Source organism: Mesoplodon mirus (genome assembly GCF_964341445.2).
Source record: "Mesoplodon mirus genome assembly, contig: HAP1_SCAFFOLD_477, whole genome shotgun sequence".
Taxonomy (NCBI): domain Eukaryota; kingdom Metazoa; phylum Chordata; class Mammalia; order Artiodactyla; family Ziphiidae; genus Mesoplodon; species Mesoplodon mirus.
In genome coordinates this window covers 438962-511050 of record NW_028295506.1, presented here as the reverse complement: position 1 = coordinate 511050, position 72089 = coordinate 438962, and the positions used below count along the sequence as shown (strand labels likewise).

Below are 72089 nucleotides of genomic sequence, written 5' to 3'. Positions count from 1 at the left end.
ACAAGCTTTAAATGATACATTAAACAAGATGGACTTAATTGATATTTATAGGACATTCCATCCAAAAACAACAGAATACACATTTTTCTCAAGTGCTCATGGAACATTCTCCAGGATAGATCATATCTTGGGTCACAAATCAAGCCTTGGTAAATTTAAGAAAATTGAAATTGTATCAAGTATCTTTTCCGACCACAATGCTATGAGACTAGACATCAATTACAGGAAAAGATCTGTAAAAAATACAAACACATGGAGGCTAAACAATACACTACTTAATAACAAAGTGATCACTGAAGAAATCAAAGAGGAAATTAAAAAATACCCAGAAACAAATGACAATGGAGACACGACGACCCAAAACCTATGGGATGCAGCAAAAGCAGTTCTAAGGGGGAAGTTTATAGCAATACAATCCCACCTTAAGAAACAGGAAACATCTCGAATAAACAACCTAACCTTGCACCTAAAGCAATTAGAGAAAGAAGAACAAAAACATCCCAAAGTTAGCAGAAGGAAAGAAATCATAAAAATCAGATCAGAAATAAATGAAAAAGAAATGAAGGAAACGATAGCAAAGATCAATAAAACTAAAAGCTGGTTCTTTGAGAAGATAAAAAAAATTGACAAACCATTAGCCAGACTCATCAAGAAAAGAAGGGAGAAGACTCAAATCAATAGAATTAGAAATGAAAAAGGAGAAGTAACAACTGACACTGGAGAAATACAAAAGATCATGAGAGATTACTATAAGCAACTCTATGCCAATAAAATGGACAACCTGTAAGAAATGGACAAATTCTTAGAAATGCACAACCTGCCAAGACTGAATCAGGAAGAAATAGAAAATATGAACAGACCAATCACAAGCACTGAAATTGAAACTGTGATAAAAAATCTTCCAACAAACAAAAGCCCAGGACCAGATGGCTTCACAGGCGAATTCTATCAAGCATTTAGAGAAGAGCTAACACCTATCCTTCTGAAACTCTTCCAAAATATAGCAGAGGGAGGAACACTCCCAAACTTATTCTACGAGGCCACCATCACCTTGATACCAAAACCAGACAAGGATGTCACAAAGAAAGAAAACTACAGGCCAATATCACTGATGAACATAGATGCAAAAATCCTCAACAAAATACTAGCAAACAGAATCCAACAGCACATTAAAAGGATCATACACCATGATCAAGTGGGGTTTATTCCAGGAATGCAAGGATTCTTCAATATACGCAAATCAATCAACGTGATACACCATATTAACAAATTGAAGGAGAAAAACCATATGATCATCTCAATAGATGCAGAGAAAGCTTTCGACAAAATTCAACACCCATTTATGATAAAAACCCTGCAGAAAGTAGGCATAGAGGGAACTTTCCTCAACAGAATAAAGGCCATATATGACAAACCCACAGCCAGCATCATCCTCAATGGTGAAAAACTGAAACCATTTCCACTAAGATCAGGAACAAGACAAGGTTGCCCACTCTCACCACTCTTATTCAACCTAGTTTTGGAAGTTTTAGCCACAGCAATCAGAGAAGAAAAGGAAATAAAAGGAATCCAAATTGGAAAAGAAGAAGTAAAGCTGTCACTGTTTGCAGATGACATGATACTGTACATAGAGAATCCTAAAGATGCTACCAGAAAACTACTAGAGTTAATCAATGAATTTGGTAAAGTTGCAGGATACAAAATTAATGCACAGAAATCTCTGGCATTCCTATATACTGATGATGAAAAATCTGAAAGTGAAATCAAGGAAACACTCCCATTTACCATTGCAACCAAAAGAATAAAATATCTAGGAATAAACCTACCTAAGGAGACAAAAGACCTGTATGCAGAAAATTATAAGACACTGATGAAAGAAATTAAAGATGATACAAATAGATGGAGAGATGTACCATGTTCTTGGATTGGAAGAATCAACATTGTGAAAATGACTCTACTACCCAAAGCAATCTACAGGTTCAATGCAATCCCTATCAAACTACCACTGGCATTTTTCACAGAACTAGAACAAAAAATTTCACAATTTGTATGGAAACACAAAAGACCCCGAATAGCCAAAGCAATCTTGAGAACGAAAAATGGAGCTGGAGGAATCAGGCTCCCTGACTTCAGACTATACTACAAAGCTACAGTCATCAAGACAGTATGGTACTGGCACAAAAACAGAAAGATAGATCAATGGAACAGGATAGAAAGCCCAGAGTTAAACCCACGGACATATGGTCACCTTATCTTTGATAAAGGAGGCAGGAATGTACAGTGGAGAAAGGACAGTCTCTTCAATAAGTGGTGCTGGGAAAACTGGATAGGGACATGTAAAAGTATGAGATTAGATCACTCCCTAACACCATACACAAAAATAAGCTCAAAATGGATTAAAGACCTAAATGTAAGGCCAGACACTATGAAACTCTTAGAGGAAAACATAGGCGGAACACTCTATGACATAAATCACAGCAAGATCCTTTTTGACCCACCTCCTAGAGAAATGGAAATAAAGACAAAAATAAACACATGGGACCTAATGAAACTTAAAAGCTTTTGCACAGCAAAGGAAACCATAAACAAGACCAAAAGACAACCCTCAGAATGGGAGAAAATATTTGCAAATGAAGCCACTGACAAAGGATTAATCTCCAAAATTTATAAGCAGCTCATGCAGCTCAATAACAAAAAAACAAACAACCCAATCCAAAAATGGGCAGAAGACCTAAATAGACATTTCTCCACAGAAGATATACAGACTGCCAACAAACACATGAAAGGATGCTCAACATCTTTACTCATTAGAGAAATGCAAATCAAAACTACAATGAGATATCATCTCACACCAGTCAGAATGGCCATCAGCAAGAAATCTACAAACAATAAATGCTGGAGAGGGTGTGGAGAAAAGGGAACACTCTTGCACTGCTGGTGGGAATGTGAATTGATACAGCCGCTATGGAGAACGGTATGGAGGTTCCTTAAAAAACTAAAAATAGAACTACCATATGACCCAGCAATCCCACTACTGGGCATATACCCTGAGAAAACCATAATTCAAAAAGAGACATGTACCAAAATGTTCATAGCAGCCTTATTTACAATAGCCCGGAGATGGAAACAACCTAAGTGTCCATCATCGGTTGAATGGATAAAGAAGATGTGGCACATATATACAATGGAATATTACTCAGCCATAAAAAGAAATGAAATTGAGCTATTTGTAATGAGGTGGAGAGACCTAGAGTCTGTCATACAGAGTGAAGTAAGTCAGAAAGAGAAAGACAAATACTGTATGCTAACACATATATATGGAATTTAAGAAAAAAAAATGTCATGAAGAACATAGGGGTAAGACAGGAATAAAGACACAGACCTACTAGAGAATGGACTTGAGGATATGGGGAGGGGGAAGGGTAAGCTGTGACAAAGTGAAAGAGCGGCATGGACATATATACACTACCAAACGTGAGGTAGATAGCTAGTGGGAAGCAGCCGCATAGCACAGGGAGATCAGCTCGGTACTTTGTGACCGCCTGGAGGGGTGGGATAGGAAGGGTGGGAGGGAGACGCAAAAGGGAGGGGATATGGAAACAAATGTATATGTATAACTGATTAAATTTGTTATAAAGCAAAAAAAATAAAATAAAATAAAATTACAAAAAAAAAAGTAAAACATTTAAATTATGCTACAAAAATTCAGATGTTGTCTTGCAATCTTTAAACAATAAATGAATGAATTGCCCTTAAAAAAAAGAATTAAGCAATTAAGCTGTTGGTCCCACATCAGACAAATTATCCTTATACCTCCTGTCAATATTGTTAACAGAGACTGTTCTTTTATGAATCCTTATGATCCCGTGATTCTTTCTTTCATGTTTCGGGGCACAGCAGGTGAGAGAGTGGGTTTGTTAAGCTGGTGGGTTTATCCTTCTTTTGTGCGTTCATTCAATTTTATGTTCATTTATTTATTGTACACATATGGCAATAGAAGCTGCTAAGGCAGTCATTGCTATTCTGCAAAACAACAAGGCACCGAAGCAGATGTCTTATTTCCGAGATTTCTCCCCCCAGGATTATTATGATTAAAGATCCTTTCTCCCCACTCCCTGGAGAGGACAAGGGGCTGCTCGCTGGAGGATTTTTAATGACTTGGGGAAAGGCTCAAATATCCCCCCATTATGGTAATCCACCCCAAGGGCAAACCACACAAGAATATTATGAACTTATTTTATTTTTCTATCCTTGCAAAGGTAATACTCAGCTCATTAGAATATGAAAACTATACTGTCAAATTTCAGAATTACATGGATGAAGAAAATCACCAAAGTGGCATCATATCATGTGTGTTCTAGTTGTATTGACTATATTGACTATATTAACTATGTTGTGTTAACAATATATTGTATAACTATATATTGAAAAGGCAAAATGCTGTACCTTATTTCAGAGAAAATAATTATGTTGGCAAACCCCAAATTGTACATTGTAGACGGGTCCTAGGAAAAGAAGATTTCATTCATAGTGGACAAGAGGTTAGCTTCTGTTTTCAGCCATGTGCTATTTCAAGAATTAAGCATCATTAATAATACAGGATATAAGAGGAATAGTCTAAAGATGGAAAAGCACATTTTGATTAGGAAAGATAATTTAAGGCTTAAGTCTTTTTTTTTTAATGGAAAACTGCCTTATTACTATGAGATAAGAAAATTGTTTCATTCTTTTCTTCCTTGCTTTCTTCTTCTTTTTAACCTTTTTAATATTGGATATTTGACCTCTAAGCTGAGATGACTGAAAATGCCTCCTCTGGGCATCAACCATTTTGAAAGACTTTTTCCCCCTCCGTAAGGGCTATTTGTCTCTTGGAGGCATTGTCTACATTACTCACCAAGAGGCAAGCATTTGTCCTTGCACTAAATGCTGACATCTCCTGATAAGAGGGAAGCTGCAAAGTAGAAGAATTGAAGGTCAGTATGTTGATATTGGTCTCAAGCGCATTGATGTACATTTGTGTATTGGGGAAGGGGAGTGAAGCTTGAGAGTGGGCCAGTGGGGAGGGGTAAATATTTTGTGATGCTGTCCACCTATGGGCTTATAAAGTTTACAGCTGCATTAGGAGGACAAGCATTACCATTAGCATGAAAAGTAGGGCAGACGTCAGTTGCAAAAGCTTCTAGCCATACACATAGGGCAATATGTAAATGATACACCTTATTGCATTCACCCATTCACCCTCCCCTGTTCACGTTAATTGGAAATTTCTATCCACTTCAGAGAAGTAACACAACTATCAATCATTTTCCCTGGCACGAATCTTCCAGGAGGAAGAAAATGGAATACACCTAGCAACAGAGCTCACGCACTAGCCCATGTGTCTTAGATTTAATATCTGATCACTAGCTGGATTGAAGCCAAAAGGTGGTTCACAAATTTACTGCACATTAGAATCACCTGGGGAACTCTGAGACCTCCACGTGCCCAGGCTCCTCCCTAGACCTACTGAATCAAAATCTCTGGGGCTGGGACCCAGACACCAATGTTCTTCTTCAAAGCTCTTTAGGTAATTAATACGAGCAGCAAAGCTTGAGGACTAGCCCAATAACGGGAACAAACTTATTTCACACAGATAAAGTGGGGCAATTCATATGTTAAAAAGAACATGAATATATATATATATATATACATATATATATATATATATATATAATATTTCTTTTTTTCTCTTTATTCTGTTTGTGTTTCAAATAGGCTTCTTTTTTTCTTCTGCAAAAAGCGTTATTGTTTCCATTTGGTCCAAGGCTTGGGAGAGGGCTCCAGGGAGGTTACAAAGCTGCCTAGTGGCTGCATAGCGGGGCTTCAGGCAGAAGCTTTGACGCCAGAGGGGCTCCTCAGCGGCCGCTGGACTTCAGAGACTCCTGTTTGGCTCGAGGGTGAGCCTTTTGAAGAGATACTCGCCCAGCACAGCCTGCGGACCAGCCAGCCTGCGGAGGTTGGTCAGGTGGTCGCCCATCTTCTTGATGAGTTTCACCTGCTCCTCCAGGAAGCAGCTCTCCAGGTAGTCACAGAGGTGGGAGTCTGCGCGGGCAGGACCCAGGGCGCGCAGATCCGATAGTGTCTGGTTCAGGTTCTTCTCCCTAAGAATGGCGGCTTCCACAGTGTCCTGGCTTTTACCCCACTCATCTTGAGAAGGCTTCCGCGCATCCTGGAAGAGGGCGCGGCCGCAGCACTTTATTTGCATTTTCAAGAGACGTTGGGCGCCCTCACACTTCTCCTCAGCCAGGTGGCGAAAAATGTGGCCCCCACTGTCCAGAGTCCCATTGTTGCTGTCGAAATAGAAGCTCAGAGAGAGGTAAGTGTCCACAGATGCATGTTAACAGGCGGTGGACGGCGGCCTCCACCTCGATGGAATAATTCTGACGAACCTGGGAACTCGTGGTTGATCAGTGATAAGGAGCTAAGCTCAAAAAACGGTGTTGGCCTGTCCTGGAGGCTGAGGATAGCTGAGTGGCTGATTCCAAAGGTTGCGACAGGAAGAAAGGCTGGACGGTTGTCGGTGGCTGGGGCAAGGAGCGGCCCTGGGTCTGTTCATTCCAAACACTGTTGAAGCAAAAGACAGATCTGCAGGACTGCCGAGCACACTGCCTCAAATAGGCTTTGATACAAGTGAACAAGAAGTCCAAGCAAGGACCAAACTTACCCTTCCCCCCACCAAAATAGCTGGCGATACTAGAATCTAGATCTGGGTAGGGATTCTTCCATTACTTTCTTAACATTCCAAGCCACTAGAGCAGTGGTTCTCAAAGTATGGTCACCTTGTAACCAAGCAGTACCCTATGGGGCCTTCCTAGGACAGACCCATCCCCTATAGCCTCTGCTGTAGTTCCTCTCTGAAGTATTCAGATAATAGTATCTCAGGCATATTTCTGGAGTTTTCAGATGCTAAAAACCACCACCCAATGGAAGAAATGAACTCCTTGATGATCATGAGCACGTAGCCCCCAGACCTTCTGGCACCTAAGGATGGATAATGTTACCTGTCCTGTGGCCTCAACATCAACCAATGAGAGGATTGTGCATGAGATGATCACATTCCCTGGGACGTCCCTCCCTCACCTGACCTTTAAAAATGCTTTGCTGAAATCCTTTGGAGATTTCAGGGTGTTTTGGAACACGGGCCACCCCTCTCCTTGCTCTATCCTGCAATAAAACTTTTTCTGCTCCAGACTCCAACCTTTAGGTTTGTTTGGCCTCACTGTGCTTTAGACACACGAACCTGCATTCGGTAACAACCTGACCAGCTTTACCAGCTTCCCCTGATAATATGTCATATATTCAAGTTTTAGGGCCCTGTCCCAGCCCTGTGGAATCAGCAACTCTGGTGGGGCTCAGTGATCTCTGTTATAACAGGCCCTCCAGATGATTTTTATTCACCTTAAAGTTTGAAAATATCTGCATTGTCAGCTGGCCAAAGCGTCCACCAGCAGGTTAAGGGGAGTGTTGCCTGGAAAAGTTAGGGAGTAGCCAAGTCAAGTACAGCAGCATTTGCCGTGGTGGTAATGGAGAATGCCTTTTCTCCACTGGTTGGCACAGACTAGTATCTGGGAGCAGTGGCAGGGTTATTTAGGATGCTTACATTTCAATGTAGAGTGACCTCTGTCCTGGTTTGCCAGGGACTTCCCCTGTGTGAGCACTTAAAATCTCATCCTGGCAAACCCTTAGCCCTGGATTTGAAAAGCTTAGGGAATAACATGAAATTTAGGGGAAACATGATCTAGGTTTTGGGCAAGTCACAAGTGCTAATTAAAGCTAAGCAGGTATGGACAACATCTAGCCTTCTTTACCCAGTTGCGGCCGGGGGGTAAATCTGATAGGGTGAAAGGACTTATTGTTAAGAAATCTTTGTAGAAACATCCCCTTCTGCTTAGTCCGCTGGTTCTCAGTTCTGGCTAGACATTGGCATCATCTGAGGAGATTTAAAATGATTTTATTGGTTTAGGATGCCCAACTGTTGGTGTGAGGGTTTTTAAAAAGTGCTTCTGATGATTCTTATGTGCAGCCAAATTTAGGTGCCACTGCTTAAGCTTTTGAACCGCTGCTACATATTTTCACCTCATCTTCCTATGAGAATATCCAACTGTAGTTGGTTTTTTTTCTCTTTTTCTTTTTTTAACTGTCTTATTATAAGATTTACTGTCTTAAATAAGATTGAATGTACAGAAAATCCTGCTAGTCCATCTGGTATAGCTGGATCCTTAGACTAGTATCGTTAAGATATATACCATTTAAATATTGTGACTGGTCTTTTAAAAATTAACATATGCATTGAATTAGTACCATCTCTTTTGAAGTTGTCATGTTGGGGAGCTATACCTCTAATCTGCTGCCATTGCTAAATATCTAGACACCTCTTATTAGGAATTGCTTTTAAACATCTTTAGGGATTAAAACCAAGATTGCTGTATTATTTGTACTGGGACCACACAAACCTCACAAAGTTCCCCCGCTGTACCATCTACCCCCATCTCTAACCCTTGGCGACTTCTAATCTGTTCTCCATCTCCACAGTTTTGTTATTTTAAGATTAATGTGTAAACATCATCATGAATTACTTAATCTTCGGAGATTGGCTTTAAAACATTTTTCCCTTGGCATCATTCCCTTGAAGTTCATTTCAATTTTTGCATATATTAATAATTTGTTCCTTTTTGTTGCTCGGTAGTATTCAGTCATAAGATTTTATCACAATTTGTTTCGACATTCATCCATTGAAAGACATTTGGGTAGTTGCCAGTTTTTGGCTGTTATAAATAAAACTGCTATGAACATTGACGTGTAAGTTTCTGTGGGAACTTAATTAAGTTTTTGTTTCTTTTGGATAAATGCTCAAGAGTACAATTACTGCGTTGTAGGGTGAATCTAATTTTAGGATTAAAAGAGACTGTCAAGCTGTTTCTCAGAGTGGCTAAACCATTTTATTTTCCCACCAGTGATGTGATATAATTTTTCTATGTACTCGCCACCATTTGATGTTGTCACGATACTTTAATTTTAGTTATTCTCTGATATCTCATTATGGTTGTAATTTGCATTTCCCCAATGGCTAATCATGTTGAGCATCTTTTCATGTGCTTCTTTGCCATGTGTATATTCTCTTCCATGAAGTGTCTGTTCCTGTCTTCTGCCTATTTTCTAGTTGGATTTTTTAAAGTTTTTGGGAGAGTTCTTTGTATATTATAGATACAAGTCATTTGTCTCATATGGGATTTTCAAATATGTTTTCCCACTGTGTAATTTGAGTTTTCATCCACTTAAAATGATCTTCTATGAAGCATTTTTAACTCATTTTGATGAGATCCAATTTATCAGTTTTTGCTTTTATTGATCATACTTGCGGCTCAAGTCTAAGAATTATTCACCTAGTTCTAGATGCCAAAGATTTTCTCCTATTTTTTTTTCTAAAAATGTCCTGCTTTTACATTTAAGATTATGATCCACTTTGATTTAATTTTTGTGTAAGGTGTGGAGGTTTAGGTTAAAGTTCATTTTTTGTTTGTTTGTTTTTGTCGAGGGATGTCCAACTGTTTCAGTACCATTTTTTGAAAAGTCTATTCTTCCTTGATAGCTTTCGCACTGCTGTCAAAAACAAGTTAAATGTATTTATGTCAGTCTATTTCTGGGTTCTCCATTCCATTCCATTGATCTGTGTATCTACCCTCCATCATGACTGCAAAATCTTGAAATTGGGTAGATTAATTCCTCCCGTTTTAATCTTCCTTTACAAATTGTTTTAGCTATTCTTCAGCCTCTTCTTACCATATAAATCTTAGAATAAGCTTGTCTATATCCACAAAAACCTTGAGGGCATTTTAAGAGTAATTATGTTAAGCCTCTTAACTTGGGGAGAATTGACATCTTTATTATGTTGTGTTTCCTAATCCATGAACAAGGTATGTCTCCCTATTTTGGGGGGACTTTTAAATTTTTCTTCATCAGCATTTTGTAATTTTCAGTATAGAGGTCCTATAAATGTCTTATTGGGCTTATATTTAAGTATTTATTTAGGTCCGTTGTAAATGGCATCACATATTTTTATTTAAGCTTCTACACATTTGTTATTAATATATAATTTGATAAAATTGTGTTGATCTTGTACTCTAAAACATTTACAAACTAATATGATTTCTCAAGCTTTTTGTGGATTCCTTGGTATTTTCTCCATTTAGATTATCATCTCATCTTCAGATACAGACAGTTTTACTTTTCCTTAGGCAATATAATAGGATATATTACTATTCAACATTCAGTAGGCTATATTCCTTCCTGTTCAACGTAGTAGGAATAGTCCTTTTATCTTTTAAATAAACGTTTTAAAAATTTAACTTTTAAATTTATGTATTTATTTATTTTTGCTTTATTTTCTTAGTAGAACCTCCATTAATATATTTAATAAAAGTGGTGAGAGCAGATATCGGTGCCTTGTTTCTGATGTTACAGAGAAAGCATTCAGTCTTTCACAGTGAAATATAATGTCGGTATAGGCTGTTTGTAGATCCTCTTTATGAGTTTCAGTATGTTCCTTTTCTATTCCTAGTTTGCTTGGAGTTTTTTTTTTCTTCTTTTTAAAAATTTTTTATTTTTAATTTTTAACAACTTTATTGGAGTATAATTGCTTCACAATGGTGTGTTAGTTTCTGCTTTATAACAAAGTGAATCATTTATACATATACATCTGTTCCCATATCCCTTCCCTCTTGAGTCTCCCTCCCTCCCACCCTCCCTATCCTATCCCTCCAGGCGGTCACAAAGCACCGATCTGATCTCCCTGTGCTATGTGGCTGCTTCCCATTAGCTATCTACCTTATGTTTGGTAGTGTATATATGTCCATGCCTCTCTCTCGCTTTGTCACAGCTTACCCTTTCCCCTCCCCATATCCTCAAGTCCATTCACAAGTAGGTCTGTGTCTTTATTCCTGTTTTACCCCTAGGTTCTTCATGACATTTGTTTTTTCTTAAATTCCATATATATGTGTTAGCATACGGTATTTGTCTTTCTCTTTCTGACTTACTTCACTCTGTGTGACAGACTCTAGGTCTATCCACCTCATTACAAATAGCTCAATTTCGTTTCTTTTTATGGCTGAGTAATATTTCATTGTATATATGTGCCAAATCATGAATGGGATTGGATTTTGTCAAATGCTTTCTCTGCATTAATGGATAGGATCACATGACTTTTCCCCCTTAATCTATTGGATATGGTAGATTACATTGTTTGATTTTCAAATATTTAACCAACTTTGCATAACTGGAATAAATACCACCTTTCATGGTATATTATTCTTTTTATATATTTCTGGATTTAATTTGCTAATATCTGGCTGAGGATTTTTACAGGCAATTTCATAAAACATATTGGTCTGTAGTTTTCTTCTTTCTATACTATTCCTGTCTGGTTTTGGTATCAAGGTAATACTGGCTTCATAAAATTAATTAGGAACTGTTCCCTCTACTTCTATTTCTTATCAAATCATGTAAAATTGGTTTTAATTCTTTAAGTCTTGGATAAAAGTGAAACATCTAAGCCTGAATATTTCTTTTGGGAGTTTGTAAATGAAAAATCAGTGTTTCTAATGGTTACAGGAAAATTGAGATTATCTATTTCATCTTGGCTGAGTTTTGGTAGTTTTGGGTGTAGAAGCATTGGCCCATTTCATCTACATTTTTGAATTTATAGTGTAGACTTGTTCATAATAACTTGCCCCTTATTAACCTGCAGGATATGTCATGGTATCCCTGGTTGCATTTCTGATAGCTGTGATTTGTGCCATCTCTCTTTTTACCTTTATCAGTCTTGCTAGATCTTTATTGATTAAATTGTTTATTTCCAAGAACCAGCCTTTCGTTTCATTGATTCCCCCCCCCATTTTCCTGTTTTCAGTTTCATGGACTTCTGTTTCATCTTTAATATTTCCTTCTTTCTGCTTGTTTAGTGTTTTTTTCCTATTCCTTTTTTACTATTGTAATATAGAAAATTAGATTATTGCTTTGAAATATTTTCTTTCCCAATTTAGTGCTATAAACTTCCCTTTCAGCATTGCTTTCACTTCATTCCACAAACTTTGATCTGTTATATCTCCATTTTCTTTTATTCTATGCATTAAAAAATGTTTCCTTGATGCCGTCTTTTTTACCCATGAGTTATTTGGAATTGTGATGTTTAGTTTTCATGTGATTGAAGATTCTCCTGTTCTCTTTCTGTTATTGATTTCTAGTCTGATTCCATTATGGCTAGAGAACATACTCTCTATGATTTTAATTCTTTTTAATCTGCTAATGTTTTTTTATCGCCCAGTATATGGTATATGAGTGAATGTTCCACAGACACTTGAATATGTATTCCGCTCTTATTGAGTGTGTTCTTTAAATGTCAGTTATGTCCTATTGATTGATGATGTTTTCAGTTCTTCCATATCCTTGCTGATTTTTCTGTCTGGTAGTTCTATAAATTGCTGTGTTGAAGTCTCAAATAATAATTGTGGATTTAAAATTTTCTCCTTTTACTACCTTTTTCAGTGTTTGCTTCATGTATTTTGAAGTTCTGTTGTTTGGTACACACACATTTAGTATCACTAGGTCATCTAGGTGGATTATTCCTGTTATCTTTACGTAATGACCCTCTTTGCCCCTAATAATTTCCTTTGCTCTGAAATCTATTTTATCTGATATTAATTTAGCCATTCCTGCTTTTTCTGATTAACGTTCACATGATATATCATTTTCATCCTTTTACTCTGAACTACCTATATCATGATGTTTAAAGTAAGCTTCTTATAGACAGTATATACTTGGATCATGCTTGTGATTTTTTAATCTACTCTTCCAATCTCTGTCTTTGACTTCGTTATTTAGATCATTTACAGTTAATGTAATTATTGCTATGTTAAAGATTAGGTCTACCATTTTATTTTTTGTTTTGTCTTTTATCTTAGTTTCTCAATCTTGTGTTTCTTTTATTTTGCCTTCTTGTGGGTTACTTAAACATTTTTTAATAAGCCCATTTTAATTTAATTTATTTATAATCATTTGTGTATACTGTTTGTATAGTTTTCTTAGTGGTTGCTTTTGGCATTACAGTATACATATGTAACTTATCATAGTCTACTGGAATCAGTGTTTTATTACTTCAAGTGAAGTTTCAAAATTTTACTTCCATTTAGGTCTCTTGATATTCCCCAGTTTTAAAGTATGACTTTCTGTAGTATTTCCTTTCTCTACATTGAGAACCACATCACATGATGTCATAATTTTTGCTTTGACCATCATATAGTATTTAAGAAACTCACGAGGCTAATGATAGTCTCTTATATTTACCCCATTTGTTTTCACCCATTCCATTGTTCCCCTTTTCTTTCTGAAGTTCCCAGTGTTCTGTTTTTGTTTTCTTATGTTTTCATAACTGTAGGTGATATCTGGGCTTTCCAGTGCCATTGGATATGAGTTTCGGGAAACCCTGAGCCTGGCTCACTTAATACTGCTGAGTTGGACGGTTTGTATATGTGGGGCCTGTTGGCTCAGCAGATGCTAGCAGACTAGACTAATGTTGATGGGACTAGTGCCACAGGAGGATGGGTTCCCATTCAGGCTATGCTGCTGCTACAGTAGATCAAGTCCCCCTCTACTCCAAGTGTGGGGCAGTGACCTGCTGCTGTCACTGCTTTGCATTAGGCTGCTTTTCCTCAGGTGTGTGGTGGGATCCCATGGAAGCTGCTGCTGTTGCTCTCAATCACAATGTTAAATTCATTTCAGAAATACTGAAGTATAAATATATAGCCTGGCTCTTGTAGAACCTCTGTATTTGTTTTTTATTGCTTTCACACAAATTACCCAAAATTTAGTGACTCAAAACAAGGTAAATATATTACCTTACAAGTCTGACATTGGTCTCAATTGAGTAAAGTAAAAGTGTTGGCAGGATCGACAGACGAATGGATAAAGATGTGGCACAGGGATTCCCTGGTGGCGCAGTGGTTGGGAGTCTGCCTGCTAATGCAGGGGACACGGGTCCTGCCCCGCTCCAGGAAGATCCTACATGCTGCGGAGTGGCTGGACCCATAATCCATGGCTGCTGAGCCGGCACGTCCAGAGCCTGTGCTTCACAACGGGAGAGGCCGAAACAGTGAGAAGCCCATGTACTGAAGAAAAAAAAAAGTGTGGCCCACATATACAATGGAATATTACTCAGCCATAAAAAGAAATGAAATTGAGTTATTTGTAGTGAGGTGGGTTGACCTAGAGAGTGTCACACAGAGTGAAGTAAGTCAGAAAGGGAAAAACAAATACCATATGCTAACACATATATATGGAATATAAAAAAAATGGTTATGAAGAACCTAGGGGCAGGGCAGGAATAAAGATGCAGCCATAGAGAGTGGACTTGAGGACACAGGGAAGGGGAAGGGGAATCTGTGATGAAGTGAGAGAGTGGCATGGACATATATACACTACCAAATGTAAAATAGATAGCTAGTGGGAAGTAGCCACAAAGCACAGGGAGATTAGCTCTGTGCTTTGTGTCCACCTAGAGGGGTGGGATAGGGAAGGGAGGGTCATAGGGAGACGCAAGAGGGAGAGGATGTGGGGATATATGTATATGTATAGCTGATTCATTTTGTTATGAAGCAGAAACTAACACACCATTGTAAACCTATTATACTCCAATATAGATGGTTAAAAAAGAAAAAAAAAAGTGTTGGCAGAGCTACATTCTTTTCTGGAGGCTCTTAGGGGTGTTTCTGTTCCCTGGACTTTATCTGCTTCCAGTGGTCACTTGTAGTCCTTGACTCAGAGTCCCCTTTCTCCACCTACAAAACCCAAAATGTTGCATCACTCTGATTCTGGTTCTATTAGGACATCTCTCTCTTTCGCTTTCTAAAGTTGGGAATGGTTTTCTGCTTTTAAGGACTCATGGAATTAGATTTGTTCCATGAGTTAATTCAGGATAATCTTTCTATCTCAAGGTCTATAACTTCAGTCATATCTGCAAAGTCCTCTTCACCATGTAAGGTAACATATTAATAGGTTCCAGGGATTAGGGTGAGGGTATTTTTAGGAGCCATTATGCTGCCTACCACACACTTAACAAGTGACCTTGAGAAAATGACTGAGATTTTTAAAGCCTTACTTTCCTCAAACATAAAATGGAAAGAAAGATAACTAGTTAATATCATGAAAGTGAAACAGTATATATGAAATCAACTAACTCAGAAAATAAGATTTCTTCTTTTTCTTTATGATTTATATGATTCTCAGAGTTCAGTTACTTGAAGAGTTACATTTTTTTAAACAGAACTAAGGAATTTCAGGGTTCAGGTGCTGTAAGATTGTCTGAATTACCTGAGTAACAATTAGCTAAGCACAGGTGTAAAGCATTTGATTTACTCCCTAGTGCTTTTTATCTTCTCATCCCACTAAATGCATATCCCTTGTCTAGCTCCAGCCAGTAGAGTCAGAGCTTGTTTTACTGTTTAACTAAAGTTCAATTTAAATTCTCTCTACATCTCCAGATTCTCAGCCCTGGTTGCATATTATAATCACCTGGGGAGATTTCAAGAACTACTGATGTCAAATTTCTACCTATCATGGATATTTGAGGAGGGACCTGGAATGAAATGCTCTAGCTTATGGTTTTTGGAGCCAAATCATGTTTCTACAGATACTGTAGAAAGTATCTTCTAGGTATGAAAATAGTTCAGATAAGTCAAATTTCTCAGTAAAAGATGACAAAACTATGGCTTAGGTGGTAAATTTTCCATGTCAATTTGTCTGGACCACCATGCCCAGTTATTTGGTCAAATATTATTCTGGATATTTCTGTGATGACGTTTTTGTCTTTTTTAAATTTTTTTATTATTTATTATTTATTTATTTATTTATATTTTTGGCTGTGTTGGGTCTTCATTGCTGCACGTGGGCTTTCTGTATTTGTAGCAAGCAAGGGCCACTCTTCGTTGTGGTGCACGGGCTTCTCATTGCAATGCCTTCTCTTGTTGCAGAGCATAGTCTCTAGGTGCATGGGCTCAGTAGTTGTGGTGCATGGGCTTATTTGCTCCACGGCATGTGGGATCTTCCCAGACCAGGGCTCAAACCCGTGTCCCCTGCTTTGGCAGGTGGATCCTTAACCACTGTTCCACCAGGGTAGTCCCTGTGATGGTGTTTTTGGATGAAATTCATATTTAAATTGGTGGTGGACTTTGAGTAAAGCAGATTATCCTCCATAATATGGGTGGGCCTCATCCAATCAGTTAAAGCTCTTAATAAAACAGAGACTGACTTCCCTGTTGCAAAAAGGAATTCTGCCAGAAGGCTTACAGAATTTGAACTGCAACTCTTCCTAGAGTCTCTAGACAGCCTAACCTGCAGATTTTGAATTTACCAAGGCTCTATTATTGTGTGAACCAGTTGTTTAAAATCTCTCTCTCTTTCTCTATCTATATATAGATATGGATATAGATATAGGTATCAATATCGATATCTCGATCTATATCTATCAATATATATGGGCACATTGTATACACCTGCTGTTGGTTCTGTTTTTCTGGAGAAGCTTGACGAATATAATGTCCCATATAAATAAAAGGATGAACCCAAGTTCACCCAGGTAGAAAGTAGTACAATGAGAACTGGAACTTAAGGCCTCATGACTCATTCAGCTGTGAACACTGACCCAGAACTGGGGTCCACAAACTCTGGCCCACTGATCAGATCTCGCTTGACTCCTGGTTTTGTACATAATGTTTTGCTTGAACACAGCCGCACCCATTCATTAACGTATTGTGCATGGCTGTTTCTGTGCTACAGCAGCAGATGGGCAGTTGCAACGGAGATGTATGGTACACAAAATCCAAAATATTTCCTATCTGACCCTTTACAGAAAAGATCTGCTGACCCTTGCTCTAGGATGCCATCTGTTTTCTGATAGCACTGAGGAGAATAATTCATGCACATTGTGATAGATTGTTAATCTCATGTCCTCCTTAGGTCAAAGATCTCTCAAGTGCTCACCCTTGCAATAGCCAGCTTGGGGAGCACTGTCTGAGGATGCAGAAATATTTCTTGCCAGGTCTTTCCAATCCACACTGCTCCCTGACTATGGTTCTTAAAACCTATTTTTTAGAAAATTTTTATTGGAGTATAGTTGATTTACAGTGTTGTTAGTTTCAGGTGTACAGCAAAGTGAATCAGTTATACATGTACATATACCCACTTTTTTTTTTTTTGGCATCACGTGGGCCTCTCACTGTTGTGGCCTCTCCCGTTGTGGAGCACACTCTTCGGACGCGCAGGCTCAGCGGCCTTGGCTCACGGGCCCATCCGCCTCGAGGCATGTGGAATCTTCCCGGACTGTGGCACAAACCCGTGTCCCCTGCCTCGGCAGGTGGACTCTCAACCACTGCGTCACCAGGGAAGCCCCACTTTTATTTTTTTTAGAGTCGTTTCCAAATAGCCCATTACAGAGTATTGAGTGGAGTTTCCTGTGCTAATAAGAAGAGCAGGTTCTTATTAGTTATCCATTTTATGTAGAGTAGTGTGTATATTTCAGTCCCAATCTTCCAGTTTAGCCTCCCCTCCACAATCCCCTGGTAACCCTAAGTTTGTTTTCTACATCCATGCCTCTACTTCTAAAACCTGCCTATTTTAACCAACTACCACTCATTGCTTACTGTCTCTGTCTTCATGTACTTGATAATAAATCTACTTCTTATTCTATCCTGGATGACATGTTCCAAGGACTGAGATAATACCTTATTCTACATAACTTGTCCTTGATATTGTCTATCTTGGGGTCTTCATCTATGTCCCAAATAAGACAGTCACACTCTGTCTTCTAGTACTATTAATACTACCACATTTTAGGGCATGAATTTGACCCAATGCACTGAACTATCCTTTTAGAAGCTGTATGCAACCTGTCACTGGGTTTTAGCACAGGGGTAGAACTCAGATTAGTGTTCATATTTAAACAAATCTACTTGACCAGAAACTTTTTGTCTCACCATTTATTTTATTACACAAATAACTTCTGTCTTTGCATCTATGATGTAAATATTTTTAATTTCCTAAATTATCTGAAAAATTATTTAGAGCTTCTGTTTCAATAGGCATTGGAATTGCTGTGTTATGACTATTTCATTATTTTATTTCCAAATGTTAAGGTAGGCTTCAAGCTTTGGCCAAGAGAAGACAGGAAAGGGTTTAAAAAGAAATGAAGAGTGGGAAAGATTTCTGATGCAAGGGAGACTTAATAAAGGTTTGATTTTGAATCAATAATTTATAATAAAAGTTTGATTTTGAATCAATGATTTATGTCATTGCAAAATAGCTCCCTGTAAAATTCCACGCTTTGGTAATCATTAAGTACAGAAATTAACAATCAAAATATGCAGTGCTCCTCTTCATTTTCTAAAAACAAACCTGTGTCTAGATGAGAGGAGAATTCATTTCATCACTCAGGCTCTGGACTTACGACTCCAAGTCCTGTCTTCTTTCAACCATACCTGCTAAGTTTCTGTCTAACTACTTGAGCATGAGGTGATGGCTTCAGCATTCATCCCCTTCCTCAGTATACAGCTTGGTGACTATGAGTAAGCAATCTAAAACTTGAGAACTTGGGTTCAAATCTTGACTCTAAAATTTACTTGTTGAGTTCTCTTGAACATGTTATCTGTTTTTGCCTCAGTTTTCTCATCTATAAAATAGAGATAACATTACTTCTCTCAGCGAGTTGCTATGAGGGTTAAAAGAGAAAATTCATACAATGCAAGAATTTATCAGTTCTTGGAACACAATAAATACCAAAAAGAAATGTTAGCCACTATCAAGGGCCCCTCATTTTATGGATAATATAGATTAGTTTATATAGGTCTAATATTTACATATACATAAACATTTTGTACCTATGCGTGTGTGTACGTTCTTCTTAGAAATTGAGCAGTCAACATTCACATCTAAAAGTATGTGCTCTGTGAAATGTAGATCTCCTGTGTACACAGTGCTCTAATTGTCTATTGCTACATAATAAAGAAGTCCAAACTTAGTGGTGAAACAAACAAAAATTTTAACATGTGCTCAGATTCTGTGGGTCAGCAGTTCAAAGAGTACACAGAGGAGATGGCTTGTCTCTACTCCATGACTGATATCTGAAACGTCAGCTCATGAGGATTCAAATGGCTGGGGCTGGAATCATCTAGAAAATTTTATTTCCCATGTCTGGCTCTTGAGATGGGATGACTTGAAGACTGGGCCCAACAAGGACTGTTGCCTGGAGTGCCTATAGATGGCTGCCCATGTGGCTTGGACTTCTCATAACGTGGTAGTTAGGATTCACGATAGAGTATCCCAAGAATGAGTGTCCAGAGTCAAAGCATTCCACGAGAATCATGCAAAAGCTGCATGACCTTTTATGATCTAGTTCTAGATGTTACAAAGCATCACTTTCATTATATACTATTGCAGGCATTGGGGACATTTTTCCATAAAGTGCCAGACACTCAGTATTTTAGGCTTTACAAGCCATACCGTCTCTTTTGCAACTACTTAGCTCTGCTGCTGTGATGTGAAAACAGACAGAAACAATACATAAACTAAGGAACATGGCTGTGTTCCAATAAAGCTTCATTTATAAAAGCTGGTAGATGGCTAGATTTGGCCCCCCAGCCATAATTTACTGACCCCTGCTCTATTGTTTGAAGCCATGGAAAGCCTGCCTAAATTCAAGGGAAAATGGCCACATCTGGATGCGAAGAATGGCAACGAATCTGAGACCCTGTATTAAAACCACTACATAAGAGGATCTGTCTGCATACCTTGTTTCTCCCATGTATGGTGGATATGAGGTATTGGGACATGTTACATCTCTGTAAGCCTGGGTCAAGGTCAAACTTGGAATCTGAACTCAATGACCTTGATTTCTGGAATAATTGGTAACTCTAATTATGATTTCGTTACACTCCTTACCCCAATAAATTATACCACAAAAGATAGATTTCAAGTAAACAGTTGCTTTATGGCAGATTTTTATTAAGTCTCCATTGACTGAATTATTCCATTTTGGTTGGAAAGTGTGAGTTTTGTTTCTTTCCTAAAGAGATCTGCAACTTTTCAGATGTGGCATTTCACTCTACTGAGAGGGTGATGTAGGCTTTTATAAAAGGAAAAAGCAGGGCAGGCTGAGTTCACTCAGATCCTACTAATGCTTACAGGAGTAACGGAAACTGGAATACAGGCTTCCAGGTTTTCCTGTCCTGTGCTCTTTCCGGTAGGTGCCATGGTCTGCTGGGCCTGGCAGTAATAGGTTTTGACCTTTACCTCTCTACGCTATTGTGAAGTGGTTTTGGGTTTTGTTAGCTCTCTTATGAGTTTGTACGAAATTGTGTCCATAAAGTCGGCTGAATTCCTCAGGGAAGGATGATAGCTGTTAGTGTATTATTACTGCAGATGTTGTGTTGGTTACCCTTTTTTTCTTTTCTTTTGTCCAGTTGTATCCTGAGCTTAAAAGTTATATTATCCGAAATGAAAGATGTGCATCTGGTGGAAAACACTAATTTAAGGGATGAAAATTCCTGATGATTGCTTCAGTCAACCCTTAATACACACTGAGCTTCATCAGTAAATAGACAACTCTCAGACCTTTCCCTTGGAAGAGGTCGCATAATCAGGCTTTGCGTTGATTTTGCATTCTGTTCGTTAGAGATAGAAGAAATTAGAGTAATTGGCTGGTACAGGGAAAGCACAAAGAACTTTCTTCTATTTTTGTGATGCATCCCGTAATAAGGGTTGAAAATGAGACTGGAGGTAAGAACGTGAAACTCAGAAGAGTAAAGCAGAGAGGATATTGTTTCTTTGAAAATATTCTTTCAGTGTTGGCCCAGAAGATATATGAAGCTGAGGAAATTTTTTTTTAATGATTTTAAAACGATGTGAGTGTGGAATTGGTAAGAATCAGGAAGAAAGCATCCTTTCCCACCAAGGACTTGGGAGCAAATGAAACCATAAATACTCCCCGCTCTTGGAAACCCTTTTGGAGCAGTAATCAGAGGAGGGTAAAGGCAAAGCCTCAGGGCAGAGGTGTTCAGAGCAAAGGGATAGGAGGAGAAGAAAAGGAGAGTGGATATTTTTAGAGCTGTCATTTTGAAATTTATCTGCTTCTGATTCAGTGCTGCTTTGCTACTGTGTTGGTCCAGTGGAAATCCTCAAAGCAGGAGCAGCCCTATTTTAAAATAATAAGGTTAGAGCAAGTGACTTGAATCCGGGTCTCTTTAGCTCAAGAGCACAGAGGGGAGTGTGAGGAAAGAGTGAGGCTGCAAGGAATTGTTCACTGGGTACATTTTCCCCAAACCTCACTAACTGGGAGAAACTGACCACTGGATTCTGTGCCTTGAAGGAAAGCAAAAATGTTGAAAGCAAAGAGTGTGGAGCTGGTTTAGAAAGCAAGCTCTATCATCTGGTCACCTGCTGATGATAATAGCATTGGCTGAGACCTGACCATTTACAATGAAGGCACTTCTGTAGGTCATAAGTTCCAGGAGGGCCAGAACTGAGTATGTCCGTTTCAGCATTTAGCACGGTTTAGCATCTTCGAGCCCGGTACATTATTGGCATATAGTAGACTTAAAAATGAATATTTGTGGATTGTCTGAATGAGTGGATGGATGTGTGTGATTCATATCCTCTTTGCAGGTCCTATGCCCTACAGTGGATTTTCAGTGTCAGATTGTGAAAGTATTTATGACGGGGATTGGCATTGTTCCCTATCTAACGGATAAAGATTACACATCAAAGGACTTTACACTGACATCCCAAAAGCCTCATAGGAACTACTTAACAAAAAAATAAAATTGGATTCTGTATAATTTCTAATTTATAAGCCGGCCAGAACACTGGTATTTCAGCCAGTCCTCTGGTAGTTCCAGTGATGTCCCCATGATCATCCAGGCATAATCAGAATGGCTTTAGGATTTGGGAGCCAAAATGTTCCTCAGTATTTACTGCTTTGTTAGTTCATTTAAGAAAATGGACTGTTGAAAAAATAGCTTCAGACACAATATGGCACATTTTATGGTTTAGCATGAAATCTGAGAAATATAGAGGTTACCTGAAGCCTGCAATGGTAAAGTTCCCTCTGCTATTGAAGTTATTGTCTTTAAACAAAGATTCTACATCAGTAATGATATAGATAGATAGATAGATAGATAGATAGATAGATAGATATCCGGTATTTTATCTTGATGTAACTTAAGTATTTCTATATATTATTCCCACATTTGGGAACAGAAATGTTGAAGTTATATCAAGATAAGAAGTTATTTATTAACAGCAATGCTTTTTCAAGAATCTATCAGGCAGCATTTGGAGGAAGAATAACTTTACACTGTTACAGTCTCCACAAATATTGCACACAATGATTTAAATGTTAAAGCTCTCATATAAGAAGAGTGGTATTCATATTTCTATTTACAGCTTGCAAAGAATCTAAAAGTTGCTTTTTCTGAAAAAATGTGTGGGCCATCAAAATTCTATTTTCCCAGAAGTACTCAGGGATGATCATAGTGAAAATAAAAGCACATGGAAAGAATATTAATAAACAGTGGTTAGCAAGATTTCAATGAGAGGTAGAAAAAGGTTAAGTTAATAAAAGAACCTAGGGGGCTTCCCTGGTGGCGCAGTGGTTGAGAGTCCGCCTGCCGGTGCAGGGGACGCGGGTTCGTGTCCGGGTACAAGAAGATCCCACATGCGGCGGAGCGGCTGCGCCCGTGAGCCATGGCCGCTGAGCCTGGGCGTCCGGAGCCTGTGCTCCGCAACGGGAGAGGCCACAGCAGTGAGAGGCCCGCATACCGCAAAAAACAAACAAACAAAAACTAGGTCAATGGGGAGATATTAGTCGACACGGTGAAGTTATTGAAGAAAATACCAACACTCTAGAAATCAGTTTATGGGAACTCTCATTTATGATGTTAACTTTTTTTTAACATATAAAGTAGACACATTTCTCTTTTCCATTGAAACAAACAATAAACCTAACAAAGGATCTGGGAAGGGAATAAAGAAGAGAAAATTCAAGAGTTGACTATTAGAGGGCTTCCCTGGTGGCGCAGTGGTTGAGAGTCCACCTGCCGATGCAGGGGACACGGGTTCGTGCCCCGGTCCTGGAAGATCCCACATGCCGCGGAGCGGCTGGGCCCGTGAGCCATGGCCGCTGAGCCTGTGCGACCGGAGCCTGTGCTCCGCAACGGGAGAGGCCACAGCAGTGAGAGGCCCGTGTACCGCAAAAAAAATAGTTGACGATTAGAGAGATGATGAATATGGCAAGGATGCAGCTCTAGTTCTTCTACATGAATTATTAGTAATTATTATCAAATGCTACATATATTGTATATACCTGTCACACAGAAAAAGCTGTTATGATAATATAGAATATAGTGTTACTTTTTATATTAAGTTATTCTTCATGGATATTTTTATATTTTCCATCAAGTCCTGTGTTTTAAAAATTCCTTTCAAATATGAGGATTTCCAACTGACAATTCTAGTCAAGATTCCGGTTTTCATAATGAGCAAGACTGAGTAAGAAGCATATACAAAATATTTTCCTTCTTTAGAGTTACTATTCAAATGCAACTATACGAAGGTGTATAAGCCGCTCTACTGGAAGAATCATTGTAATTATTGATTCCTAAAAATTATTAATAAAATTTTTTACATTTTTACATTTCTTTTTTATACCAAATCTTTGAAATAAAGAGAAAACAAAGTCTAACCACAGTAAACTGAGATTCACTTACTTATGGGATAATATCAAGAGGTAAATCATGCAGGTATTTGAAAAAACAAGTCAAACTTTTAAAATAATAAACTTTATTTTTTTAGAGAAGTTTTATATTCATGGCAAAATTGAGTGAAAAGAATGAGAGTTCCCATATACTCCCAGTTTCCACAACCTCCTCCACTATTAATATCCCAAACTAGATGGTACATTTGTTACAATCCATGAACCTACACTGATACATCATCATCCCCCAAAGTTCATAGTTTCCATTCATGCTTGCTGTTGTACATTCTATGGATTTTGACACATGTATAATGATATGTGTCCTCCATTGTAGTGTCTTACAGAGCAGTTTTACGGTCCTCAAATCCTCTGTGCTCTGCCTGCTCCTCCATTTCTTTCTCCTCCTTGGCAACCACTAATCTTTTTACTATCTCCACAGTTCTGCTTTTTCCAGAATGTCATTTAGTTGGAATCATACAGTTGGTAGCCTTTTAGATTGCTTTCTTTCTCTTAGTAAGATGCACTTAAAGTTCGTCCATGTGTCTTCATGGCTTGATAGTTCATTTCTTATTAGCATTGAATAATATTCCACAGTCTGGATGTACCACAGTTTATTTACTCACTCACCTACCAAAGGGCACCTTGATTGTTTCCAAGTTTTGCTAATTATCAAAAAAGCTGTTGTAAACAGTGTGCAGGTTTTTGTGTGGACATATGTTCTCAATTCATTTGGGTAAACACCAAAGACATGATCGCTGGATCATTTGGAAATAGCATGTTTAGTTTTGTAAGAAAATGTCAAACTGTCTTCCAAAGTGACTGTACCTTTCGGTATTGCCACTAGCAAGGAATAAGAATTCCCTTATATGTGGAATCTAAAAAATACAACACATTAGAGAATATAACAAAAAGAAGCAGACTCACAGATATAGAGAATAAACTAGTGATTGTCAGTGGGGAGAGGGAAAAGTGGAGGCAGTATAATAGGGGATTAAGAGATACAAAGTATTATGTATAAAATAAGCTACAGTGATATATTGTACTGCACAGGGAATAGAGACAATATTTTATAACTATAAATGGAGTATAACCTTTAAAAATTGTGAATCACTATATTGTACATCAATTATACTTCAGTAAAAAAAAAAAAAGAGTTCCTGTTGCTTCACATTCTCATCAGCATCTGGTGTTGTAAGTGTTCTAGATTCTGGTCATTCTGATAGATGTGTAGTGGTATCTCATTGTTATTTTAAGTTGCAGTTCCTTAATGACATATAATGTTGAATATCTTTTCATATGCTAACTTGTCACCTGTAGATCTTCTATGGTGAGAAAAAAGGTCAAATTTGATGAAAACTATTTAACAATAGATAAATGCCAATGAATCTCATGAAACCACTACTATCATAATTAAATTGTTGAAAACAGCCATAAAGAGTATATCTTAGGAGCAACCAGAGAAAAAATGACACGTTATGTATGTGAAAATACAGGTATGAGTCATGCAGACTTGTCAGAAGATTTGTAAGCCAAAATAATATAAAATGGCATTTTTAAAGTACCAGAAAGAAACTCCCAACCTTGGATGCCACAATCCGATCCTGTCCATTAAGGATAAGAGACTTCTGCCCTTCTTTAGCAACTAGAAAACTGCAAAATACATTAATCATATGTTTGTAGAAATTTACAACAGGCATCTAAGGACTGTGATCCCTAAGAGAAGGGAAGCAGAATTTGCACACATCTTTGCAACGTATCAAGCCCGACAGCAAAGACATCATTCTAGGTGCTGTGTAATCCTGTGTTGCCACCTCCCTTGTTCTGGTCGATATGCTCTTATTCATAAAGTTTATCACTGTATTTTATACTATTTTCTTTTTCTTTTTCTAAAATCATTGTTATCCTCCAGTGGTTTAGATCCCACATCTCATACGTAACTTTGCCTTTTTGCTTCTCTCTTAGTTGCTCACTCTCAGATTTAACAGACAATTTACACTTTTACTTTGTGGTATACCTTTTATAGCCACTGTAGTTTGTATTTCATTGAACTTTATTCTTCATTTCACTAATATTTTTATATTGATTATGTATTGAAATAATACTATTTTGTATATATGAGGTAATATAAATTATATGGTAAAATTATTTTTATGTCTTTATTCTTACAGTTTCAATGTGGCTACTATGAGATAAAAAAATTATATGTGCTTCATATTATATTTCTGTTGGATAGTACTGCTTTTGAGGAATAACAGAACAATTGGATATCTATACAGACAAAAGTAACCATGACCTTTATATGAAATAATCATAAAAATAACTCTAATTAACTCATAGATCTAAGCATAATACCCCAATTGTAACACGTCTAGAAGAAAACAAAGGGAAACACATGGTCTAAAGACAAGAAAACAATTTTTAGATAATACAAAAATTATGAAATATAAAATAAAATATTGACAATTTAGTATGTATCAAAATTTTAAAAAATTTCTATTGTATAAAAATCAAAATTAAGAAAATCAACAGGAAAGATCAAACTTGGAAAATGTTTGCAATATCGATATCTGGCAAAGAACTTATATACAGATTAAAGAACTTTTACACTTCAAAAATAAAAAGACAATCCAATGGGAGAAAATGGAAAAAATATATTTATGGATATGTTATATATATAAATGTAAACTATATGTATCTATGAATATATGCCTATTGGCTATTTGCATATCTTCATTTTATTTTTAAGTGCCTAATTATATTTTTTATATAAATACACACTGTTACATATAAAATAGATAACTAATAAGAACCTACTGTATAGCACAGGGAACTCTATTCAGTACACTGTAATGACCTATATGGGAATAGAATGTAAAAAGAGTGGATGTATGTATATGTATAACAGACTCACTTTGCTGTACAGCAGAAATTAACACATTGTAAATCAACTATACTCCAATAAAAAATTAATTAAAATATTGACATATATTGTATATAACATATATATTAAGTATATATAATTTGTATAGATTTAGAGATTGCTCCATCAAAGACGTACAGATTACAATTATAATGAGATACCACTACATAACACTATAATGTCTAAAATTTAGAAAACTGTAAATATCAACTTTTGGTGTGGACCTAGTGAAACATGAATACATTGTTAATGGGCTTGTAGCAAGAAAGCTTTAAAGTTAAATATATATTTACATATGACCAAGCAATTACCTAATAGTTCATACTTATCCAAGAGATATGAAGTCTCATGTCACACAAATTTGTTCAAAAACTGTGTAACACCATTATTCATAATAGGTAAAACTGGATATGACCAAAATATCCAACAAGATTTTTTTTAACGTCTTTTTTGGAGTATAGTTGCTTTACAGTGGTGTGTTAGTTTCTGCTTTTTTTTTTTTTTTTTTTTTTTTTTGCGGTATGCGGGCCTCTCACTGTTGTCGCCTCCCCCGTTGCGGAGCACAGGCTCCGGACGCGCAGGCCCAGCGGCCATGGCTCACGGGCCCAGCCGCTCCGCGGCATATGGGATCCTCCCAGACCGGGGCACGAACCCGTATCCCCTGCATCGGCAGGCGGACTCTCAACCACTGCGCCACCAGGGAGGCCCTAGTTTCTGCTTTATAACAAAGTGAATCAGTTATACATATACATATGTTCCTGTATCTCTTCCTTCTTGCATCTCCCTCCCTCCCACCCTCCCTATCCCACCCCTCTAGGTGGTCACAAAGCACGGAGCTGATTTCCCTGTGCTATGCGGCTGCTTCCCACTAGCTATCTATTTTACGTTTGCTAGTGTATATATGTCCATGCCACTCTCTCACTTTGTCACAGCTTACCCTTCCCCCTCCCCATATCCTCTAGTCCATTCTCTAGTAGGTCTGTGTCTTTATTCCCATCTTACCCCTAGGTTCCTCATGACCTTTTTTTTTCTTAGATTCCATATATATGTATTAGCATACGGTATTTGTCTTTCTCTTTCAGACTTACTTCATTCTGTATGACAGACTCTTAGTCGATCCACCTCACTACAAATATCTCAGTTTCGTTTCTTTTTATGGCTGAGTAATATTCCATTGTATATATGTGCCACATCTTTATCCATTCATCCGATGATGGACACTTAGGTTGCTTCCATGTCCTGGCTATTGTAAATAGAGCTGCAATGAACATTTTGGTACATGACTCTTTTTGAATTATGGTTTTCTCAGGCTATAGGCCCAGTAGTGGGATTGCTGGGTCACATGGTAGTTCTAATTTTAGTTTTTCAGGGAACCTCCATACTGTTCTCCACAGTGGCTGTATCAATTTACATTCCCACCAACAGTGCAATAGGGTTCCCTTTTCTCCACACCCTCTCCAGCATTTATTGTATGGTACTGGCACAGAAACAGAAATATAGATCAATGGAACAGGAGACAAAGCCCAGAGATAAACCCACGCACATATGGTCAACTTATCTTTGATAAAGGAGGGAAGAATATACAGTGGAGAAAAGACAGCCTCTTCAATAAGTGGTGCAGGGAAAACTGGACAGGTACATGTAAAAGTATGAAATTAGAACACTCCCTAACACCATACACAAAAATAAACTCCCCTAACACCATACACAAAAATAAACTCAAAATGGATTAAAGTCCTAAATGTAAAGCCAGACACTATCAAACTCCTAGAGGAAAACATAGGCAGAACACTCTATGACATAAATCACAGCAAGATCCTTTTGGACCCACTTCCTAGAGAAATGGAAATAAAACCAAAAATAAACAAATGGGACCTAATGAAACTTCAAAGGAAACCATAAACAAGACCAAAAGACAACCCTCAGAATGGGAGAAAATCTTTGCAAATGAAGCAACTGACAAAGGATTCATCTCCCAAATTTAGAAGCAGCTCATGCAGTTCAATATCAAAGAAACAAACAACCCAATCCAAAAATGGGCAGAAGACCTAAATAGACATTTCTCCAAAGAAGATATACAGACTGCCAACAAACACATGAAAGGATGCTCAACATCACCAATCATTAGAGAAATGCAAATCAAAACTACACTGAGGTATCACCTCACACCCGTCAGAATGGCCATCATCAGAAAATCTCCAAAAAGATTTATACGGGTGAACCAGTTGTGGTGTATCCATACAATGTCATATCATACAGCAGAAGGATAGAATTATGAGGAATGCAACAAGGATGAATGTCAGAAACATTATGGTGAGAAAAAAGCGAGACACACAAGAGTATGTACTTTATGTTTCTGTTTATATGACTTTCTAGAAAAGGAAAAATGAACCTCTGGCGACAGAAAACATATCAGCAGTTGCCTGTATCATATATGGAGTAGAGAGTGACTGCAAAGAGGAAAGGGAAAACTGCAAAGGGGGTAATAGGAAAATTGTCTACCTTGATGGAAACAGAAGTTACAAAATATTTACATTTGTCAAAATTCATTAAAGTGTACATTCAAGTTAGTATATTTTTAGATTATACCACAATATATTTCTTTTAATAAAAAAAATTATGAAGAGTAGGTAAGGGGGCAAAGGACCTGAAAGCCAGCTTTAGCTATGTTAGAGCTGTAAAATCAAAAAAAGATCAAGTTGCCCCTAATTTAAAAACCAAGAAAATGCATACAAGTTGAGGAATAGAGATTTTAACTTATTTTAAGAGTGAGTTTTCTAACAATTAGAGCTTCCTAAAAATGAAATAAACTTATTTTGAGTTGGCAATTTCTTTCTCAGTGAGGACATTCAAGTACAAGATGACAATCATTTTTCAGGTGTGTTGTAGAAGTGCCTTAGAGATTGAAATTTGCATTAACCAATATTTAAGATGATTCAATAACATCAGAAAATATGCTATATTTATATATGCTCTTTTATGGTAGAGTTCTGTCTATAATGTTTTCTAAAATATCCTTTGAATTAATATTTCAATAGTAGTCTCCAGTGCTGCAAATGTAGGCCAGAAAGTTAGATCTGTGCACAGTCTATTTTTTAAGAAGCTTGTAATCTGGAAGAGAAGATAGACAAAAATGTTGTAGCAAAATGCAGTAAGTTTCATAATACAGATATCCTCATGCTCTTATATGACATGGAAGCAGTGTCACATTCTTAATATGTCATCTTTTTCTGAAATACTTCAGTATTAATTCCTCACAATTATAATAATTAATTGAGGCATGAATTATTTACAGAGAGATTCTAGTTATTCCTAAAATATTTGGAAATTGTTTTAACATGAAGGTATTTCTTAGAATACCTCCAGTAAAGTTCCAAATCATGTCTTTCAAAGCCTAAATGTGTTTGTACAATCCTGGCAAACCTCAAGGAAAAATGTGAATGTTGCTGATTATCCACCATTTAAAGTTTTCTAGGCTTTGGCATTTTTCTGTAAGTAGAAATAATTGACTATGAACTATGCAAAGAGTTGTTTTACCTGAATTTCTTTGAGATCCATCAGATGTGGCCATTAAAATGAGCCAATCTCCTCCATTACAACTACTCACTGTGCAGGCTTCTAGTCAAGCATTGGTGGAGATAGCGCAGCTCAATTTAAATTAAAATTCAAGGTAATGTAACTAAACAAGTGAGTCCTATCCTTTTCCCCTTACTTTCCCTTAGAGAGTTTTTGAAGTTAGGGATTTGTAAAATGAAAATATTAAACCAAATTTAATAGCAAAATGTCATTTTTGTCATTAGTGAAACCAAGCCCAGTTTCCACTTACCCCAAAGTATAAATTGCCTATCTGAGAAGCAGTTCAAATTTAAGTCATGTCAGATTGGTGGTCTTTCTGAGTTTCAGTTTGGAACTCTTATTTGAAGTCATTGTTTCACTCAAGAGCATCTCAATATCAATAGCAGGTTTTCTACTTCAGCAAAAGCCTTGATGTACAGCAGTGCCATTGGGTCCAGAGGATAACCTCTTTGTACGTGTTTTCTCCCAGTCTCACAGCAATGTTAAAGTCACTGATATCACAGAGCACATTTCTAATCCTAACTGTATGCCCTAATTTTGGCAGAAATCCACTCCTCCACTTTTATGCAATGTATTAACAGCCAGCAATTTAATTGTATTTGTTGAGACAGTAATATCAACGTGAAGCATTCCTTTTTTGAGGCTCAAATTCTTAATATTTGCTTTCCCCTTTGCAAGAAATACTTACTCCTTTACTCCCTTGTCCCCTTAGGCTACCTACCTCATACATCAATTAAGAAGACGTTTCACAAGGGATGCCTTTCCTCATCCTTCCAGGTGAGAAAGGCTGCCTGTTCCATGGCTCATAGTATCTTGTCTATATTTACTACAATTAGTAATTCTTCTTTAGACTGCAGGCTCTAAGAAATATGGACAATGCTTGCTTTACCCCACCTTGTATTACCAGCACCTAATGCAGTGCCTGGGACATAGTAGAAATTCTATAAATATGTAATGATTGATGAATGAATGAATGAATGAATGTGTTAATAACAAGATAAATGCATAAATCGTACTTGTAAAGCACAATACAAAGTAATTTCATTAATATCCACCCACTTACTTGTACCTTTATACCCTTCTCTTCATTTATATATCTTAGAATTACTTTTAATTTTATCAGCAGGGATACAGGATTTAATGACTAAATTTTGATGAAATGTATTAGAAATATTCGTGAGTGAGTAAGCACTATGCCATGGTGAGAGAGAGAAAAAACTAAAAGCTATTGTTATATTCTTGACTCAAGTCATACTCAATATTATTTGTTACATATTATATTACTCACGCAAATGCATTCTCACTGGCATGGTATCACCTGCATTATTATAATTTCCATTTCCTTCCCAATCCCTTTAAAGCCCATATCTGACCCTTAGACTTATTAAATTGCATTGTTTTAAACCACTTCTCCAATTTGTCAAGGTCATGTTATGGTCATGTTGAATTTTGATCTTGACAAAGTATTAATCAGTCTTATCAACTAAAGAGAACTGTAAATTACTAAATCCACATGCTTTTCTATCATCCTAATCTTGATGAAAATATTAAATAGCCTCTGGCCCAGGATTGACCTCTACATATAAAACTTCTGTCCACTTTGTTGAGGAGGAACTATAAATGAGTTTGATTGTTCTACCTACTTTGTTTCCAATAAATAGGTCTCTGGTGTGATCTATTTTTATAAATTTGTGAATGAATTCAATTTGTAATATTTTTATAATATTAATATTTAATGTCTGATTTCAAGTCATGGATAAAAAATGCTAACATCAATGAAAACTACTACTTGCTCAAATAGATTAATAATAGTAAGAACAATTAAAGTAGATTTTAAATCTACTGTCATGTTTATTTACTTTCCTGAATTGTTCCCACTGTGCCACTTCCTTACTTTCTGAATGTGACAGGTTCGTGCATGACGTCCTCCTCTAGATGCTGTGCCAGTAAGAAATCTCTCTGATTATAATAGGTGATCATCTATGTGATGGATAATAAGAGAAATATGCTTGTGCATTTTCAATCACAAATCCATGTCTTGCACAATGAAATGATTTTACTTGTTGCTTGATCACGGGGACTTCTTCCTCTGAATAAATAAGACTTGACTTTGCCTCTTTATGCAGTCATCTGTTCACAGTTCTGCCTCTCTCCGGTAGACTGTGTCTCCTTAAAGACAAATGAATATTCATTCATCTTTGATCCCCATTGCTTAGCATGCATAGTAATTGTTCAACAAATATTTGTTTAATAAGCTAAACACCAATATGCCATGAAGTAGGAAAATCTGGAGATGTGAGTGGTCAAGATGGGGGGTGTGACTAAAGGACCCCTCTGAATTCTAAGAACAACATACTTAGGATGGAATGCATGAGTAATCAAACGGGCTGACTACTTGACAACTAGTATGTATTCAATTTTCAAATTGTATATTATAAGCATCCCTGAGTGTAATTTGAAATGGATAGACAGGAATTTTTATTTTATTTTTTCTAATGAGGAAGCAGTGTAGTTTTCTATTCTCATGGCCTCTGTTGCTTCCTATGAATATTTCTCCAATATCTTGACATAATCGTTTTCAGGAAGCCAAGAGAGTCCAAAAGAAAATGACAAACAACAGAAATTGCTTTCATTTTCTAGTGTTTGGAAAAACATAAAAATAGGTTTAAGTTTTTCAAACATACTTAGATTTCATGAGATTTTACTTGGTTTATAATCAATATGATAAGATGCATATATATGTATATAGAATCATCATTCATTTTAAATTGGAAATAATGTGTATTCCCATGGCTGATTTGCAAACTGTCAATAATAAGAACCAAGCTTATGTCCTCCTAAGTCTTTTGTAGCCCCATTTTAACACATTTTCTGGAAGTTATTTCACTTCAACCACTCTACTTTCTAAAAAAACAATAGATGACTTTTTAAAATTTTTCATTTCAAAATGAAAACATTAAAATATGCTAAAAATTGGTGCAATAATGGAAGCTACAACTTACCATGTAAGTTTGTTTGTAATTGAGCAAAATATGTTCCAATAATTTTTGCATTGCATTTGCCTTTCTCTATATAATTACTAACCCTTTTTCTTTCACTATGGAATGTGAATTTTGATTTCTCATCTTCAAATTTGCCTTTAAATACATTTCTACCCTTATTTTTCTTCCGTCTGGAAGCTAAGTTTTCAAGAGAAAATTTGTTTCCACAAATATTGAATGTCTTCATATTAGGAATAATTCTAATGCAACTACTTTGTATTTGGAAATGTGCCACTGTTTTTAGGAAGGCTAAACACATACTTTTGGGTAAGTTCAAAAAAGATTACTCCAATGATTCAACCAAATATATTTCAAGCATATTGATAAGAATTTTCAAACTAATTGTGTGTGATAGCCATCAATTAAAGACGTAAAATGAATGCCTGCTATTTTAAAACATAATTAAGCCAAGGAAAGGCTGTGAATAACTAGCATGTTCTGTAAAGATAATTGGCTCATTAACTAAATTCTAACAGCCCATTCACATTTCTAGATTTTAATTGAAGAATGGATGGAAATAGTAAGGTGAGCTCATTGCCCAATACATATAAGCAGGTGACAATTTTAATTTCTGCGGAGATGCCCATATTGTATGAAATCTTATTAATATTGTGATGGAATACAGTGAATCATGCTGTGAAAGAAGCACATATTTGACTGTTGTACATGTGTTCACACACACACACACACAAACACACAGATACACACACATTTCTTTTTTCTCCTCTATTCTCATTTCAGTCCCATTTTTCCTTTTCTTAGATAACTGGTATCATGAATTGAATATAAATACTTTGAATCCATGCTTGAATTTTTTACTATATGCAAATGAATCCATGAAAAATACATGATTGCTTTGAGTTTTAACAATTTGTATACATGTCATCATGCCAAATATGTAATCTTTAAAGTCATTTATCATGTATATAATTAATTATTTTGAGTGAAGTATGGCACTGCATCTTAAAAATAGTTTATATATGTCTTTTCTAAGCAGCATAAACTGGAATTTTTAAATTTATTTTTATTGTCTCTGTGATCAAATGTATTGTGATTATTGATCTATTTCTCCTTTATTTTTCCATGTTTTATCCCTCCTGGTACTAACTTCGTTTAAACACATTTTTCATTCTCTTTTTATGGTCTACCTTTTTATGAATCATATATGAAGTATTCATTTTTAGTGTTTTCTGGAAAATTCGACATATATTTCTAACTTTAAAAAGTCGAAAACTAATTATCTCATCTTCCTCCTAAGCGGTTCATGGACCCCTCAAATTTTAAATCTGATCTCCAGTATTTCAGTATATTATCTAGTGTTTTAGTTTTACTTTGTACATACCAACATTGGCTATTATTTTTTACACTCAACCGTTATTCAGATTCATTCCAACATTACAAATTTCTTTGCTGGTCACTGTTCGGTGCACCCTCCTACTTCTTTTTATGCTTATTTTCTTTCTTACTGAAGAACATTCTTTGTACAATGGTCTCCAATCTTGCCTAAAACACACGAGAATTATGTGAGAAGTTTTTAAAGCTCCCATTATTGAAACACCACCTAGATCACTTTGGTTAAAAAAAAAAAATCTCCAAGTATTGGCTTCAGGCATCAGAATATTTTTTAATGCCTTCAGACAATTCCAATAGCTGCTGCTACTGCTTTAGTCATTTTTTGTTGTTGTTACAGTTTGTGGGTGGTAATTCCTCTTTGTCTATGAATGAAAATTTCTTTACTTCTTGTTCTTGAGTAGTTTTTTAAAATGAGGTATAGAATTTTAATTTGGATAGCTATACGTCCTCAGTACTTTGAAGATATTATTCTATTGTTTTCCAGCATCTACCTGTTTTCTGACAACAGCATCTACATGTTTTCTGATAAGACAACGGATATTTAAAGCCAGCCCTCAAAAACAAGGCTTATTATTTCCAGGCCCTCCTTGAATTTCTTGGTTTCTACTCCTACTCACTACTCTAATGTTGAATTTGTTTTTTCCCCTTAAATCCTGAGACTGGGGATCCCCCCTTTTTTGTAAGCTTGTTCATTTATTGTTTGTTGATTTGCTTTTTATGTGTTGCTACATGTAAAAGCAACATATAAAAGAAAACACAAGTATAACAAACTGTGTGTTCAGATTGGAAGAAAGGATTCTCAGTATCAGTTCAGCCTATCCTATTGACTGAAAGCATTTACCTTGTTTCTTTTACAACTAACTTGAATATTATGAGTCTTACGTCTAATATACAGTACTCTTCACCCTTCTTGGAATGTCTATGCTCAATAAGGACATTAGTTGACTTGTCATTAATATTGCTTTTCTACATGTGAGTGCATTCAGAGTTCTATCCTGTCCCATATACATAGCATAATCTTATATTTTGTTTCTAACTGGCATCAGTTTTCTGGGTTTTTTTTTCGATTTACTTTTAAGCTTTACTTTTAGCAGGACTGTACTGAAATACTCTTACACCTTAATAGATCTAATTGTCTGGACTTAAAATAATAGATTTTTGTATCACAGGGGCATTTGTCTTTACAGATACTGATTTCTGTTCTCTGCACATGTTTTCATGTTATATGCCCAGTGTAATATGAAGCGAGTTAATTTATTGTGTTACATATAGTAAAGAATCCAGCAGAATAATGTTATTTAGGGTTTTTTTAAATTATTTCTATGAATAACAACAACATCAACAATAAGAGTAATAGAAAAGATAATTTCTACCTGTAGCAAGTCTCAGTTTTTTCTTAAATGCAGTAGAAGGCCCTTCACACTCTATTTGTCCGCTTGGCTTCAGGTTTTCATTTTCTTGGCTAGAAGACAGATAAAGGGGATTATGCACAGAACTGAGCCTGGTTTCTGCTAATCTCGAACTTGAATTCTTTCAAGGGTTGCAAAATATGATTCAAGTATTTCACAGGCCTGTATAACCTTTGTCATCTCTCTGGTATATGTGCCATCATGGGTGGATTTGGAACTGACATTGTATATCTCTGATCTCAACTGTATAAATATTTGTTTAGACTGACTATCAACATAGAACACAGACATTCTCTTCTGATGTATGGATGATAGAATAGTTCTTATCTGGGCCCCTATGGATGGGGCAGGCACAAACTAACAGAGGGCAATGAGGCAAATTTTCAATGAACTCAGATTTTATATTTTTCTTTAGGTAAAAGAGTGGTTGCTTCTATACCAAAAAAATATTTCTTATAATTTGGGTTACATTAAAAATATCTCATATTTACAGCCATTTATCTGAATCTATAAGAGTGACTTGGTTTTCTCAAATACATTATATATGGAGTCCTTTAGACTGGAATTAAATTAATCATGGTTGTATTTTTTTTTCTATTGACTTCCCAGCTATTTTCCCCTAGGAAAACTCTCTTAAATAATCAAGAGAAATATTTTAGGCAACATTATGTAAATCATCACCCTTATTAGATGAATTAATATTCTTGAAGTTATAGCTCATTTCATGGAAATCAGATTAACCTGATGTTATGGGCATAGTCATTTATCAGTAAGTTATCTGTTAATATGCTCAGTATGTGACATAAAATATGTAACTTTAATAAGAGAGTGGATCACCTCAAATAATTTAGCAAATCTTGAAAACGATAAGGATTAAAATTGTGGATGTATAAAGGACACAGAAGCTTGGAGAACTTTAAAACCATCTATTTCTATCCTGTTTCCCTCAGACAAGGAAATGAAGGCTGACACTTTAGCATGGTTTGGAAATCCTTCTAAAAATTATCTGACTTTCTCTTAGAATTAACAAGTAATTTAAAGTTTTAAGAACTGCAGAACTGATCACATGAATTACCATAATTTAGTCAAGAATTTTTTTGAATATCCACCTTTTGACAAACATTGTACATATAAGTACCAGGCTGTAGAGATGAATAAAATCATCCTTAGTCTCAAATAACTGAAAGAAAAATCCCCCAATATTAGTGATTACTCAGGAATTAAGGATGATGCTATGAGAACATTTTTATAATGTGAAATTTATTAAGTTAAATAAAATATTTTGCTTTTGAGATTAGAATGCCTTGTTTTTGTTCTAAGGATACTGATGATAGATAGTGCTTGTATTTTGCAGAAGTTTTATGGGAGCAAAATAAAAACTTGGTAATGTGATATAAATTTGGTGCCCCAAGGCGATTTTTATTGTTATTTCTATTGGTGTTGTTAATGAGGGAAATTTCTGTGAGCTATTAGAAAAGAAAATGTGGATATCAATATCTAATCAAAAAGAAGGACAAAATAATGGATAATTAGAGAATATATATAACCAATAAATTAAAAATATACTCACATGCTAAGGAAGCACAGTGGTGGAAGTTTTGCTCATCATAAAGCTTTAACAGTGAGTAGAAGTTATCTTGGTGTCTTGGGTGTGGGAAGATATGCTAACAACCAGTGATAGATCCGTTGTAAAAGTTGCAACTGTTTCTTTGGTATTAAATTTCACTTAAGACCTGTGCTTCTGGACAGGATGGAGTAATAGGAACTGGATTTACTCTCCTGGCTTAAACTGCTAAAAGTAAAAAAATATATATATTAAACAATAATTTTAGACATTGAAAAACAAACAGCACAAGACAACGGTTGTATAAAGCTGTTAATTATAATGATAACCCAGTGGCATAATGTTTTGTGTAATACAGTTAAATGTTGGTGTTTGAACAAGTCCCTGGTCACCTGTAAAAAATAAAGGTGGATTCTCTTTTCATATTTATTAACAAAATGAATTTCATAGGGATGCAGTATTTAAACATGTTAAAATACTACAATTACTAGAAGAAAACATTTTTGTTTTATTTAATAAAAGTTAATTTTTTTATATTTTTATGTGTTGCATTTATTGCTTTAAGATTATACAAATATGTTTTGATATAATTTAATACATGCAGCATCAACTAGAGTATTCAATACACAGACTATTCAATGAGTATAGCCTTAGTAGTGGGACAAAATTAGCCCTAGACTAACTTGTTTCAGTTGCAGCCTAATAAGGCTTACAACGAAGCCTCAAAATGATCAAACTATTTCTTAACTACCTCTTTGAGCAAAGTTACAAATCTTAAAAAAAATAATACAACAACGCCCTGCAACCAGTAAAGTAAAATTCACAATATCTGACATGCAATCGAGAATTACCAGGGATGCAAAGACAAAGGAAAATATAACCCATAACAAGGAGAAAAATTAATTAATGAAAACAGACTGAAAATGGTACAATCAGTAAACAAAGACATTCAAACAGTTATTATAACTAATTTTCATAGGTTCAAAAAGGTTAAAGGAAAGCATCAACATCTTAAATAGACATATAGAGGATATAAAAATAACCCAAATTGAGTTCCTAGAGATGAAAAATATAGTTTCTGAGATGAAAGATAAACTGGATGGGATTAAAAGAGTTGAGGCAATGCAGAAGCAAAGATTGACCTCCCTGCAAAAGCAAAATTTTGTTATTATAATATAATCTGTCCCACTGAGTAGTCCAAATATAAAGTCTGAAATGAAAAATGCCAGCTTGGTCACCTTTTTTCATTTCTAATTTGCTTTACCCTTTCTGGTGTGTGCTTCCAAAAATAATTAAAGTATAAAATTATGAAAATTGTATTCAATGGTATTAAAATTAAGCATCTATCCATCTTATGGATTGTCCTGCATAATGCAAATATCTAAAATCTAAATATTATGTGTATATATACATATATGTATATATACATATATGTATATATATCTCACTAGCAGAATGAAAAGAAGATATGAAAGTACAACACAAGTTGTGGAGGAATATAGTAAAGGAAACTAAAATTATAGTATTTTTGTTTTTAGATATAGTTGCTCTACGCAGTGGAAAAATGATATGCGGATTAGCATATTTTATTTTCTGAGAAGCATGAATCAATTTAAAAGGTGAAAGGGCAGATTAATTTCAAGAATGATTAATTTAAATACATTATCAGTCTTCAATTTTTTTGTTACTGACAACATCCCCTTTAGGATTTTCAAAACGCTGAAAGGAGGGATGCCAAGATTTTTAGTTGCTATTGAAGCAATTATTAGCAAATCCTTTCTTCTAATCTCATTACAGAAAATAAAGCCCTTTGTGCCCAGAGAACTCCCATTAGAACAGATAGCTAGTGGGAAGCAGCCACATAGCACAGGGAGATCAGCTGGGTGCTTTGTGACCACCTAGAGGGGTGGGATAGGGAGGGTGGGAGGGAGGGAGACGCAAGAGGGAAGTGATATGGGAACATGTGTATATGTATAACTGATTCACGTTGTTATAAAGCAGAAGCTAACACACCATTGTAAAGCAATTATACTCCAATAAAGATGTTAAGAAAAAAAGAAAAAGGAACTGCATTTCGGAGCAGCTCAGAACATAGGGTGTACCACTCTGGAGCTATCCCACATTTCCTGTGTCTTCTTAAATATTGTGTATATATGCTATATATTTATATCTCCATCTAAATATACATCTATATCTCCTAAAATACTGTCTCACATATAATGAAGTCACAGTTTCCAGATAGTTGTTCTGGAAGTCATTAGACAAAATATAGTCTCATTTATTTAAAAAATGTGAAATGAGAGAAATGTACGAAAAACTTGATCCATCTTCTCACTGAATTTGTAGTATTAGTACCTTCAGAAGAAGAAATAATTAATTTATTGTAAATTATTTTATTCCTCATTTATTAGAGAGGAAATTTGTAAACTGAATCTGTTAGGGCTTAAAGGGTTTTTTTCCAGAAGATAGTATCTGTGGTTCTCACCTTACACTGAGCAGTATATCACTAGTGAACAATCTGACAAATATGTACATTATTAAGTTATTTTATTTTCACTTGGCTTTTTAATACTATCATCTGATATACATCATATTAACTGACACTGCAATTTCTTCCTTGATTTGTATTTTTTTTTTCTACAAACACTTTGCATTCCAACTTCCACGTATCTGATTTACTCACCCATGTGATGGTCTTCATCTTCAGACATCTTGCTGTCTGGGCTGTTCAACCCTGTGACAGTAAAAGCACACTCACTAGGGACTAGGAGTTTGAGAAGGACTTAGAAAATTGTTTGACACTTGAAAAAAACGGCTCCAGAATATGAAGAAAAAATCTGCAAAATTGAGAGAAAAACTTGTGTAATTAATATTTTCAACTAATATCACTACAACAGAAATGTTACTCAGCTTTCATATAGTTACCTAGAAATTATATTGGATATGTGACTTGGGCACATTTTAATGCATCTGATAACATTTAGGGTAGAGCTTCTAAAAGGGCAATTGCCTAGGACTGAGGAAGGTTTAAAAATGGCACAGAATGAACTAGAAGTGACTTCAGTGGGAGGCTGAGGCAGAGATGCTGGACCCGGAGAGCGACAGAGCGGGCGTACACTGGAGAGAGCTTTCCTCTACAGGAGAGCCAAGAACTTGTTACTTATTGAGGGGGCAGCATGAAGGTAGGGGATCCTACAATGAGAATCCTAGGATTGCTCCTAGATTTCTAACTTGGATAAATGACAGGACGGTACTCTTTGTGAATACTGAAGGAACAGCAACAGCAGCAGAAGTCTAAGAATGGAACTTTAACGTATCACAATGCCACCTTTAAACTAAATTTGGCGTTCTTCTCCTTTTTGAATGAATGAAAATGCATTAATTAAAGACACACACATTCACACACCTGCTAATACCTGCTCTTCTGCAATCGTGTTTTCTGTATAGTGTCTAATCTATTCCAGTCGAAGTAGTGCTTAAACACTTCAATATGCCTCTTTTCAGCCAAGAAGAAAAACTGTCTATGACTGTTTCAACATATTTTAAATATATGTATAATCATTGCCAACTTATCTGCTTTGCAGATACTAGTTTCCTATACAATATTTAATATCTCCCTTTAGTGAAAATGTCATTGCTCAGTATTATGATTGTTTTTCATTTTTATTCTATGTCCGAATGTTAGAATTATTGATTAATCTCTTTATTAATGGAATGATCTCAGCACAATGTTAAATACTCTTCTTCTCTACCATTATTATATGTTATTTTAAAGATTTTCCATACAGTGAAAATTCAGGCTTTTTGAAGTCAGTAGGATAGGCTCCAGTGAGTAAAAGAAATGCTGAAGAACAACAATATGTATTAAACAAATTTAAGTAGTTAAGAAAGCACTAATCTAGCCGTTGAGAAATATATACTAATATTTACATAGTATGTATATCTAAATCAATAGTTTCAAAATGAGATAATCTACTGAACAAAATATCTTAAAATGTGAATTAAAAGATGTTGTAAAATCTATATATGATTAAAATACAAAAATGTTTATAAGCTTGGAATATAAATAATAAGTGCATTTTTGTCTGGGAGACAAGTTGTTATCTGGGAAACCTCAAGACATTTTGTAGATTATCAAAATCACTTTACTATCAATCTTGAGCATTTCTCCTATCAACTCTATAATTAGTATTGGAAATTAGCATTATGACTCTATTTCACTATCAGGAACATTGAAGAAACTATTTCAAGTGCTAAACATTGGTTTTAACAAATAAAAAACAATTCATCTGAGGAAGATGTTACAATGAACTGAGGAATTAAAAGATCTCAAAGTAGAGAAATTTCACTGACTGCAGTATAAACAACTTGAGAGTAGACAGTTTGTTTTTCCTGTTTGCCCTCCAAATTTTGGAACAGTGTTATATGCACGGTGCAGGGTAATAAGCAAATATTTAACAAATGAAAAGTACTGAATTCATTACCTTGTGGTACAAATTAGGATTTCTTTTGTACTGCGACTAGAAGATTTTAATTTCAGCATTATGAATTATTAATGTCTTTATCTGATTCCCAGTTCTGTGTCAACCAAACTTATTTGAGTGATAATTAGAGGACTTCATGTTTATCCTATCTTCTAGGATTTCACTTTTGCATATCTGTTAATTCATAATTTTGATGTTTTTATAGCACAACCAAAGACTATAAAAACACATAGAGCAAGCACTTGCCAAAGAACTCTAAATAAAACAGGTCTCAGGGGCTTCCCTGGTGGCGCAGTGGTTGAGAGTCCGCCTGCCGATGCAGGGGAAACGGGTTCGTGCCCCTGTCTGGGAAGATCCCACATGCCGCGGAGCGGCTGGGCCCGTGAGCCATGGCCGCTGGGCCTGTGCGTCCGGAGCCTGTGCTCCGCAACGGGAGAGGCCACAACAGTGAGAGGCCCACATACCTCAAAAAAAAAAAAAAAAAAAAAACAGGTCTCAGATATGAAATTAGAGCCATACATGGTTATATTTCTAAGTGCTTCATCTAAAGAGAGACGTGCAACACTGCTGCATGAATTAATCACCTACGGTGACTTTTAAATCTACCAACAGCTGGCCCCTCTATCATATCTGATTTTATTCAATAGTCTAAGTGATAATAATTTTTTGATCAAGAACTTTATTTTACTGGTTGTAAAGGTGCGCGCATGCACGCACACACAATCCCCAGTGCTTTTAAAAATTGTGGGACAGAATTAATCATAACTATTGAGTGTAAATGTCATTTATCAACTTATTAAAGTGCAAGCATGCAGGGAAAATAAGCTAAAGACAAGACTTTCGTTTTTCAATTTAGTTTTAAAAAGTCTTGTAGAAATCTTTATGAAATTAACACAAAATGGTGTTACCAAAAATCTATTTAGTTTGTTTATTCCCTAGTCTGTGGCAATGTAAACAGTGGAAGTTAACCCGGAATTTAAGTTAAGGAAAGCTATATTGTATTAAGTTTAGCCAAAATTCTCTAACTTGCCATATTTTTTCAAATAAATACAATTTCTATTCTCTTCCCTCTCTCCTCATCTCCCTTAAGGTATGTCAACTCTAACCCCGCCCCCCCATACACACACCTTGTTGCCTCTGACATTATCTCCTCCACTAGATGTGCTTTTGTCCTTATTGCTGCACAATAGTTCAACAGTAAAATGTGATAAACGCAGGCAAAGGTGTTTCAAGAAAGAAGGTAAATGTCCTTACACATTTTCAACATAGAAACAGAATTTTTCAAAAATGAGTTACAAAATAGCAAAATTTAAAAATAGTTATAGATGAAGTTTGCAGATAATGTTGTCATCCCTCTTAAAAGAAGAGGGATGAGGCACAGAAGAAATGTAGTGTTGAGGACAGTGAAAATCAGCAGTTATTGCAAGTCTATTTATGCTGCGTTCAATGGATTCAGAAGACAGAGGCTCGGGTGCTGTCGTTATTACTTGTTTGCCATGTGATGGTGGGCAAAATATCTAATTTCATTGGGTTTCTCTTTCTATGCCTCTAAAATGTGGATTCCCAGGCTAAGAAAATATTTCAAATCTTTTCTAGGTCTAAAAGTCACAGACCTTAGTGTACCCTTTATAAAGGCCACATTTTCACAAAAGATAGCATTCTTGTAAAGCACCTTTATAGAAAGAAAAAGCTATATTTAGAAAGTCCACTGAGTGTCCAGGGTTTTCTGAAGTCGTACTGCTGTTTATAACCAGGTGTAGGCCAGTAGGACAACACATTTGCTTTAATAACTGTCCAGATTTCTTGGAGTTAAAGATAAGTTTTTCATTATTCTAAGTGTTGACCTAAGAAATTATTGAAAATAAGAATTGCTCTAATTTACTTCTTGAATTGCCCAGTTCTTACATGGCCTGACATGAAAGGTGATTTAAAAGATTGCATTTAAGTTTGGACATATAGCCTTCATCCTGCTGTTTCATCACAGACCTCTTACAGGAGAAACACGTGCAACCATTTTGAGTTTCTGAATGGGAGTGCTCCTTATAGTATTTTCCCCTTATAAATTTCTTGCCAACTTACTCCAATTTGAATGCAGGTAGAAATTTATAAATTTCTCCAAGAACTTATTTTTATTTTTATGAATCTTACTGATTTTGTTTTAATACCGAGGACTTTATCAAATTCATAGACATTTGATAGAATAAAAAGCAAAAGCATAATTAGGAAAAATCCAAAAACCTCAAATAGAAAATAAGATGCTATGTTGTTAGTAACAGAAATTAGCACAAATAGACTGAAAAACTGACCACCATTGTAAACTGAGCTTTTAACTATGTCAGTCGCCAGGAAAAGGAGGGTTACCTGACTCAGGGGTCTTCTCCTCTTTCTTTGCCTTCTTTTAACAATCTCGAAAATTAAAGAAAGATTGAACTGACAATACAAATAATTTATTTCCCAAACCATTAGAGAATAGTTGCCAACACAATGCAATGTCTCCCCCAAATCCTCTAGTATTTCCTACAAACATATATCCAAATATAATCATGAAAATCAGGAAATTAACACTGACACATGACCACAGAGCTCCTAATCCTCAGACCCCTTTCAAGTTTTGTCAATTATCCCCATCATGTCCTTCAAAATAAAAGGATCAGCCCAGTGTCACATGTTGCATTTAGCTGTCCTGTCTCTTTAGTTTTTTAATCTGGAAAATTTTCTCAGGCTTCCCTTGAATTTCATGAACTAGAAAATTTTAAAGAATATGGATCAGTTATTTTGTAGGATTTAGCTGTTTGTATCTGTCTCATGATTATTCAGGATATGTGTAGTTGGCAAGAATAACTCAGTGGTGAAGCTTTGTTCTTCTCACTGCTTCCTATCAAACAATTTCGGCAAACTTTTAACTTGTAGCCTTACTGGAATATCATGTTACTCATTTGATTAAGGTGTATCACCCAGTCTTCTCCATTGTAACGTTATTTTTTTCTCCTTCATTATTAATAATTTTTGTGGTAAGGCACTTTGTAATTATGTAAATATCCTGTTCCTCATCAAACATAATTTACTCAATTTAATTCTTAAAATCAGTATGAACTCATAGACTCCTATTTTATTCAATTGACTATAATACGTTTCTACCATTATTTATTTTGAGGCTTAGATTGTTCAAGATTTGTCCAGTGGAAACCCCTTCAGTTTGGCTTCTATATCCTTTGATGTTTCCCAACTATTCTTTGATATCTCCCTTCTTTTTTTTTAACATCTTTATTGGAGTATAATTGCTTTACAATGGTGTGTTAGTTTCTGCTTTATAACAAAGTGAATCAGTTATACATTTATCCTCATATCTCTTCCCTCTTGCATCGCTGTCCTTCCCACCCTCCCAATCCCACCTCTCTAGGTCACAAAGCACTGGACTGATCTCCCTGTGCTATGCGGCTGCTTCCCACTAGCTATCTATTTTACGTTTGCTAGTGTATATATGTCCATGCCACTCTCTCACTTTGTCACAGCTTATCCTTCCCCGTCCCCATATCCTTAAGTCCATTCTCTAGTAGGTCTGTGTCTTTATTCCTGTCTTACCCCTAGGTTCTTCATGACATTTTTTTTTTTTTAGATTCCATATATATGTGTTAGCATACAGTATTTGTCTTTCTCTTTCTGACTTACTTCACTCTGTATGACAGACTCTAGGTCCATCCACCTCACTACAAATAACTCAATTTCGGTTTTTTTTTATGGCTGATCCCTTACTTCTTGAAACAATAATATGTTCTAGGGTCATCTTATATTTTCCCTGTAGTGGTTCTAGAATCAGCCATTTCTCCAAAGAGCTTTAGTTCCTTCAGTTGGAGAGCTGTATTTAGAAACCAAGATCTGGACAGTAGGTGTATTCATTGCTCTTGGGAAGTAGTGGTCCCAGGTACTCTCAATGGGCAGAGCTAGGGGATTTAGGTACATATATACATACACACATATGAAAACATATTCATAACCATTTACACATATTCACAAAGACATTCATAAACACATGCAAACATATTGTCTATGTTTATTTCTATAATGTCTCTATATTGAAAATCATCTGTTCACATTAACATCCTCCATTCCCTTTCAACGCCCTTTCCTTCTAGTTTTTGCCCTTTTCATATTTAAACTCCCTCCACAGATATTAAAATAACACTGATTACCATATCCTTAATATCCTTACTTATTTGATCAGTCTTCCTGTATTTAAGTAAATTCTTGTAGCTGCCACTTTCCCATCCTACCCATTTTCTCCACCTGGCACGGGTTATGACTATCTGTACAGAGTGGTTGCCAAGGCCACTTCCTCATGTGGATGCCCTTTCACACGAATCAGACTTCAGCAATCAACTCCAGGCTCCCTTATGCAGACATCCTCTCCCCTTTCTCAGACTCTGAGACCCAATGCCAAGTCATGTGGTTCCTCGAATGCCCACCTTCCCCATGCTGACAAAGGGTTATTTTACCTCACTTAATGGACTAATTTGTTCAAGATGGGAAGGGATCACAACACTATAAAGCAGTTATACTCCAATAAAGATATTAAAAAAAGAAGGGAAGGGACAAGGAAGGGGATGAAGACAAGGAGGTGGACAGGGATGAACAGGCTCTTGTTTTTCTAAACAATATTTGAAGAGGTCCTTCATTTAGAAGTTGCAAAGACATTATGAAGTGTCAGCTGAAGAACTGAAACAACAACATATATTTACACATCTGTATCCCTATATCTATGACACACAATGTACATCTAATTTTATAGCAACCAAAATATAATTTAACAAAACTTATGATGCTTAGCCATACACTTTAATACTCAGCAACTTACAAAACTATGCAGTGCCATTTGGCTGTTAACTATCAGTCCATGTATATGAATGGATTTGTAAAACTCCTAGCCAAGAGTGCTTGGGATAGCGTCTCTACTGGTCCTGACTGGATCCTCTTCTTCTTTTGTCACTCTTTTCAGTGATTTGTTGATTCTCGATTGTATTTCATTGGTGTCTTGCATGACCACTGGCAATTATATCTGGGCAAATACCCCAGCTTGGTGTCTCTCAAAGGGCTGACTGAAAACCATTTGCAACAGAATCAACTGAGGTACTGGATAAAATTCAGGTCCACAGGCCCTGTCCTGATTTCCTGCTCAGAAGCTCTTTAGAGAGTAATGAGTATTTGAAAAATACCTTAGCTAACTCTCACACATTAACACTGAAACCATGGTGTAGTTGGCATGTCTACAATTCCTCAAAGTTCACGGTTTAAAACACATAGGTCTCAACAACTACAGTTCTTTTATTTTAGCTTCATCAATTCACATTTGTTATTTAACCAACTTGGAAATTGCTAGATGTGTGAATAGCCGCCAAAGTAAAATGTATCTATCTTTTGCAAAAATGTCTTCTACCAAATGTCTCTACAAAATGAAATGTAAATGCCTTCTAAGATCTTCTTGGAGAAATCTTACAGATTTTTAAAATCTTCCAGGTTTTAGGGAATAGCAAGTGCAAAGGCCCTGATGTTGGGAAGGCCACTGCAGAAAGAAAATCTGGATGTGTGTGTGAGAGAATAGTAGTAGTAAACGAGCTTGGAGAGTAGGGCAGAAGAAATACTGAATAAAGCATGTAGGACAGGTAAAAAGTTTAATTTTTATTCTAAAGTGATGGGAACGGGTTTTGCGAAATCATGTGATATGATTTATGGGTTTTTTTTTATTATTCTGGCTATTGTATTGGTTATAGACTATAAGGATTGGGGCAAGAGGGGAGGAAGCAAGGAGGTTGTGGAAGAGGCTGCCTATTGCATTAGATGAGGCAAGCAATGATGGCTTGGAGTAAGTAAAGACGGCAAGAGTAAGGTGAGAGGTAGGTGGATTCAGGATGTATTTTCAAGTTAGACTGGCAAGAATTTCTGATGGACTGGACATAGGAATTGTGGGAAAGTGAGAGTTTAAGGATGAATCTAACATTTTTGGCCTGAGCAACTGGATGAGTTATGGAGCCAGGAAAAACTGGAGTGCAGTGGATGGATCAAAGCAAAATATTTAGTTTTATTTGCTAAGTTTGAAATGTCTATTATGCATAGATTGGAGATATTTAGTGGGAAATTGGAATTAGGAGTCTGGAGGTTAGGTGAGTGCTTAGGGCTAGAAGTATGAATTGGGGAGTCATAAGTCATCTTCCCATTAAAGTAATGGGACTAGATTAAAACTCATGAGTAGTTAAGGTAGATGGAGAGTGAAGGGGGCCAGGAATGAGCCTTAGGGCCTTCTAACAGATGTTGAGGGATGGGAGGCATCACCAAGGGAGAATGCCAAGGAATGGTGAATGAGAGGGGAGAAATCTAGGAGAGGATGGTGTCCTGGTAGCCAGTGAAACAAAATATTCATTCTGGAAATTATGAGGTTCATTTCCCAAAGTTTCTTGAATTGATGATCATTTGAAACTTGGTATTTTAAAAAGAGCTTTAGCAAACAGAAAAGAGAATAATTTTCTATCATGAGTGATTGATTGCAGTAGCATGGGGAATGGAAAAGTTGTGAAAAGGGAATCAAGAATCTATGTAAAAGACAATTTTAAACAAAAGTATCCATTTAAAAAACAACTACACAATATTTAGACATTATATTTTGTCTTTGTGTCAACAGCAGCTACAGCATGCTGTAAGTGAAAGATGAAGGATTACAGTTTAATATCAAATCAGGGAAAAAGGTGAAATAGGTGAATTCCTTGTAGATTTTTAATAGATTTCAAACCTCTATTGGTTTTGAATAATGTCATATTTCAAACATAATTTTCTAAATAATCATAACAATTTTAGAATCAGAATAAACCTTATATAACCTTATATAAAACTTATTTCAATGCACATATAGTTCATTTTTATGGGTAAAACTAGGACTCTGGTCTTACGATGACCAGTACTATTTCTTATTGCAACACACTGTTTAAATGTATAGATGATTGAAAAAAAGAGCATACCAGTGATCTCTTAAATGTTTTACAAAATATTAAGTAATTAAAATTAGGGGAAATAAAGCTCATGAGGATTAAATTACAGGAAGAGTTTATAAGAGGGCAAACAAGTAGGAGATGTATTTCCACACAGATAAATATGAGGTTTTAGTAGAAAATGACCAAAACTGCATTTATAAGGTCATGATACTAGCTAAATGAAATAAAGACAACCATCATGTGAATAACATATAATTTTGAAGGTGAATTTTGAATATGGAGACTGATACAGGTTAACATCTGATTATAATAAAAATCAGATAGGCAGGGTAACAAGGTCTTCTTCATCCAATCACAGCTTATCAGGAATAAGGGAACCTCTTGATACTTTGGTATGTGCCATTTTAGGACAGTGAACTTGCTACAAAGTGAACACTTGACACAAGAAATAGTTTAGAAACATAAATATGATTCAAGAAATTCATGGATGGTGAAAGCTATGTTGGATTATTTCAAAAAGTTAGGGATGACTAGGTTAAGTAACTTCTCTTTTTAATAACAGAATAACTGTCACATGAAAGATCTCACTATGCCATTGACAAAGATAAAATCCCGGGACGCCATGGCTTCACACTCTAATAGTCTAGAGATACAATGTCCAGTATAGTGTCCATTAGTCACAAGTGGCTATTAAATACTTGAAATGTGGGCAAGTTTGACTTAGGAACAGAAATTTTAATTTTATTGAACTTACATTTAAAAATTTAAAAACACATGTGACTAATGGCTGTAGTTTTTGACAGCACTAAGAACATTTCCATTATCATGGAAAGTTCTATTGACCAGAGCTGACCCATAACCTTTTTATTTAATTTTACATTTATTCCTCTTTGCTAAGAAAATCCTCTCTTACTAAAAAACAATATCAGCAAGATGGCTAGATATAAGCTCAAGATGCAAATATCTATTGGATTTCTATAATCCAGGAACAAAGAGAGAGCTTAAAAATTATTTAAAATGGAAAAAAAAAGACTACCTAGGAATAAATCTAAATAAAAATGTGCAAGACATTATGGAGAAAATAAAACCTTATTGAAAGATATTAAAGAAGTCTTAAATAAATGGAGAGGTACATCTTGTTTATGGATAGAAAAGACTCATCATAATGGTGTAAGTTTCCCCCAACTTAATTTATATAGTCAATACAATTACAATAAAAATACTTAATAGAGGTTTTACAGGATTGCCAATTCTGAAATTTATGTGAATGGTCAAGAACAGCTCAGACACACCTAAAAAATCCATTCATTCCAAAATGGTCCTGGAAAACTTAATTATTCATAAGAAAACAAAGAAATTGGATAATACAGACAAGTCGATTGTAAGTGCATTAATGGCTTGAATATAAAACAAAGATACACTAGAACTTTCAGAAGAAAATATACTATATCTGGGTAGCATTAAACTAGGGAAGGACATTTTAAGTAGAACAAAAAGACACTAAGCTAAAAGATACATTTGATTTCATTAAAATTGAGAGCCGCTATTTATTAAAAGATAAGGAATGAAATAACTTATTTGTGTCATATATAGCTGACCAAGGATTATTTGCTTGTATTTAAAGAACCATAGAAATAAGTAAGAAAAAGATAAACAGTAGAAAAATGGACAAAAGATATTCTCTGGACTTCACAGAATAGGAAACAGAGGCAACTATTAAACAAATGAAAGGATTCGCAGCCTGTCAGTAATTAGGGAAATACAAATTAAAACTGTTATGGACTGAATTGTGTTCCCTAAAATTCGTATGTTGATGCCCCATCTCCCAATGTGGCTGTTTGGAGACAGGGACTTTAAAAACATAATTATGGTTAAATGAGGTCATAATGGTGGGGCCCTAACTGATATGACTGGTGTCCTTGTAAGAAGAGGAAGAGATACGAGGGATGTATACACACAGAGAAAAGGCCATGTGAGGACATAGCTACAAAGCAGTGGTCATCTGCAAGTCAAGGAAAGAGGCCTCAGGAGGACCCAAAACTGCCAACATCTTGAGCCTGGACTTCCAGCCTCCAGAACTGTGAGAAGATAAATCACTTGTTTTTTAAGCCACTGAATCTGAGGTATTTTGCTAGGACAACCTGAGCAGACTAATACAAGGAACAAAAGACTAAAATGGCCATTCTAACTGGTGAAGCTATAGAGCAAAAGGGCTGAAAATTGATTCCATAACTTTGGAAAACATTTTGTTTGTTTGTTTGTTTGTTTGTTTGTTTGCGGTACGCGGGCCTCTCACTGTTGTGGCCTCTCCCGTTGCGGAGCACAGGCTCCGGACGCGCAGGCCCAGCGGCCATGGCTCACGGGCCCAGCCGCTCCGCGGCATGTGGGATCCTCCCAGACCGGGGCACGAACCCGCATCCCCTGCATCGGCAGGCGGACTCTCAACCACTGCGCCACCAGGGAGGCCCAGAAAACATTTTGACATGAATTTTTAAAGTTGAATATTTGAATTCCCTACAACTCAGCAATTCTACTCTTAGTATGTCTACTCTTTTACTTATGTTAAATCTTGCACATGTGTACCAGGAAACATTAAAATAAATGTCCATGGAAGTATTGTCCGTAATAGGCCCAAAACAACCCAAATATCATTAATAGAATAATAAACACATTTTCTTGTATTTATACAATAAAATATTATACAGTAGTACAAATGAATGAACACTAGTTAAAGCAAAGTGGATGAACCTTAGAAACATAATGTTGAGTAAAAAAAGCAAGCACAGAAGACTAAAGTATGATATCAATTTTATAAATCTCAATAATAAGCAAAATCAGATAAAAATTATGTGGATGTTGAACATAAAGCCAAGATCAGAGTGATTTCTTTGGTGAAAGCAGGAAGGTGGGATCAGGGTAGAGAACAGAGAGAAGACTCAGCAGTTTTGATTCTAGTTCTTAGTTTCGGTGGTGTGTTTGCAGGAGTTTTTATTATCTCTCATAACTTACATATAATTAAACATATTATTTTGTATATTATCTAATAATATTTAAAAAATGAAAATCCATTATATACCAAAGATAACCCCCAGACATTAATTATAGAGAGTCCACTTTGAAACAACATACATAGTTACTCATAAATCTTCTGTAGTTGAAAGCTTTTAGCTATGAAATTCTTCCCCCTTCATATGAGGACTTTATGTTCCATAATGAAGGAAAATTGTTCCTACTTTGGGACAATTTGCCTTCTTTATTTAAGTGATGCTAGTCCTTTGGCTGCCTAGAAATTTTAAAAACAACTGATAACTACATCTACTGCCTGCAAGAGAATAAAGGAAAAGGAGCATAGGAGGCAATCTCATACATTATTGATAAACACATACAAAGACAATATTCGTACAAAGCTATTTCTCCATATAGCACCTCTGAATTTTATTAATAAATACATATCTATATATATATATCAAACATTAATAAAAGAATAAAATTATCCAATATGAGTACATTTGCTCTTTTTTTCCAATTAGTTCCAGGATTCTATTTTAGATTATTACTTCATATCTGTGAAAGTTGGGTGTGTGTTTGGTTTTGTGGAAGTTGCATTGTGCTAAATTTTACATTTCTTTCTTGAATTAAATGGCTTTTGTTATCCCTTGGGAATACTGAAGATAGCAACAGCAGGTTACTACCTACCGGTGGAAAAGTATAAATAGCAATTTTAGCTGCTAGTGATTCTGAAATTGCCCTTAACTTTGTCCTTCTAAAAATGCTCCAAGAATTACGTTTTGCAAATCCACAGATTTACTATCCATATTCAAGTCATTTACGTGGACAAAGAATGTAGCCTGTGGTATCAGTAACAAAGGATGTTATAGCCATCAAGCCATCAGCCACTGAAGCCACCCCCAATGCTGCACCCTGAGGGGATTCAGGATGGAGAAAACAGGATACTGGCCCTAGATAATTAAAGTGCATATCAAGGGAATGATTTCCATGAGACCAGATTCTTACATCTCACCATATATAGAAAAGTGCTGAATTTATTAACTTAAGATGTCTAGTTTCTTTAATTAACAGTAATCTTTTGATGTTCCAACTACCTGGGGGTTTTTTTTGCAAGAACCCCTAAATATCCTGTGCCCTCCCTTACCTCTTCAGAACAGTCCCTCAGAGCTATCTGAGAGGCTGTCTCCTGATTTAAGTCCTCAGTATGTCCTCCAAATAAAACATAATTCTCAACTTTTAGGTTGTGCATTTTTTTCAGTCAACATTTAACTGTATGGCTCACGTAGGTACTATGCCTAGATGTAATGAGATGAGCTGTAAATTATTAAAACTAGATAAATTCTGTCAGCTCTACCACTCGCTGAGATCCAGGCTTTCATCTCTGGATACTTCTGTCATAGACCTTGGCAGATATGGGGTCTGTGTTGGTCTTAAAATTATTCTTAGAATTCTGGGGACTCATTCATTCTTTCAACAAATTTTACTGCTTATATTCTATGTGTCAGTTACAGTGCTGGGTCTTGAAATACAGAAGTCAACACATGAAACTACAAGGATAAAACACATTCTCTACCATATTAACTTTTTTCATTCATTAATTCATCCCTAAGTCATTCAACACGCATCTTCTTATTGAATATTGATGAGGGGTCAAATGCTATGCTAAACACTGAGTATATAACTGCAAATGAGATGGATAGGCCCTGATTTTGATGTCACTACTATCTTTTGTCCTGCCATATAATGGGACAGCTTCATTATTCCCTTTACCCTAAGTTTTTATCACAAATTGCTAATGAAAATAAAACTGTTAGTGGAGTTTCAACATGCATAGGTAAATGAGAACAGAGAACTCCCCTTTCGCATGCCCCATTCTCCTCCTTCTAACTCCCTATGTGAACTCACTTTGTGCCAAGACCAAGAATTTGTGCCCCAATAAGAACCAAGCTGATTTCGTCACACTGACTGGGCTATTGCTCACTTAGAAGACTTGATGCTTAATATTGATAAGCAACTAGAAGACCATGGAGACAACCTATAAAAATGATTTGTCTTGGGAGAAAATACTAAAAAGGGTTAATGTGCTGTTCCACATGTCTAACCTCCTGGGATTAAACCACAGGCACCAAGATCACCAAGTGTACGTGGCAACAATGAGCTAAAAATGAAAAGAAAAGCATCATACTGTTATTGTATTCATCTTCCCCCAAGGCACTCTCTGATAAACACCACAACCACTAAGGGAATTGAGAACAGCTTCCTTGTGGGGTAGGTTATGTATGCATCTTTTTCCAAGCAGTTAAATCATATCCAGCTACCAGCACACCTTACTTAAGGTGATTGTAATGTATGAGGTTAAATGTTCCTGACTGGAAACCTTCTTGTCCTCAATTCATTGGCTATATTGGATTTTTTTTCTTGGGTCAGACCTTCAGAATTCTATCAGAAATCGTTCCTTTGGGGAAACCAGGCCTTCCCAGAAACTCAGGAAACTGAAATGGAGACAGCAAGAGAGAAGGAAATAATTTGGACATATAGACCTCAATTGTTTGGTTTTAAGTAAACGTCCAAGCAAACATCTTCTAAATGGTATAATAACTTTAGGGAAATTCACGGTTTATAAGTTTGTGTGCTGATAAACTGAACACACTATAAGAGTACAGGTTGCATTTTGTGTCTTCAACTCAAGCAAAGACTTCAAAAAAGGCCCAGTTATCCTTTGTTCATTAAGACACAAAGAGAGGGCCCCGCGCCCCCGCCGCCGCTGTCGCCGCCTCGGCGTCCCCCGGCTCCAGTACCTCTCCTAGGACAGCGCCGCCACCACCGCTCGGCCCTGCCCGCCGCCTGCGCCGCGCAGCCCTTACGTGCTCCCGGATGGCACCTTCCTCCCTGGACCGGTTTATAATGTAATAATTCAAGAATTTTATCATATAGTGGAGTAGCTTAACAACTCTCTATGTGCTTCCCATGATATGTTCTCTACATTGTGAAAAGCTCTTGGTGCTGCAGCCAGGAGTCAGTGCTGTGCCTCTGAGGTGGGAGAGCCAACTTCAGGACACTGGTCCAAAAGAGACCTCCGAGCTCCACGCAATATCCAACGGCGAAAATCTCCCAGAGATCGCCATCTCAACACCAGCACCCAGCTTCAGTCAACGACCAGCAAGCTACAGTGCTGGTCACCCTATGCCAAGCAACTAGCAAGACAGGAACACAACCCCACCCATTAGCAGAGAGGCTGCCTACAAACATAATAAGGCCACAGTCACCCCAAAACACACCACTAGACGTGGACCTGTCCACCAGAAAGACAAGATCCAGCCTCAACCACCAGAACACAGGCACTAGTCCCCCCCACCAGGAAGCCTACACAACCTACTGAAACAACCTTAGCCACTGGGGACAGCCACCAAAAACAACGGGAACTACGAATCTGCAGCCTGCAAAAAGGAGACCCCAAACACAGTAAGATAAGCAAAATGAGAAAACAGAAAAACACACACAGGTGAAGGAGCAAGATAAAAACCTACCAGACGTAACAAATGAAGAGGTAATAGGCAGTCTACCTGAAAAAGAATTCAGAATAATGATAGTAAAGTTAATCCAAAATCTTGGAAATAGAATAGAGAAAATGCAAGAAACAGTTAACAAGGACTTAGAAGAACTAAAGATGAATCAAGCATCAATTAAACACACAATAAATGAAATGAAAAATACTCTAGATGGGATCAATAGCAGAATAACTGAGGCAGAAGAACGGATAAGTGACCCAGAAGATAAACTAGTGGAAATAACTACTGCAGAGCAGAATAGAGAAAAAAGAATGAAAAGAACTGAGGACAGTCTCAGAGACCCCTGGGACAACATTAAACACACCAACATTCGAATTATAGGGGTTCCAGAAGAAGAAGAGAAAAAGAAAGGGACTGAGAAAATATTTGAAGAGATTATAGTTGAAAACTTCCCTAATATAGGAAAGGAAATAGTTAATCAAGTCCAGGAAGCACAGAGAATACCATACAGGATAAATCCAAGGAGAAACATGCCAAGACACATATTAATCAAACTGTCAAAAATTAAACGCAAAGAAATCATATTAAAAGCAGCAAGGGAAAAACAACAAATAACACACAAGGGAATCCCCATCAGGTTAACAGCTGATGTCTCAGCAGAAACTCTACAAGCCAGAAGGGAGTGGCAGGACATAATTAAAGTGATGAAGGAGAAAAACTTGCAACCAAGATTACTCTACCCAGCAAGGATCTCATTCAGATTTGATGGAGAAAATAAAACCTTTACAGACAAGCAAAAGCTGAGAGAGTTCAGCACCACCAAACCAGCTTTACAACAAATGCTAAAGGAACTTCTCTAGGCAAGAAACACAACAGAAGGAATATACCTACAATAACGAAACCAAAGCAATTAAGGAAATGGGAATAGGAACATACATATCGATAATTACCTTAAATGTAAATGGACTAAATACTCCCACCAAAAGACACAGATTGGCTGAATGGATACAAAAAAAAGACCCATATATATGCTGTCTAAAAGAGAGCCACTTCAGACCTAGAGACACATACAGATTTAAAGTAAGGGGATGGAAAAAGATATTCCATGCAAATGGAAATCAAAAGAAAGCTGGAGTAGCAATTCTCATATCAGACAAAATAGACTTTAAAATAAAGACTATTAGAAGAGACAAAGAAGGACACTACATAATGATCAAGGGATGGATCCAAGAATAAGATTTAACAATTGTAAATATTTATGCACCCAACATAAGAGCACCTCAATACATAAGGCAAATACTAACAGCCATAAAAGGGGAAATCGACAGTAACACAATCATAGTAGGGGACTTTAACACCCCACTTTCACCAATGGACAGATCATCCAAAATGAAAATAAATAAGGAAACACAAGCTTTAAATGATACATTAAACAAGATGGACTTAACTGATATTTATAGGACATTCCACCCAAAAACAAAAGAATACACATTTTTCTCAAGTGCTCATGGAACATTCTCCAGGATAGATCATATCTTGGGTCACAAATCAAGCCTTGGTAAATTTAAGAAAATTGAAATTGTATCAAGTATCTTTTCCGACCACAATGCTATGAGACTAGACATCAATTACAGGAAAAGATCTATAAAAAATACAAACACATGGAGGCTAAACAATACACTACTCAATAACGAAGTGATCACGGAAGAAATCCAAGAGGAAATTAAAAAATACCTTTAAACAAATGACAATGGAGACACAACGACCCAAAACCTATGGGATGCAGCAAAAGCAGTTCTAAGAGGGAAGTTTATAGCAATACAATCCCACCTTAAGAAACAGGAAACATCTCGAGTAAACAACCTGACCCTGCACCTAAAGCAATTAGAGAAAGAAGAACAAAAAAACCCCAAAGTTAGCAGAAGGAAAGAAATCATAAAGATCAGATCAGAAATAAATGAAAAAGAAATGAAGGAAACGATAGCAAAGATCAATAAAACTAAAAGCTGTTTTTTTGAGAAGATAAACAAAATTGACAAACCATTAGCCAGACTCATCAAGAAAAAAAGGGAGAAGACTCAAATCAATAGAATTAGAAATGAAAAAGGAGAAGTAACAACTGACACTGCAGAAATACAAAAGATTATGAGAGATTACGACAAGCAACTCTATGCCAATAAAATGGACAACCTGGAAGAAATGGACAAATTCTTAAAAATGCACAACCAGCCGAGACTGAATCAGGAAGAAATAGAAAATATGAATAGACCAATCACAAGCACTGAAATTGAAACTGTGATTAAAAATCTTCCAACAAACAAAAGCCCAGGACCAGATGGCTTCACAGGTGAATTCTATCAAACATTTAGAGAAGAGCTAACACCCATCCTTCTCAAACTCTTCCAAACAATATCAGAGGAAGGAACACTCCCAAACTCATTCTACGAGGCCACCATCACCCTGATACCAAAACCAGGCAAGGATGTCACAAAGAAAGAAAACTACAGGCCAATATCACTGATGAACATAGATGCAAAAATCCTCAACAAAATACTAGCAAACAGAATCCAACAGCACATTAAAAGGATCATACACCATGATCAAGTGGGGTTTATTCCAGGAATGCAAGGATTCTTCAATATATGCAAATCAATCAATGTGATACACCATATTAACAAGTTGAAGGAGAAAAACCATATGATCATCTCAATAGATGCAGAGAAAGCTTTCGACAAAATTCAACACCCATTTATGATAAAATCCCTGCAGAAAGTAGGCATAGAGGGAACTTTCCTCAACATAATAAAGGCCATATATGACAAACCCACAGCCAACATTGTCCTCAATGGTGAAAAACTGAAACCATTTCCACTAAGATCAGGAACGAGACAATGCTGCCCACTCTCACCACTCTTATTCAACCTAGTTTTGGAAGTTTTAGCCACAGCAATCAGAGAAGAAAAGGAAATAAAAGGAATCCAAATTGGAAAAGAAGAAGTAAAGCTGTCACTGTTTGCAGATGACATGATACTATACATAGAGAACCCTAAAGATGCTACCAGAAAACTACTAGAGCTAATCAATGAATTTGGTAAAGTAGCAGGATACAAAATTAATGCACAGAAATCTCTGGCATTCCTGTACACTAATGATGAAAAATCCGAAAATGAAATCAAGAAAACACTCCCATTTACCATTGCAACAAAAAGAAAATACCTAGGAATAAACCTACCTAAGGAGACAAAAGACCTGTATGCAGAAAATTATAAGATACTGATGAAAGAAATTAAAGATGATACAAATAGATGGAGAGATATACCATGCTCCTGGATTGGAAGAATCAACATTGTGAAAATGACTCTACTACCCAAAGCAATCTACAGATTCAATGCAATCCCCATCAAACTACCACTGGCATTTTTCACAGAACTAGAACAAAAAATTTCAAAATTTGTTTGGAAAAACAAAAGACCCCGAATAGCCAAAGCAATCTTGAGAACGAAAAACGGAGCTGGAGAAATCAGGCTCCCTGACTTCAGACTATACTACAAAGCTACAGTAATCAAGACAGTGTGGTACTGGCACAAAAACAGAAAGATAGATCAATGGAACAGAATAGAAAGCCCAGAGATAAACCCACGCACATAAGGTCAACTTATCTTTGATAAAGGAGGCAGGATGTACAGTGGAGAAAGGACAGCCTCTTCAATAAGTGGTGCTGGGAAAACTGGACAGGGACATGTAAAAGTATGAGATTAGATCATTCCCTAACACCATACACAATAATAAGCTCAAAATGGATTAACGATCTAAATGTAAGGCCAGAAACTATCAAACTCCTAGAGGAAAACATAGGCAGAACACTCTATGACATAAATCACAGCAAGATCCTTTTGGACCCACTTCCTAGAGAAATGGAAATAAAAACAAAAATAAACACATGGGACCTAATGAAACTTTAAAGCTTTTGCACAGAAAAGGAAACCATAAACAAGACCAAAAGACAACCCTCAGAATGGGAGAAAATCTTTGCAAATGAAGCAACTGACAAAGGATTAATCTCCAAAATTTATAAACAGCTCATGCAGCTCAATAACAAAAAAACAAACAACCCAATCCAAAAATGGGCAGAAGACCTAAATAGGCATTTCTCCAAAGAAGATATACAGACTGCCAACAAACACATGAAAGAATGCTCAACATCATTAATCATTAGAGAAATGCAACTCAAAACTACAATGAGATATCATCTCACACCAGTCAGAATGGCCATCATCAGGAAATCTAGAAACAATAAATGCTGGAGAGGGTGTGGAGAAAAGGGAACACTCTTGCACTGTTGGTGGGAATGTGAATTGGTACAGCCACTATGGAGAACGGTATGGAGGTTCCTGAAAAAACTAAAAATAGAACTACCATATGACCCAGCAATCCCACTACTAGGCATATAGCCTGAGAAAACCATAATTCAAAAAGAGACATGTACCAAAATGTTCACTGCAGCTCTATTCACAATAGCCCGGAGCTGGAAACAACCTAAGTGTCCATCATCGGATGAATGGATAAAGAAGATGTGGCACATATATACAATGGAATATTACTCAGCCATAAAAAGAAACGAAACTGAGCTATTTGTAATGAGGTGGATAGACCTAGAGTCTGTCATACAGAGTGAAGTAAGTCAGAAAGAGAAAGACAAATACCGTATGCTAACATATATATATGGAATTTTAAAAAAATGTCATGAAGAACCTAGGGGTAAAACGGGAATAAAGACACAGACCTACTTGAGAATGGACTTGAGGATATGGGGAGGGGGAAGGGGAAGCTGTGACAAAGCGAAAGAGAGGCATGGACATATATACACTACCAAACGTAAGGTAGATAGATAGTGGAAAGCAGCCGCAGAGCACAGGGAGATCAGCTCGGTGCTTTGTGACCGCCTGGAGGGGTGGGATGGGGAGGGTGGGAGGGACGGAGATGCATGAGGGAAGGGATGTGGGAACAGATGTATATGTATGACTGATTCACTTTGTTATAAAGCAGAAACTAATAAAAAAAATAAATAAATAAAATAAAATAAAATAAATTTTAAAAGATACTCTAAAGAGAAAGTCAGAAAAAAAAACAACAAAATAAAAGATTTACCATAATGCAGGTACATAAATATGAACTAAAAATACTTTTAAATTAAAAATTAATCTTTTTTATTTTAAAACTTAATCTAATTAAAATTACAGATTAGGCTGGATAGAATTGATCCATTGCTGAAGCTTAAAAAAAAATAGCTATAAATGTTACTAGTTTTCTACACTGTTGTTACAAGACTTGACTGACATCCGTGGTGTACTCTAATATTTTTGAAATGATGAAATGTGTGATCCAGAGACTTGAAATATTTCAATACTTGTGTATAGGAATTTTCTTTCATGAACTAGAAATGAAAAAAGTGAGAATGTTTCCTTGCTCAAGTCACATTAAGTGGATTCCCTTATATTACTTGCATTCATTTTTAAGATAGTCATAAATGGTTACATAAAATACAGGAATATTATTTGTTGAAGAAGTTTATGGTTTTTATAGTCAATGTAAGTATTCAAATTATAAATGTTTCTGCATAATCTCTGACCCAACAATACCATTCCATGCCACTCCAAGAATTCTTCCATCAAAAGTAAATCCAGTACACAAAGACATGAACCTCTATGTCCATTACCACATTTCTTGAAATCATAAAACTGTTTGGAACTTAATAAATGTTTATCAATGGGTTTTGACTGAACGAAATTATGGCTCACTCATAGTACACATTACTGGGCATCTACTAAAGGTAATATGGTAGTGATATATGCTAGATATCATTAATATAATAGAAACACAATGTACTAAAAGTGTTTTGCAACTAAAAATCACTATACATTGTATGGCTTTAAAAAGGAATGAAATGCTGCTACATGCTATAACATGGATACACTTTGAAAACATTATGTTAAGTGCAAGAAGCCAGACACAAAAGGACAACTATTGTATGATTCCACTTATATGAGGTAGTTGGAATAGGCAAATTATAAACCCAGAAAATAGAATAGAGTTAACCAGAGGCTAAGCGGAGGGGAGAAATAAGGGGTTATTGTTTAGTGAGTACAGTTTCTGTTTGGGATAATAAGAAAGGTCTTAAAATGGATAATGGTCATGGTTGCTCAACATTGTGAATGTACTTAATACCTATAAATGATACACTTAAAAATGGTTAAAATGGTAAATTTTACATTATGGGACATTTTAACAAAATAAAAAATATACTATAAAATAAAGTAAAAATTTACCTCCTACTAGGCATACTATGAAGTTTGCATAAAGTTGCACTTATTTTAGGAGCTTATATGGTTATTATCATATTTGGGGACATGTAAAGAAAGCAACAGCTTAAGTAGTCCTCTTGAGTTCTTTCTCTCCATCTTTCCAACCCGGTGTTTTCCAGATTCATGGTTTTGTCACGCCTCTCTTTGAATACCAGCATCAGTAGGAATGCTAGCTAGTACTGGTTTCCTTAAGTATCAGCGAAAAATTTTAATGTATTTTTATGCTGGTAATTGTTTTAGAACCTGGGAGGGATGTCACTGTTTTCTTAACTTGGCAAAAGCAAATATATTACTGTAGACAGCATTACTAGAAAGAAATAGTAACTTTGAAGTAGACATATGTCCATCCTAAGAAAACTGAATATATTTCAAAGCAGACCACACCACTCAACTGCTGGCAATGTTCTTCCACATACTTGGCAGTATAGTACTCTAAGTCTGAGAACTGTTTCTTTTTTGTAAAAATGATTTCTATTGGAAAACCCTGAATAAATCGTTTGGAATGTGTAACGTTTAGAGCTCCTTCTGGGATTCCTTTTCCATGAATCAAGGTTCTTTGATTCACTATTCTCCTTGGCACTTGCTTCCTAGTCATCTCAGCAGCCTTTGTGCCAGTGCTAAGGAAGAGCTCCCAGTTTAGGTCCTAAAGCAGGGAGAACAATAAAAGGAGAACCTCCTTTCAAGTACCAGAAATGTCTGGGCTATAAAGGACACACATATTCTCAAAGTAAGCCCAGAGTGGGGTGACATCACCAAGGTCATTCCTGGCTCCGCGTCCCCCCCAGGAGGAACAACTAACAAATATTTGGAAACAGGACACTAGTTGAGAGAATCCTAGAACGTGGAGGTGAGGCTGAAGCACCCCCGTGCACCACAGAGACCAAGACAGACTGCATTAGAAGCGTGAGAGCAGGAGCTACGCGTTGACCACGCTGCCCCTCCCCCAGGCCCGTGGAGCGCCATGGGTGCGGTCTCCCCTGAACCTCTGGTTCCTCCAGTAGGAGAAGAGAACTGGGGGACAGCAAGCACCACCCCTAGCATTGGGGTTGCTTTGTGGGAGCCGCTGCTCTAACCTGCTCCACTGGGACTGCAGGGGAGTCTGCAGGGCTTGACCACTAAGAGTCGGGCTGTGATGGAGGGGGAAGGGGCACGCAACAGCCAGCACATGGATGGCGACCGATGGAAGTCATACCTGCAGGGCCCAAGTAGGGATCACAGCGGGCATCTTTGCTTATCTACAGAGCCAGGCTGGCGGGGCACTACAACCAGGGCACTCAGCAGGGTACAGATCCACCTGATACGCATCTGGCCCTTGAACCTGGTTTGCCCACAGCCAGGGAAAGAGCAGAGTCACAGCCCACCCACTGTGGAGAGTGGCTTCTGGCCATCTGACCAAAAGGGCTGGCAGTAAATCCTGGAAGCTATTTGGCCCAGTCGTGCTCCAGCCAAGAGGCAGGCAGCCAGAGCTCATCACTGGCTCTGGTACAAAGCAGAGCCAGTACCACGTGTGGAGGGATCCTGTACCATGCACAGGCACGGAGACTAATTCATATCCAAGGCTGAGAGGAGCTCCCAGCTCCTCCCGACTGGGGAGCCTGTTTGAGAAGTTAAGAGTAGCCTGCAGTGGCCCCTCCTCATCCCACCCAGGCAAAGGAACTGGGACTAGCCCCACCCCATCTGCTGTGGAGAGTGTCTTCCTGGCCCATCTGACTAGAAGGATTGGTGACAACTCCTAGACACTGTGCGGCCCAACAGTGCTCAAGCCGAGAGAAGAGTAGACAGAGCTGAGAGTCTGCAAAGCCAAGCCAGGGGCCTTGTTCAGCCACAGAACGTGGAGTGTGGATCCGCTTGAGTTGAGACAACAAAGACCTTTACTGGCTTTAGAGCTGCTTCTCCTGCTGCACCCAGGCAGGAAATCTAATTCATAGCCCTGCTCATCACTGAATACAGCCTTCAGCACGTCCAACTGGGGAACCTAACCAGAGAACATGGGAAGCTGTACAGCCCATCAAACACCCCTATACAGTGGCACTGGAATAGACAGCACAGCCTGTGGCCTCCCCCATCTGCAAGGCAAAACCAGTGCCCTCACCTGACCAGGGAATTAAGTGCACACTCTGGCCTGATTTGGGTTCCCAAACAATGAACTATACAGGCTCTGGGTCCTGTCCAGAGCCAGGTCCTATACAGGCTCTGATTCTCTGCCAGGAAACTAATTCATAGCCCTATCTACTACTACTACTGAATATAATACCCAGTAAAGTCTGGAGGAAGAGCCCAATTACTCAAATATGCAGATACCAATGTAAGGAATAAAGGATCACAAAAATTAGGCAAATATGACACCACCAAAGGAAAGTAATAAAACTCCAATAACTGACCTTAAAAAAATGAAGATCTGGGCTTCCCTGGTGGCGCAGTGGTTGAGAGTCCGCCTGCCGATGCAGGGGATGCGGGTTCATGCCCCGGTCCGGGAGGATCCCACATGCCGCAGAGCGGCTGGGCCCGTGAGCCATGGACACTGAGCCTGCGCGTCCGGAGCCTGTGCTCCACAACGGGAGAGGCCACAACAGTGAGAGGCGTACACACTGCAAAAAAAAAAAAAAAAAAAAAAAAAAAGAAGATCTATGAACTGTCAAAGAATTCAGAATAATCCTCCTAAGGAAGTTTAGTGAACTACAAGAAAGCACAGACAACTAAGTGAAATTAGGAAAACAATGCATGAACAAGACAAGAAGTTTGACCAGGAAATAGCAACATCAAAAAAACAGGAACACTAGATTTAAAAAATACAATAACTGAACTGAAGAATTCAATAGAAAGTTTCAAAGGTAGATTCGACCATGCAGAAGAAAGAATCAGCAAACTGGAGGATAGGACATTGAAAATTACCCAGTGAAAGGAACAAAAAGGAAAAGAATAAAAAGAGTGAAGAAAGCCTATGGAAATAATGGGACACAATAAAGTAAACAATGTTCATGTTATGGGAATTCCAGAAGAAGAAAAGAGAGAGAGAAGGGGGAAAAAAGTATATTTAAAGCAATAATGGATGAAACCTTCCCAAACCTAGGATGAGAAATGGACATCCAGATCCATGAAGCCCAAACAAGCCCAAATAGGTTGAACTCAAATAGGGCTACTCTGAGACACATTGCAATTAAATCACCAAAATTCAAAAACAAAGAAAGAATCTTAAGACCAGCAAGAGAAAAGAGAGAAGTTACATACAAGGGAACCCTGGGATAACTGGATATTTACATGTAAAAGAATGAAATTGGACCAATATCTTATACCACTCACAAAACTAACTTGAATTGGATTAAAGACTCAAATGTAAGGCCTGAAACTATGCAGCTGCCAGAAGAAAACATAGGAATAAAGCTCATTACATGGGTTTGGTAATGACTTTTTGGATATGACACTGAAAACACAAACAACAAAATAAAAAATAAACAAATGGAACTACATCAAACTAAAAAGCTTCTGCACAGCAAATAAAAACAAAAACAAAAAGAAATCAACAGTGATTGAAAAGACAACCTATAGAATGGGAAAAAAAATATTTGTAAACCATATATCTGATAAGGGTTAATATCCAAAATAAATTGAAAATTCATACAAATCAATAGCAAAAAAAAAATTACCCAATTAAAAAAAATGAGCAAAGGACCCGAATAGACATTCCTCCAAAGAAGACACACGAAAAGCCAACAGGTACATGAAAAGATGCTCAATACCACTAGTCATTAGGGAAATGCACAGTAAAACCACACTGAGATATTACCTCACACCTGTTAGAACAGTCATCCTCAAAAAGTCAAGAGATAACAAATGCTCGTGAGGATGTGGAGAAAAGGGAACCCTTGTGCTCTTGGTGGGACTGTAAATTGGTAAAGCCAGTATGGAACACAGTACAGAGGATCCTCAAAAATTAAGACTAGAACTACATATATCTAGCAACTCCACTTCTGGGAATATATCCAAAGAAGATGAAAACAGTAACTCAAAAAGATATCTGCACCCCCATGTTCATAGCAGCATTATTTATAATAGCCAAGACATGGAAACAATCTAAGTGCCCATTGATGGACAAATGGGTAAAGAGGTTGTTTTATATATTTATAGATATATACATATTATATGTATACACACACACACACACACTGAAATATTATTCATCTGTAAGAAAACAAAGAAATGCTACCATTTGAGACAACAGAAATGGACCTTGAAGGCTTTATGCTAAGTTAAATAAGTCAGAGAAAGAAAGGCAAACACTATATGATCTCACTTATGTGTGGAACCGAAAAAAAAAGAAAACAATCATAGAAAAAGAGATCAGACCTGTGGTTACAGGAGACAGAGGGTCAGGGGAGGGGAAATTGGAGGAAGACGGTCAAAGGTACAAGCTTCCGATTGTAAGATAAATACATACTATGGACATGATGTGCAACATGATGACTATAGCTAACACTGACGTGTGATATATAGAAAAATCGTTAAGAATAAATTCTAAGCATTCTCTTCACAAAAAAGTGTTATTTGATCTCCTTTATATAAATGTGTGTGTTTGTGTGAGAGAGAAGGACAGAATACAGAAATGCAAAAAGAAAAGTTGTAAAGTACGAAGCTGCTTAGGTTTATACCTCAACTATAACAGATAACAAGTTGTTTAATTTTAATAGGTACAAAAATAAATATTAAGCATAGAACACGCAAAAAGAAAAACTGAGCCCAGCGTGGATGCCCTTAAAGCATTTGCAAAGGAGGGCTTTATTAGGTCCGCAAACACCTGCAATTACAGGCAAAATTCTGTGTGTGTGTGTTGTGTATGTACTTGTGGAGTGGATGCATAGCCTTTACTGAATTATTAAAGGGGATGTTAAGACGCAAAAGTTTAAAAAGCACTGGAAAGCCTGATCACAAAACCATTTTAAACTCCTCTGATTATGTTTTATAGTTTTCCTTCACTCGTTAGCACTTCAAAGAACAGCATGTGAATGTGGAAAGGATCTCTGCCATTTAGGTGAGATCTCTGAGTCTCAGTGTAAAATTAGCATATAGTACAAGGATGAAGTTATACACCATAGATGAAAGTACCTAGCAGAGCGCTTTAAGACTAGTACTTATTTATGCAAGACATCTTCCCCTGCTTACTTGTTTTCAGTAGAATGAAAGCATACCAAAAGCTGGTACAATGTCTTCTTTAAAGTTTTCTTTTGTAATGCTTACTATGCTTTTTGATACGGATGAGCCAATATCCACTTAAGGGCATGTAAGCTCACAATAACTTTTGTTGAATATAACTGTTTCAATGTACTTTCACTATATTATTATATAGGGATTTTAAACTAAAATGTACTTGCACACACTATTTAGAGCCTAACTTGGATATTAGAGTAGGTGGATATACACCCCTGGAAAATAATAGCTAATTTCTTCACTAACATCAAATTGCTGAACATCTACTTTGCATATACATAGCTAGGCAATGTATTATGAGTTGCAGGTAATAAAAAGTTGTTAGTCAATAACTAGGGTTATTTTACAACAGCAAATCATGTTCAAACTAAAGGATAGACCAAAATAGAAAGTGCCATAGGAATTTAGACAAGGGAGAAACACATCTGAAATGAGAAGGAAGGTGGGTATGGGAAGGGTTCATAGAAGAGGCAGTGTATGCTGTGAGCAAGGTTTCAACGTGTAGCAGGGTGAGTGAAAGGAACAAATGAAGACATATAGTCGTGATATCATGAGGCACAAACTAGAAATAAACAGCACTTGTTCTAGGCTGGTCATGAGGTAATTTAAGGGGATTAGTGAGAAACTAGGTAAAGAGATATCTCTTTATATATTACTTATTAATAATACTTTTGAACACAAGTATTTAATTTAAAAAAAAGAACAATATAGGGATAGGAGATTAGGAGGTACAAACTATTATTATAAAATGAGCTATAAGGATATATTGCATAGCACAGAAAATATCGCCAATATTTTATAATAACTATAGATGGAATATAACCTTTAAAAATTGTGAATCACTATATTTTACACCTGTAACTTTATAATATTACACATCAACTATACTTCAATTAAAAATGCTATTTTAGTGAATAAAACACTAAGCAGTAAAATTTTTAAAAAAGAACTTAGAAGAGAACTTAAAAATAAAGACATAAAGAACAGGTTGAAACAGCGCAGAAATCTGGCAATTAAGAGGCCATTGATAACTTTCAAAATAGCACTTTTTCTACCCATTCTCAGTGGAGGCAAAGTCTTATTAATCCTACTATTTCTTTTTCTGTTTTTCAAAATCTCAGGATAAGTCTATTTCAATTGTAGCTAATGGCAGTAATGCAGCACCAGAAAGTGCCTTTTGTAAGGAGAGGTAACTTTGAATCCTAAATCGGTACTCAAGTCTTAAATTACTGATAACACTGACCACCCACCAGACTAAATGGTTTTTTTTACGTGATTGGAAATCAACAGATTGATTTCAATTCTATCTTGTCAAATGTACAAAAAAGTTCCTACAGTTCATTTAGAAACTAATAGTGTAAATCCTTCTATTTGGTATTACTCCTCCTCCTTAACACCGGGCAATTAATTTTGCCTGTCTCTGGGAAACGTTTTTAACAAAGGAAATAGAGACATAAATCAGTTTTGGATAGGAAATCATACAACTATTTCTACCTAGGGCTTTGAATTTAGAAACTTTCCTCAGAAATTGTTTAAATATAACGAAGTCCAAATTCAGAAATACCTTAAATTTAATTATCTTAGTTGCACTAAAATAACAAATTCTATTTTCTATCTTGTTTTCTTTCTTCCCCAGAAGGTTTCTCCAGCCCTAATCCATAAGTTAATGCATTCATCTCACCTATAAAATCACTGGCAGGTATGATGCCGGCTTTGGCGGCTCCAGTCCCCTAATCCTGACCCATTTCTTGCCAAAGAATTCAGTTTCTTCAGAAACCAAGTAACAGACATTTCAATTTCTAACCATCATTAGTATATTTTCACGTACTAATAGTCAACATAAAAACACCTTTTAAAATTACAGAAATTTTTACTGTACTTAAGCTCAATTGCACTAACCTGGATTTCATAAACCTTGGGCTACTTTCTTAAAAATGAATTATTATTTTAATATGTTTTCACTTATTATTCAGAATAATTATTCATATAATTAAATATTTTACAATTAGGTAAGAAAGGTGGAAAATAGTTTTGCTATTCTTGTTCTCTGTTCTCTCTTCTACTTGGTGTGCCTGAGTCAAAATCTTAGAATATTGAAAATTTAATATTTCAAACCCAAACCACATTTAAAGATGATAATAACAACAAGCCAAAAAAATTTTGGTCCAGAGGTTTGCATGGTCCGGGGAACAGTTCTCTGAGTGGGCCATGTGGAGTGGGATTTGCCCACCCCTCTCCACTCCTTCTGCCTCATATACTGAAGATAGAGACAAAGAAACCAACTCAAATTTTTTCAAAGTGTATTTACAAAGAGAATTTGTAATCAGAAAAACAATAATGATATATAATAGAAGTAACATGATTTTTCAGAACCAGTATCTTGTTCTAAAAGCAATATTTAAAAAGAAGGTAAGAAGGTTAGCTATAAACCCTGGCCCTCTTTTTCATTGATCTCCTATTTTAATTTGTTAAAATAAAATCCATGGTCTTTTGAGTCAAACTGTCTCTTTAATTTCAGATTTAAAGATAACAAATCTCTTTTTAAATGGAATATTGGCACACAGACACCACACAGTCTGGCTTACTGCAACTGTTCTCTGTTGGTGAAGTGGCATATTTGCAATCCCCACCATAGCAATCTTCACCATTTCACAGAATATCATTCAATTGTACATCCCTAGGTGGGCAACAAGAATGGGCACTTGAGCTCAGCAGAAAGGCGTTTGTGGGGAAATCCTAGGTCAGAACCCCTAAAAGGGGAGACTAACTTGAAGATGCCCAAATAACCTGAGGTTTACCTTGGCCACCTCCCCTGGCTTTCTGACTACCTGTGGGAAAAGCCTCTCTGGAAACTCTTTTGAGGTTATTGGGGGAATCCTAGGACAAATACACTGCTTGCTTTTGCAGGAGGACTTGCCCCATACCCTACCCAGCTAGGTGTCTCACAACCTAGCTGGACTAAAAAAGCTTCAAGAAAAACGGGATAGACTGACATTTGCATTTCTACTTCCACCTACTCTTATGCACATGGAGTAAAAGATGTAGGTATAGTCCTCTTTCTCACACCCCAACAGATTCTGCTGTCCTTGAAACCCATCTGGTAGCTGCATTGACTACAATGAAGGGAGTTATCGGAAACCATGTTGGTACTGGGCTTAAAGGATTTTTCATGCCATGCATTTTGGGGAAGGACACAGGTAATAGTCCAAACGTGGTATAAGGCAATGCCCGTTCTGGGTCCTTGAAAAATCAGTCACGGAACAGAGGTGGTGGACAGGAGCTGACAAGAGCTGGCTTATTAATGGGCACAGCATCCCCGGGGTGGGGGTGGGAGGAATCAATGAAATGATTGACAAGAGAAGATGGTAAATGAAGGGAAAAGTGGGGACAAGTGCTCAGCTCAACCCAAGCTGAACTCCAGGAGGTAAGTTTCTCCTTAATTTGAGATTCCTTCTAAAGGTTCAATATTGAAGTGGGTGTTTGACGTTGAAATGTGCAGACCCATTCTGATAACTGGAAAGGGAGAAGACTGAGGAAGGCAAAAGGAGAGGGAAGATTTCCGATTACTTCTCCAGGCTGCTGACAAGAACCTGTTGCTCGCAAACCACAAATTAACCAAGCGAAGGTTGAAGGTAGAAACGTGCAACTCAAATTATTTTACATTCTGAATCCTCTTCAATATCTAAGCGAGTGTGGCACAGCAATGGTTGATTATCTTAAGATTACAGAGGCTGACCGCCTTCTTTGTTGGCCCAGTAACACCGCTCCTCCAATAATCTCAAGCACTTGGCTGAGTAACATTTCAATTCCAGCTGTTGCTCCTTTGCCCATTGCAGAAGGCGGCAGGGATATTCCCCTTCTTCCCTCTGTATTACAAACCCCGTTACTAACCAAGCAGAAAGCACCGCGCAGTGTGGCCGAGGCTAATAATAGCTGGGCTGCTTACCGTCTCCGGAGGGATCGAATCAGCGCATGTCCCCGGCGCGGGCTGTCCCGGGGCCACAGTGCCGCCGCGCCGGGTCTGTGCGTGGTCAGCTCGGCCGGCCCCCACCCCACCTGCCAGCTGCAGCAGCTGCTCCCGGCGCCGAGCGCCGGCCGCAGGAAGTCATCCCCCGCGCCGGGCCGGATCGCCACATTCCGCGCCAGCCGCGGGGGGAGAGGGACCTCTCCCGGCTCCGGGACCGGCTCCTGGAAACTGCGCTCCACGATCGCTACCCTTCCCGGTTGTAGGGTTATTTTCTAGGAACGCTTTTACAGAAGAAGCGTCGCCGGCTGGTGGACCGAGAGAGAAGAGCCAGAGTGACTTTCCCTGCAGAGCGCCGTTCCTCGGAGCGCCCCCCCCGTCACTCCCGCGGCATGGACGGCTCCATTCCGCTGTGTGGGTTTTCCACCCTCTTCATCGTCCTTATCTGTATTGTTCATTTCGCTGAATTTGAGAGTGGGATTCGCTCTTAAGATATCATTCAAACACTCCGAAAATATTTTAAATTGGCGACGAGTTTTTCTAAGCCCCTTGTAGCGAGCTCCACTTTCCCCCCCACACACACACAGTTACTCGCACGTACACACCCAGCCAAACCACTCACAATTAGGAAAGCTGGGACCTCTCGCCCTCTTGCCTACGTAATGGAACAGGAAACTCCCAAAGGAGTGGGGAAGTAGGACCGGCTAGCGAAAGCACTCGAGGAAAGAGAGAGGGGTCGCCCCAAGATTCTGTTGCTGTTTAGTGGTGTCCTTAGTGGACAGATGTTCCCCCTCTAACCCCCTGGCCTCGCCCCAAGTGGAATGGCTGGTCTGGTGACAGCTGTAACATTTGAAAACAAAGAGGCTGAAGCCACATTAACAGATGGCTG

General features: G+C 37.0%; 3 long non-coding RNA genes across 3 annotated transcripts; all 3 read right to left on the bottom strand.

Moving 5' to 3' along the window:
• Nucleotides 1-29092: 29092 nt before the first annotated feature.
• LOC309797388 lies at nt 29093-36167 on the bottom strand. The gene is made up of 2 exons (XR_014292629.1): nt 36094-36167; nt 29093-32495 (listed from the first exon to the last, which is right to left on the bottom strand). It is a non-coding gene; the product is annotated as an uncharacterized lncRNA (long non-coding RNA).
• A 1513-nt stretch (nt 36168-37680) lies between these two features.
• Nucleotides 37681-44585, bottom strand: LOC309797386. Its single transcript, XR_014292627.1, has 3 exons — nt 44539-44585; nt 40354-40427; nt 37681-37908 (listed from the first exon to the last, which is right to left on the bottom strand). It is a non-coding gene; the product is annotated as an uncharacterized lncRNA (long non-coding RNA).
• A 17751-nt stretch (nt 44586-62336) lies between these two features.
• Nucleotides 62337-71737, bottom strand: LOC309797387. The gene is made up of 3 exons (XR_014292628.1): nt 71183-71737; nt 64416-64622; nt 62337-62677 (listed from the first exon to the last, which is right to left on the bottom strand). It is a non-coding gene; the product is annotated as an uncharacterized lncRNA (long non-coding RNA).
• Between the last annotated feature and the right edge of the window lie 352 nt (nt 71738-72089).